The following is a 72,089-nucleotide window of genomic DNA, read 5'->3' as shown; positions in this document are numbered from 1 at the left end:
ACTATTTGGGTAATAGTTGATCGTCTCACCAAATCAGCACACTTCCTGCCAATAAGAGAAGATGACAAGATGGAGAAGTTAACACGACTGTATTTGAAGGAAGTCGTCTCCAGACATGGAATACCAATCTCTATTATCTCTGATAGGGATGGCAGATTTATTTCAAGATTCTGGCAGACATTACAGCAAGCATTAGGAACTCGTCTAGACATGAGTACTGCCTATCATCCACAAACTGATGGGCAGAGCGAAAGGACGATACAAACGCTTGAAGACATGCTACGAGCATGTGTTATTGATTTCGGAAACAGTTGGGATCGACATCTACCGTTAGCAGAATTTTCCTACAACAACAGCTACCATTCAAGCATTGAGATGGCGCCGTTTGAAGCACTTTATGGTAGAAAGTGCAGGTCTCCGATTTGTTGAAGTGAAGTGGGGGATAGACAGATTACGGGTCCGGAGATTATACAAGAAACTACCGAGAAGATCATCCAAATTCAACAACGATTGAAAACCGCCCAAAGTCGACAAAAGAGCTACGCTGACATTAAAAGAAAAGATATAGAATTTGAAATTGGAGAGATGGTCATGCTTAAAGTTGCACCTTGGAAAGGCGTTGTTCGATTTGGTAAACGAGGAAAATTAAATCCAAGGTATATTGGACCATTCAAGATTATTGATCGTGTCGGACCAGTAGCTTACCGACTTGAGTTACCTCAACAACTCGCGGCTGTACATAACACTTTCCACGTCTCGAATTTGAAGAAATTTTTTGCTAAAGAAGATCTCACTATTCCGTTAGATGAAATCCAAATCAACGAAAAACTTCAATTCATCGAAGAACCCGTCGAAATAATGGATCGTGAGGTTAAAAGACTTAAGCAAAACAAGATACCAATTGTTAAGGTTCGATGGAATGCTCGTAGAGGACCCGAGTTCACCTGGGAGCGTGAAGATCAGATGAAGAAGAAATACCCGCATCTATTTCCAGAAGATTCGTCAACACCTTCAACAGCTATAAATTTCGGGACGAAATTTATTTAACGGGTAGGTACTGTAGTGACCCGAACTTTTCCATGTTTATATATATTAATTGAGATTGATATTTACATGATTAAATGTTTCCAACATGTTAAGCAATCAAACTTGTTAAGACTTGATTAATTGAAATATGTTTCATATAGACAATTGACCACCCAAGTTGACCGGTGATTCACGAACGTTAAAACTTGTAAAAACTATATGATGACATATATATGGATATATATATATTTAACATGATTCTATGATAAGTAAACATATCATTAAGTATATTAACAATGAACTACATATGTAAAAACAAGACTACTAACTTAATGATTTTTAAACGAGACATATATGTAACGATTATCGTTGTAAAGACATTTAATGGATATATATCATATTAAGAGATATTCATACATGATAATATCATGATAATATAATAATTTAAAATCTCATTTGATATTATAAACATTGGGTTAACAACATTTAACAAGATCGTTAACCTAAAGGTTTCAAAACAACACTTACATGTAACGACTAACGATGACTTAACGACTCAGTTAAAATGTATATACATGTAGTGTTTTAATATGTATTTATACACTTTTGAAAGACTTCAATACACTTATCAAAATACTTCTACTTAACAAAAATGCTTACAATTACATCCTCGTTCAGTTTCATCAACAATTCTACTCGTATGCACCCGTATTCGTACTCGTACAATACACAGCTTTTAGATGTATGTACTATTGGTATATACACTCCAATGATCAGCTCTTAGCAGCCCATGTGAGTCACCTAACACATGTGGGAACCATCATTTGGCAACTAGCATGAAATATCTCATAAAATTACAAAAATATGAGTAATCATTCATGACTTATTTACATGAAAACAAAATTACATATCCTTTATATCTAATCCATACACCAACGACCAAAAACACCTACAAACACTTTCATTCTTCAATTTTATTCATCTAATTGATCTCTCTCAAGTTCTATCTTCAAGTTCTAAGTGTTCTTCATATATTCTACAAGTTCTAGTTACATAAAATCAAGAATACTTTCAAGTTTGCTAGCTCACTTCCAATCTTGTAAGGTGATCATCCAACCTCAAGAAATCTTTGTTTCTTACAGTAGGTTATCATTATAATACAAGGTAATAATCATATTCAAACTTTGGTTCAATTTCTATAACTATAACAATCTTATTTCAAGTGATGATCTTACTTGAACTTGTTTTCGTGTCATGATTCTGCTTCAAGAACTTCGAGCCATCCAAGGATCCGTTGAAGCTAGATCCATTTTTCTCTTTTCCAGTAGGTTTATCCAAGGAACTTAAGGTAGTAATGATGTTCATAACATCATTCGATTCATACATATAAAGCTATCTTATTCGAAGGTTTAAACTTGTAATCACTAGAACAAAGTTTAGTTAATTCTAAACTTGTTCGCAAACAAAAGTTAATCCTTCTAACTTGACTTTTAAAATCAACTAAACACATGTTCTATATCTATATGATATGCTAACTTAATGATTTAAAACCTGGAAACACGAAAAACACCGTAAAACCGGATTTACGCCGTCGTAGTAACACCGCGGGCTGTTTTGGGTTAGTTAATTAAAAACTATGATAAACTTTGATTTAAAAGTTGTTATTCTGAGAAAATTATTTTTATTATGAACATGAAACTATATCCAAAAATTATGGTTAAACTCAAAGTGGAAGTATGTTTTCTAAAATAGTCATCTAGACGTCGTTCTTTCGACTGAAATGACTACCTTTACAAAAACGACTTGTAACTTATTTTTCCGACTATAAACCTATACTTTTTCTGTTTAGATTCATAAAATAGAGTTCAATATGAAACCATAGCAATTTGTTTCACTCAAAACGGATTTAAAATGAAGAAGTTATGGGTAAAACAAGATTGGATAATTTTTCTCATTTTAGCTACGTGAAAATTGGTAACAAATCTATTCCATCCATAACTTAATCAACTTGTATTGTATATTATGTAATCTTGAGATACCATAGACACGTATACAATGTTTCGACCTATCATGTCGACACATCTATATATATTTCGGAACAACCATAGACACTCTATATGTGAATGTTGGAGTTAGCTATACAGGGTTGAGGTTGATTCCAAAATATATATAGTTTGAGTTGTGATCAATACTGAGATACGTATACACTGGGTCGTGGATTGATTCAATATAATATTTATCGATTTATTTCTGTACATCTAACTGTGGACAACTAGTTGTAGGTTACTAACGAGGACAGCTGACTTAATAAACTTAAAACATCAAAATATATTAAAAGTGTTGTAAATATATTTTGAACATACTTTGATATATATGTATATATTGTTATAGGTTCGTGAATCAACCAGTGGCCAAGTCTTACTTCCCGACGAAGTAAAAATCTGTGAAAGTGAGTTATAGTCCCACTTTTAAAATCTAATATTTTTGGGATGAGAATACATGCAGGTTTTATAAATGATTTACAAAATAGACACAAGTACGTGAAACTACATTCTATGGTTGAATTATCGAAATCGAATATGCCCCTTTTTATTAAGTCTGGTAATCTAAGAATTAGGGAACAGACACCCTAATTGACGCGAATCCTAAAGATAGATCTATTGGGCTTAACAAACCCCATTCAGAGTACCGGATGCTTTAGTACTTCGAAATTTATATCATATCCGAAGGGTGTCCCGGAATGATGGGGATATTCTTATATATGCATCTTGTTAATGTCGGTTACCAGGTGTTCACCATATGAATGATTTTTATCTCTATGTATGGGATGTGTATTGAAATATGAAATCTTGTGGTCTATTATTATGATTTGATATATATAGGTTAAACCTATAACTCACCAACATTTTTGTTGACGTTTTAAGCATGTTTATTCTCAGGTGATTATTAAGAGCTTCCGCTGTCGCATACTTAAATAAGGACGAGATTTGGAGTCCATGCTTGTATGATATTGTGTAAAAACTGCATTCAAGAAACTTATTTTGTTGTAACATATTTGTATTGTAAACCATTATGTAATGGTTGTGTGTGAACAGGATATTTTAGATTATCATTATTTGATAATCTACGTAAAGCTTTTTAAACCTTTATTGATGAAATAAAGGTTATGGTTTGTTTTAAAATGAATGCAGTCTTTGAAAAACGTCTCATATAGAGGTCAAAACCTCGCAACGAAATCAATTAATATGGAACGTTTTTAATCAATAAGAACGGGACATTTCAATATGGATGTGTAATGTTATATTATGTAATAGCTATGTAACGCTATGTCCACATGCCCGTGACCAGATGCATGCTCCCTAAAAGCTAGGCTTGGTACTTTGTATTAGTATCTATTGGGATATCTCATTCACTTGGCGTTATGCTAATCCCCACATTTTCTCCCCTGCAGGTTATATTGTTTTACATGCTAGGGACGGGAGAAGATAATCGTATTCTGGTTATGTTTGACACAATGAAGAACTCTAATGTTTGAGATAACTATGCTCAATTGTTTTGAAAAGTAACACCGATTGAACTGTAATGTATATTAATGAGATGCTTTTAACATATGAGTATTATATGCTATAAATACTTTCGCTGTGATTTAAAAAAAAAAAAAAACGAGTACGGTATCACAAAGTAATAGTTATATGGTATCGCGTCAAAAATTATTATTATGTCATAGAATTGAGAAAAATTATAAAACTGATTCCTGGTGGTATGCTTAAAATTTCACATATACACCTAAACTATAATTAGATATATTTGATCGTTTAGACCGTCTCTAACGGCCTCATGTTGGGCTTGTTTTGGAACCAACACGCCACCCAACATGGGTTAGTGCGATGTGCTGGGATGGTGGGAGGCTCGCGTGCTTCAACCCAACGCCTGAACATTTTGATCCATGTTGCATGATTTGGTGACGTGGGAGGTTATATACCTTCCATTTTCAACGGATATATACATATATTTATATTTTAATAAATTAAAAAAGTTAATTTTTATCTATAAATACAATATCAAACAAAATTTCAAACACACTTTTATTTCTCTCATTACTAAACAATTTCAATTTCTCAACAAATCATTACTCAAAATGGATGCCTATTTAAAGCTCGTCGACGATGATTCTTCGGACGATGAAATGTTATTAAGTGTTATGCGTTCGTGCGCCGAAGAGCTAGACCGAGAAGCTGGTGAGGGCTCAAGTCAGGGACCTCGACGACCTCCACGAGCCCGAAGCTATATTCCTGGGGATCGCGAAGGTGCAGCTGAGCGTCTACACAGAGACTATTTTGCTGAATCTCCTACTTTTCCCAAAAACAAATTTAATAGACGTTATCGAATGCAAACGCAATTGTTCGAGAGTATCATATCAGGTATACACGATTGCACTATTAATCATTTACTCGCACACTTTGCATATTTTAGGCACTCATACGACGCTATTGGTCGTCAAAGTTTTAATATATATCAAAAGTGCACATCTGCATTAAGACAGTTGGCCTACGGTACGACGGGTGATATGTGGGACGAATATTTGCATATGAGTGAGCAAACCTCATAAACTGTTTAGATAACTTTTGTTTGTGTGTTACTGATTTGTACCAAGACGAATATCTACGTAAACCAACTGCACATGATATTCAACGAATATATGAAACGCACGAAACAAGGCATGGTTTTAGGGGGGTGCTTGGCAGCATTGATTGCATGCATTGGGAATGGAAGAATTGTCCCGTTTCATGGCAAGGTCAATACACAAGTGGGCATAAAAAAAACCCATCTCCTATTCTCGAAGTTGTAGCTTCGTATGATATGTGGATATGGCACGCATATTTTGGTGTTGCATGTTCTAACAATGACATCAATGTGTTAAACCGTTCCCCATTGTTTGATTCTATTAAGAACGGTTTCGCTCCACCTTCACCATTTACAGTAAATGGTCATGACTACACACATGGTTATTATCTCGCAGACGGTATTTATCCGGATTGGGCTACACTTATCAAAGCATATTCATCCTCAACCGACGAGCCATCTGCAAGGCTTACACGTTATCAAGAAAGTGCACGAAAAGATGTCGAACGAACATTTGGTGTCCTTCAAGGTAGATTCAATATATTACGTGTGCCAGGACGAGCTTGGAGTGCTAAAAACTTGTCCCGCATATTATATTGTTGTGTTCTATTACACAATATGATCACAGAGGATAATGGTTTTGCTATAACGTCACTCGACGAAGAGTATCTAAGAGCGCCAGAAAACCGACATGTTTTTGTTAGGAATTGAAATACTACTCGAGCTGCACGAGAAAAGGAAATACGCGACAAAGATGTGCATAATGCACTTCGTGCGGACTTAACCGAGCAGATTTGGAATCTTTCACCAAACTACCGTCGTACCATTTCAAGTAATGTTTAGTTATTGTAATATTTTTTTAATTATCGTATTGTAATCTTTTAATTATCGTATTGTAATTTTATATTTTTAGGACTTTTTAAATATAATCATATTTTTATTATTAATTTTAGTGTGTTTTATTAAATTAATTTGTTACAATAATAATATAACTAATTAAACAAAATAAAATAAATACATGAAAAATGAAAAAGGAATAAAAACTACCCCAACGCGCCACTCAACACGCCACCCATTATACAGCAGTCTGGCAACACACTCATCAAGCACTCCACCCCCACCCAGCAACACGTCAACACGCCCGTTTGGGTTAAAAATGGTCTTATGGTTTTCGTTGATAATGTGGTCAGTCCCTATGACCGTATGTGTGTCATGGACCAATTGGGTTGTGGGACTAAACACATCAAAAAATAGTTTTAAACCATAAGTAAAATTTTGAAAAGCTACAGGGACCAACTGTGAAATTTTGCATAGAATAAAACTTTGAACACATTAACAATAATGAAAGTCACGATTGTTTATCTTTTAACTCTTTAACTAATAGCATTCATGAGTAATCTCCGAAAGAAGTAAATAAACCAGGTTGTTTTTCATGTTACTGTGGATAATGAGTTAAAATTTAACTTTGGTTAACCTATAAAATGAACACTTTTGAAATAATATTGGGGAAATTGGTCAAGATACACATTTTTTAAGGCCTTCAAACAACATAAAATTTTTTCAAAAAAATTTGCAATGTACACTATTCAGTCTACCAACTATTTGGTAGAATACCTCATAATGTGGTTGATCACCTATTTTGCAAGGTACTCCCACCAAAAAAAACACACTTCCAAAAATTTGTATCATGTAAAACATGTAGACAAATTGTATACGAGAATCTCATATGATAACTAGATTATCGTCCAACACCATCCGTCCCACAAATCAATTTCAATGTATGAAGAATAAAAAAAAAAACAAATTAAACGCCTCAATAAAAAGTTTTAATATCTCAAATTCTCTCTTGTTGAAATTAAGACTTAATAAAGACGTTGACATTAACCCATTTATGTTTCAGCAGATAAGTTATGAGTTTGGGTCCATCACCCTTCATAATTGTTTGACAAAAATATTTCCGTGCCAACACAAAGACATTTTCTAAAGTGAAATTCATTACCATGCTTATATCCAACCTACTCAATCGATTTAATACAAGAGTTAACTAAAAAAGTTTCTTATTAATTTTTTAGGTACAGTGATTTACAAGAGGTAAGTTTGACATTGAAAAAATAATCACATGGAAAAATGCAGTATTTAAATTCAAACAAAATGCAGTATTTAAATTCAAACTCTACAAATTGACTAATACTAACGTACTAACCAACTCTCGTAACAGTTTCCACTTCCCGTCGAGTAAACTAGAAGATAATAAGTATAAGATGGACATAAATGTAGCTTAACTAGATATAAAACTCATACAAAATAATTGTCTGGCCAATGGGGCTTTGCCTCATTGGTCACCATGTTAACATGGTGTTCGAGGAGACCAGGGTTCGAGTCTCGGGGGGGGGGGGGATTTTCGTGAATTAACTCTAACCACTAACATTGCCTTTCAAAAAAAAAAAAAAAAAAAAAAAAAAAAAAAATAATTGTCTGGCTTCTTAAAGAAACCACCGAGAATATTTTATTATCTCGCTCATGACATCAATAATCTCATGACCGGCACTAGATCTGACCAGATACATCCCGATCTTGTAACCTGATTTTCTATTAATAGGCGAAATCACTCTTTGACTAATGGTGGTGTGTGCTACCAATCACTTGGATTGTAGTGTAATTTTTGGACTTTTTTAAAAAGGTTAAATTTCATTTAATTATGTAATATTTTGGGAAATTGGCAAAAATATATTATTTATTAAAGCTTTTTAACAATATAGATTTTTTTTTAAATGGCAATTTACACCATTTAGTCTACCAACATTTTGGTAGAATACCTCATAGTATAGTCGACCACCTATTTTGCAAGGTAGTCGACCAAAAAATAATACGGGCTACCAAAAATTTGGTTGGCTACCATATTTACTTCTAATGTGTACCATCTTTGAATAAATATGGTAATCGACCAAATTTTTGATCGCCCGTGTTATTTTTTGGTCGACTACCTTGCAAAATATGTGGTCGACCACTATATGAGGTAGTCTACCAAGTGGTTGGTCACTACCATAGTTAATTCTAATGTGTACCATGAACCATCTTTAAAAAAATATGGTAGTCGACCAAATTTTTGGTCGCCCATGTTATTTTTTGGTCGACTACCTTGCAAAATGGATGGTCGACCACTTTATGAGGTAGTCTACCAAATGGTTGGTCGACTACCATATTTAATTCTAATGTGTACCATCTTTACAAAAATATGATAGTCGACCAAATTTTTGATCGTCTGTGTTGTTTTTTGGTCGACTACCTAAACAAATAGGTGGTCGACCACACTATGAGGTAATCTACCAAATGGTTGGTACTTGGTAGACTAAATGGTGTATATTGTTAAAAAAATTTTAAAAACATATATATTGTCTGAAGACTGAAAAAAATTATCTTGGCCAATTTCTCATTTAAATAGTATGAACTTGTAAATATGAGTTATAGGGGGTATATGTTAGTATGAACTAAATCACACACACCAATATAATTTAATAATTAACATTTGTAATTCAATTAAATTAACTTTTATTCAAATATTTAACTCTTTCATATGTTTTCAATATTAATTTACTAAAATACATGAATTTAAAGTCCAGATAGATACATACATATAGGTATATAGGTGTAATTTTTTTAAAAAAATAAATAAAAAATAAGTGTAGTTGAGAGAAAAAATACATAATATATTGTATATTTGGTATTATTATATAAATATAGACGTATAAGGTTTTTTTCTATTCAAGCTATCTAAGAAAGAAATGTAATTTTTACTCGGATATATAGGTATTTGGTAACCATTTTTTTTTCCGGATCACTTCAAGATATGTTTTCAAAACCTATAAACCCTTGTTTTTCAACTTCCCGGAAATCTGGGAACGAGTCGATTGTTGGAGATTATTCGATCAATACGGTCCCGTTAAAGATGTTTATCTACCGAAGAAACTATTATCGAGCGGACAACGGTTTGGATTCGTGAGATTTGAAGGGCTCAGTGATGTCGATAATTTTGCTGAAGTCCTAAACACTATTCGAATTGAAGGTCGGAGACTTCGAGCTTACAAAGCGCTGGAGGGAAAAAAAAAGGTTTTCGTTAATCGTTCAAGTTTCAATGTGGCTGCTGATCCGACGAAGACGGGAAGGGGTGTAGATGTAGAGACCCGTCCTAATCCATCTGGACGAAGTCCATATCGATTACAAACGATTCACAATAGTTGATTACATCGCGAGGTACTTGACCTCTATATGATACATTTTACAAACATTGCATTCGTTTTTTAAAAGACAAACTTTCTTTACATCGAAAATTGACGGCATGCATACCATTTCATAATATATCCAACTATAATTGACTTAGTAATAATCTTGATGAATTCGACGACTCGAATGCAATGTCTTTTGAAATATGTCATGAATGACTCCAAGTAATATCTCTAATACGAGCAAATGCACAGCGGAAGATTTCTTTCATACCTGAGAATAAACATGCTTTAAAGTGTCAACCAAAATGTTGGTGAGTTCATTAGTTTATCATAATCATTCATTTTCATCATTTTAATAGACCACAACATTTCATTTTTTCCATTTCTCATAAATATACGTCCCATGCATAGAGACAAAAATAATCATTCATATGGTGAACACCTGGTAACCGACATTAACAAGATGCATATAAGAATATCCCCTATCATTCTGGGAAATCCTTCAGACATGATAAAAACAACATCGAAGTACTAAAGCATCCGGTACTTTGGATGGGGTTCGTTAAGCCCAATAGATCTATCTTTAGGATTCGCGTCAATTAGTAGATCGGTTTACTAATTCTTAGGTTACCAAGCAAAAGGGGCATATTCGGCTTCGATCATTCACCCATATAATGTAGTTTCGATTACTTGTGTCTATTTCGTAAAACATTTATATAAAAAATTCACATGTATTCTCAGCCCAAAAATATAAAAGGGTAAAAAGGCAAATGAAACTCACCTAATGTATTTTATAGTAAAAATACATATGGCAATATTGAACAAGTGTAGGGTTGGCCTCGGATTCACGAACCTATATCATTTATATATTTATTAACACATATAATCGTAATTGAACAAATTGATATATTCTATCTTAATTTATATATTTTATATATTTAATTTGTGTATATATTTAAATGATTAATATTTATATAGTTATATTAATATCTATATGTGATTAATATTATATCAAAAATACCTAATTTGTTATATATGAATATTTATATAAAAGTGTTAATGTGATTAATACCTACTTATATGTAATATTACTAAAAGTATATTTTATATACGAAATGTTTATTTGGTAACATAATATCAATAGTAGTAATAAAAGTTGTGTTTGATTATAATAACAATACTACTAATAATAATAACTATAAAAATAATGATTTTACAAATAATAATAATACTAATATTTATTTTAATATCTATAATGATAATAATACTACTAATAATAATACAAGTACTTTTGATAATAATAAAAATAATAATGATAATAATGATAATAATAATAATAATAATAATAATAATAATAATAATAATAATAATAATAATAATAATAATAGTAACTACCTCCAAAAGGAAAGGCTTAATAAAAAAAGTCATCGCCAAGACTCGAACCCGCGACCTCTTTTTCCCCAAACCCTCCCCTAAACCACAGCTCTGCCTGCTGCTTATCTGATCCCTTCTACACCTTGAATGTATTTAACCCTTATCAGCCCATTCGTAAACTTAGTTGGGTCTCGGCCCAACAGTTTAAATACACGGCCCAACTCCTCATTTCTGGCCCAACAGCTATTTTTATTTCTAAAAAAAAATTAGTGTAGTAGCCTAGGTTCGAACTTAGGACCTCTCGTTCACCTGCTAACACTCTAAACCCTTCCTCCATTTCTATTTTTCTGTATATATACGAATTCAATATATATTTAACTCGTAAATCTTGCTGTTTTATTTCTTCATTATTGAAACAAAACCCAGAATTAATTCATCATCATCAATTTTATTACCTTCTCTATTTTCATGATCGTTTATATATCGTATCAATGATCATCATCATAACAATATAATCATTTAGCTCGACATCATCATCTAACCCAATACTATTCATCATCCTCTTGTATTATTTTTGAATCGTTATATCACCATGATCATTCGTAATCATCACAACATCATTCTTCATCATCCGTAATGATTCTCAATCTCGTACGTTCCCATCACCAGTTGTTTATATTCCTCATTCTACATAGTCAAGTACCCATCGTACCTCTTCACAGAATCATACCATCGTCACCATTATCGTTGTATTTATAGTAACAGAAACATAACCTAACGGCTGCAGAGGTATTCGCTCAAAGTAGGCAGCAGCAGTTTTTAATTGTTACGATCTTGGGTATTCGCGTTAAAAAAATATAATAAACGTGCAGGTGGGTTTCCAACGAAGGTGATGAAGTGATAGTGGTCCGGTGGTGGTTATAGGTTTTTTAGGTGATGAGTGATTGTTTGTTGTTGGTCCAACATAAATGAAAACAGTGGGTTAGGAGGTGGTGATGTAGTGGCGGTTTGAGAGTGGTGTTTGAAGGTGGCTCGATGGTGGTTGTAGTAGAGGGTTGTGGTAGCCGGTGAAGATGGTGAAAGAGGTTGGAGCTTGGTCATGTTAGCAGGGGGAAAAAAAATGTTGGATCATTTTCTATATCTCTATGTGGTGTAGTATGTACATATATGTATAATATATATAAGTGGGTTAGTGAAGAGAGTCAAAGAGAGAATAGTGAAATAACACAGTAATAAAGCATGTGAATTTAAATTGTCCTGGCTCTACCGACGCTTTTCACCGGATTGCTAAATCGTACTCCGTTGATAAATCAATGGCGAGATAAAAGTCCTCGGAAAAATCCCATATTTTTAAATTAACTATATTTATTTATTTTGGTCATTATGATATAAAATTCAATCGTTAATTTAATAAATAAAAATTACATCAACTGTCCCTCTCATTTATGGGTGAAATATAAAAAGTGTTAGAATTTAATAACTAGATCCTAAATACATTTTTAGTAAGCCTAAAATTTATAGAACTCATTTTCGGATCACCGTTTATTTTAAGATCATATAAGTTTGAATTTAACTTAATATCAGTCGGAACATCAAACGAGTATTACAATCATTTATTATTTTTTATATATATTTTCTTTATATATAAAGATATATTTTAAATAATAATTATTATAATATCCTATTTTTATTTTATTAAATTTTAATAACAACAACATATAATACATCAAATTATATTTCGAATTATTATTTATATATACATACACACATATCTATTTACAATTAATTGTTCGTGAATCGTCGGGAGTAGTCAAAGGTTGAATGTTTCTATATAAACAGTTCACAAATTTTGAGACTCAGTTTAACAGACTTTGCTTATCGTGTCGAAATCATTTAAAGATTAAGTTTAAATTTTGGTCGGAAATTTCCGGGTCGTCACAGTACCTACCCGTTAAAGAAATTTAGTCCCGAAATTTGATTGGGATGGTCATGGTTGACAATAAGTATGTTTTCATAACTCATATGAGCTGATAAATAGAGTTTTATTACTGTTGAGTAATATGGATAAGATAATTCGACTACACGAAGAGTACGAGTGAAGCTATCACAAAAGAATGAAATGAGTAAATAAAGATTTGTCTTAACCTCTGACGTGGTAAGGGTTGATTTCCAGAATACAAGGGATTTAAGAAAATCTTCGAAATCTATAAGATTTGATTCTTCGGTAATTAAGGAAATTAGGATCCTCTTTGACTAAATGCGATAATCTGTCTCGATTGCTCTGTCGGATATTTCACTATAAATCTATTCCCTTTGTTTCCTTTATATTTTGGAGTCCCATCCTTTTGTTTTCCTCTTCCCGACTTTAAGTCAAGCGAATAATGGTTCAGAATTTTGTAAGTATGAAGTTCGAATGAACATGACTAATGTTCTAAGAGGAAAATTGTAGTAGCACGATCTTGATTGGTTAAATTACCAGAATTCAAGTGAAAAGATAGAACTATCTAGAAACTATGTTCTTGATATGTTTATAAATTAGATAGAATGTAAGAGTCGTGTAACATAGCACATGATGACGTTAAGGTCTGTAAATCATCACGTTTCATTAGAAACTCAACATGACTTACTGTAATATAATCACGTTGATCAAGTGTCATTATATTATACTAACTCATGCATCAGTTCCCAACACTACTTCAAAAACATTCATAGTTTTAAACTCGAAAGTTTACAGAATATAGAAACTAACAGCTTCTTATATGATGTAACACTTATAGCACGAAGAGATAATTAATATCGGACGAGAATATTTATAAAGATATCTTCAGAAATATTGAGGATATTTACAAAGAAAGATACGATAATATCTTAGGATTTCAGAATCAAATTGTGATGAAGAAATTCATTCACGATGATTTAGAGTGGTTAAGGAGTAAGGTATTCGCTAAAGATTTCGTCAGAAACAGAATTATCTGGATTCTTTATGTGCAAGTTTAGTTCTTGTAATTTGTTCAGAGTTTTCTTCATGGTTTTCTCAATCCGGTTTCCGGTTCCAACTTTTCTGAGCTTTGTCAACATACTATTCTTTATCTTTATACCTTCGACGGTTAAGGTCGTGTACAGTTGTCTACGGTTTCTGCTGCTTCATTCAGCTTTTTCAATATTCAGAGTATTGATTTGTAGACTGAGTGCTTTTCAGAATTTCAGAATGAAAGATCATAATTCTAAGAGATAAATGTTATACATATTACTGTTGATGTAGATATGCTGTGAGTTTTCAAAGTACTGATTGCTGATTCCCAATAATTGGTATGGCAGTTCTCGTTACAAGATGCGGATGAGTATATGATAGGGTTTCAATGAATAAATATAATGATTTATCAGGGAGATTTAAGCCAAGAAGCAACGAGGTTGCTGGTACATCTGCTGGTAATATGGTGGAATATAAAAGGTTTTCCGGTAACAATAAAAGAGCACGCATATATATCAAGGTTATAATAAGGTTATTTCGAACGAAAAGTCGAAGTTGACTTGTTGGAGCTGTGACAAAATTAGCTAATTTGGAAAGGGATTGCAAAGTTATTTTCGGTAATAACAACGTTAAAGGAATTAACACAGCTACATGTTAAACGTTTACTCAGTTTTCGAGAGTTTTTCAGGTGCATAACTATATGCATCAATCTTTTCTTCCGTAGGTAAAGTGCGGTTAGTTCATCCTTTCGATTGTGGTATTTTCGAGAATCATGAAAGGTTTGAACGCAGATTGTAATTGTCAAGATACAAATGAGGTTTAAAATGAAATCAAGTGACAAACTTGAAGAATTGTTTAGTTTCATATTTTATAATCAATATTTTAATTCATTTTAATTGTCCAATGTTGGTAGTCCTCAGTTGATAGTCCACAGTTAGCAATATATAATATTCGAATTAATTAATACGTGTCGTGACCCGTGTACATGTCTCAGACTCGATCACAACTCAAACTACATATATTATTGTAGAATCAACCTCAACCCTGTATAGCTAACTCCAGCATTACTGCATATAGAGTGTCTATGGTTATTCCAAATAATATATATAAATGCGTCAATATGATATGTCAAAACCTTGTATACGTGTCCCGATATTTAAAGTGCGTAAAATAAATAACAGAAATTAAATGACGATAAATAAAATTGCGAGAAATAAAATACGATAAATAAAAGGTAATACGGAATTAACAGTTAGCTAGGAACAGTTAGCGTGGATTCTTAACAAATTTTCTCATAGTTAAATTGTTTGTTTCTAACAAATTTTATTTTGTCCAATGTTTTCTTCATTATGCCACTTGTTGGATTCTGATAGGTCAAAATCCAAATATGAAATTGAATGAAAATGGGTATTCTGTGGTGAATGGATTCGTATCTCTGTGTATGTAAGTAGGATAGTAAATGATTGTTGAATCAGATTCGAATAATGTACAGTGTAACTTATTAATGTGAAATCTAAATATTCCTCGAGTATTACCTACCCGTTAAAATATTTTCACCATTAACAGTTTGTACGAAAGAATTTTTTTTAATTACAATCTTTATGAAAATATGCTTGCATATATATTTTCTTCAGATGCAATCATGGATTTAATGAGTTAATATGATATTAAACTCATATGATTTTCGATTTGAGCTAGAATAAGTAATCTCTAAAACTATTAGGAACCACATATTCTTTGCAGAATATTTCTTCAATGATGTTATGGATCAATACTTCATCGTTCATTGTTGTTGGTACTCCTTGGTATCTATGGTGCGTATGACGTTGATGTTCGAGATACAGATTGTGATGTTGAGGTATGAAATGCGGATGTTGCTGTTGGTGGTGGTGATGGTACTGTTGATGTTGCTGAAGCTGGTATGTTTTGCACCATATTCTCCAAATTGATTACTCGAGCGCAAAGTTCGTTGACTTCTTCCATTATTCCGGGATAATTGTCTGTCAGAACTAGTGGATGAATAAGGTTTAGAATTGTGGATAGAATATAATCATGACAAGATACTCTGGACATGAGAGAGAAAATAGTATTACGAACAGGTTCGCCGGTAAACGCTTCAGGTTCATTGTCAAAAGGTGAATTCGATTGGTGGAAGGGATCGCCTTCTTCTTGTCTCCAATGACTAAGTAGACTACGAACTCATCCCCAATTCATCCTGAATTGAAGATGACTAGTTGGTTGATTCATTTCATTGACACTGCTTTCGGAGCTTAGGTGAATATCCATGTCGGAGTAGCTGTCGGAATAACTATCGGAATATATATTGAAATCTGAGGGACTCGAACTGGTTGAGGTGTTCATCTCGTACGATCAGATGAAGTATTTTCGATAAGAAATAGATTATAAGATGTAGATTAGTACCCTGCAATACATAATTTACATATGCATATATAATACTAAAATCCCATAAGTTAAGGAGGAATCTACGGAAGCTGTCAGACAAAGGTAACAATAACAGATACGCTAAGATATAAGTTTTATCTGTACACTATTCATGCAATCCAGAGAGTAAGATATGTCTAGATTAAGAATGATAAGCAAGTGATTCCCTAAGAATGATAAGCAGGTAATTTTCGACACGAAATGATAAGCAAAACTTTTGACATGTAGACACGGTCGAAGTCCAGACTCACTAATGCATCTAAACAACTATCAGTTAGACACACTAATGCAAGACCTGGCTCGCTAAGACCACCGCTCTGATACCAACTGTAGAGACCCATCCTAATCCATCTGGATGAAGTCCATATCGATTACAAACGATTCACAATAGTTTATTACATCGCGAGGTACTTGACCTCTATATGATACATTTTACAAACATTGCATTCGTTTTTTAAAAGACAAACTTGCTTTACATCGAAAATTGACGGCATGCATACCATTTCATAATATATCCAACTATAATTGACTTAGTAATAATCTTGATGAACTCGACGACTCGAATGCAACGTCTTTTGAAATATGTCATGAATGACTCCAAGTAATATCTCTAATACGAGCAAATGCACAGCGGAAGATTTCTTTCATACCTGAGAATAAACATGCTTTAAAATGTCAACCAAAAGGTTGGTGAGTTCATTAGTTTATCATAATCATTCATTTTCATCATTTTAATAGACCACAAGATATCATTTTTTCTATTTCTCATAAATATACGTCCTATGCATAGAGACAAAAATAATCATTCATATGGTGAACACCTGGTAACCGACATTAACAAGATGCATATAAGAATATCCCCTATCATTCTGGGAAATCCTTCAGACATGATAAAAACAACATCGAAGTACTAAAGCATCCGGTACTTTGGATGGGGTTCGTTAATCACAATAGATCTATCTTTAGGATTCGCGTCAATTAGTATGTCGGTTTACTAATTCTTTGGTTACCAAGCAAAAGGGGCATATTCGGCTTCGATCATTCACCTATATAATGTAGTTTCGATTACTTGTGTCTATTTCGTAAAACATTTATATAAAAAATTCGCATGTATTCTCAGCCCAAAAATATAAAGGGTAAAAAGGCAAATGAAACTCACCTAATGTATTTTGTAGTAAAAATACATATGATAATATTGAACAAGTGTAGGGTTGGCCTCGGATTCACGAACCTATATCATTTATATATTTATTAACACATATAATCGCAATAGAACAAATTGATATATTCTATCTTAATTTATATATTTTATTTATTTAATTTGCGTATATATTTAAATGATTAATATTTATATAGTTATATTAATATCTATATGTGATTAATATTATGTCAAAAATACCTAATTTGTTATATATGAATATTTATATAAAAATGTTAATGTGATTAATACCCACATATATGTAATATTACTAAAAGTATATTTTATATACGAAATGTTTATTTGGTAACATAATATCAATAGTAGTAATAAAAGTTGTGTTTGATTATAATAACAATACTACTAATAATAATAACTATAAAAATAATGATTTTACAAATAATAATACTAATATTTATTTTAATATCTATAATGATAATAATACTACTAATAATAATACTAGTACTTTTGATAATAATAAAAATAATAATAATAATAATAATAATAATAATAATAATAATAATAATAATAATAATAATAATAATAATAATAATAAAATTTATAATAGTAACTACCTCCAAAAGGAAAGGCTTAATAAAAAAAGTCATCGCCAAGACTCGAACCCGCGACCTCTTTTTCCCCAAACCCTCGCCTAAACCACAGTTCTACATGCTGCTTATCTGATCCCTTCTACACCTTGAATGTATTTAACCCTTATCAGCCCATCCGTAAACTTAGTTGGGTCTCGGCCCAACAGTTTAAATACACGGCCCAACTCCTCATTTCTGGCCCAACAGCGATTTTTATTTCTAAAAAAAAATTAGTGTCGTAGCCTAGGTTCAAACTTAGGACCTCTCGCTCACCTGCTAACACTCTAAACCCTTCCTCCATTTCTATTTTTCTGTATATATACGAATTCAATATATATTTAACTCGTAAATCTTGCTGTTTTATTTCTTCATTATTGAAACAAAACCCAGAATTAATTCATCATCATCAATTTTATTACCTTCTCTATTTTCATGATCGTATATATATTGTATCAATGATCATCATCATAACAATATAATCATTTAGCTCGACATCATCATCTAACCCAATACTATTCATCATCCTCTTCATCTTGTAATATTTTCGAATTATATCACCATGATCATTCGTAATCATCACAACATCATTCTTCATCATCCGTAATGATTCTCAATCTCGTACGTTCCCATCATCAGTTGTTTATATTCTTCATTCTACATAGTCACGTACCCATCGTACCTCTTCACAGAATCATACCATCGTCACCATTATCTTTGTATTTATAGTAACAGAAACATAACCTAACGGCTACAGAGGTATTCGCTCAAAGTAGGCAGCAGCAGTTTTTAATTTTTACGGTCTTGGGTATTCGAGATAAAAAAAAATATAATAAACGTGCAGGTGGGTTTCCAACGAAGGTGATGAAGTGATAGTGGTCCAGTGGTGGTTATAGGTTTTTAAGGTGATGAGTGATTGTTTGTTGTTGGTCCAACATAAATGAAAACAGTGGGTTAGTGAAGGGAGTCAAAGAGAGAATAGTGAAATAACACAGTAATCAAGCATGTGAATTTAAATTGTCCTGGCTCTACCGACACTTTTCACCGGATTGCTAAATCGTACTCCGTTGATAAATCAGTGGCGAAATAAAAGTCCTCGGAAAAATCCCATATTTTTAAATTAACTATATTTATTTATTTTGGTCATTATGATATAAAATTCAATCGTTAATTTAATAAATAAAAATTACATCAACTGTCCCTCTCATTTATGGGTGAAATATAAAAAGTGTTAGAATTTAATAACTAGATCCTAAATACATTTTTAGTAAGCATAAAATTTATAGAACTCATTTTTGGATCACCGTTTATTTTAAGATCATATAAGTTTAAATTTTACTTAATATCAGTCGGAACATCAAATGAGTATTACAATCATGTATTATTATTTTATATATATTTTATTTATATATAAAGATATATTTTAAATAATAATTATTATAACATCCTATTTTTATTTTATTAATTTTTAATAACAACAATATATAATACATCAAATTATATTTTGAATTATTATTTATATATACATACACACATATCTATTTATAATTAATTGTTCGTGAATCGTCGGGAGTAGTCAAATGTTGAATGTTTCTATACAAACAGTTCACAAATTTTGAGACTCAGTTTAACAGACTTTGCTTATCGTGTCGAAATCATTTAAAGATTAAGTTTAAATTTTGGTCGGAAATTTCCGGGTCGTCACAGTAGATGCCTCAAAACCATTAAGAAATACAGTTTCATCGGGAGGCACGAAATGGGATGGAAGGAGTTTTGTAGATGCTCTTGCAGGTAATAATATAAATCCTTCATCTTCTTCGTTTAATAGTGTTAAGCATGTTCCGGTATCTCATCACAAGTGTGGCAACTCCTGTGAGGTCCATAGTCTTGCTAATCATATTATCGAAGTAAAAGTTGATGGTAAAATATTCGTGTTTAATTTCCCTGATTCGGTTAACAATCATAATCTCGTTTTTAGCTTTAACAACGAATGTTATTCCTGGACTTTGATCGCAAAGAGTAATTCTACTACTAGTTACAATTGTTTGGACAGTTTTGGGGTTGAGGATTCAATTCCGAATCCTATCGGTTCTGTTGAAAAGAAAGAGAATAACACTTTTGGTGTCCCTAATATGTTTGTCAACAAGCGGTCCTCAGAATATGTGGAGCCTGTTTCTCAAATCCCAACTTCGTCGGTTAATTTTCTGGTTAATTCTCCGGTCAGTGAAGGTTCTAAGGGGCTGAAGGAAGCGGTATCCCAAAGGTCTAATTGTGGTGATTCGTTTGAACGATCAATCCCGGTTGATCATATACATAGAATTGTATATAAATATATTTTATTTGCTAAAGGCTAAAAGCAGAAGTTACGCGAACTATAATCAATAGGCTTGGAATATTCGCTGAAGATTAAGATCGCGGATCAGTTTTCGCGCTAATAAAAGTCTGCGGGTCATTCCGCTAAGTTTCCGCGGATAGTTAAACAGTACGCAGACCGCGGATATTTCGAATACTATAAATAGGGAGCTCGGCCTCTCATTTATAGGTTGTTGATTCTCTGCCATTTGCCGGAACCTTTGTAATTTTCTCTTCTGATCTCACCCAAGGAATTTTTACATTGTGTCAAGGTGAATCATGCTAATTAACAATCATGATCGGGTCGGGGTGGTTGATCACTTGATAGTTAAAGTGAAAGACGATCATCAGGGCCCAAAATAATCATCAAACATCCCATCCTCCATCTTAATCTCATTGCACTCAATCCTTAATTAAGTAACTTATTAATTAGGGATTGATCAATTGGCGCCATCCGTGGGACTCGTTTTACGAATTAAACTTGAAATTTTTTGTTTTGTGCTATCAAACGATCAATTTCCTTGTTTAATTCTAATCGTGTGCTATTTTGATGATTCACAGGCGAATACATTTATAATTGGAGGTAAATTGCTTGTTTAATTGAAATAATGAGCAATATCGGAATTGGTAGTGGTATTGCTGTCGCTGTGCAAGCAAGTACCCAAAAAAGAGGAAGAAAGCGAAAGTCAGCAAAAATGTATCAAAATTGGCAGTCCGCGCCAATTAGTTTTCCAAAAATGCAAAGTGATGATTTCTCCGAAATGCCGATAGTAGTATCGTGCAAAGTCGCGGAAACTGGAATAACAATCATGAAAGTTCATGTTGATAATGGCAGCAGTGTCGACATTATCTATGAACAATGTTTTGTTCAACTGCCTGAGAGTTTTAGAGCAACTTTACAACTAACCACGGCCTCGCTAACTGGTTTTGCGGGGGAATCTTCATTGCCGATGGGCGTGTTGCCCTTAGATGTTGAGTTATCTGATGAAAATGATGATAGTTTAGTGCGGCGAACATGGCTAGATTTCTATGTTATGCGGACTTCTTCTCACTATAATATGTTATTAGGCAGAATTGCCTTGGGTAAATTCGGAATTGTTCCATCCACCATTCATGGCATGATTAAGTTCGCAATGCCTAAAGGTGTTGCAACGATAAATTCCGCAAGCATCGTACCTATTTATGCGGCTGTTAATGTGAAAAGTACAGTTCAAAAAATCGCTGATGTCACAGACAACATGGTAGTGGTTAATCCTACGTATCCCGATCAAAAAATTAAAGTAGGATGTAATGTTAGTGCGGATACCAAGAAACAAATTGCGCAGTTACTTGTGCAGTACATGGATGTTTTTGCTTGGTGTGAAAATGATATGACTGGTGTTCCGCGCCATATTGTGAAACACAGACTTAATGTGAATCCGGATTTAAAACCTGTAGTGCAGAAGCGTAGAGGCATGGCCCCAGACCGCGCTAAGTGGCTATGCGAGGAAGTAACGAAATTGGTGCGAGCTGGAATTTTGCGCGAAGTGCAATGCCAATCATGGATTGCGAATCCAGTTTTGGTGAAAAAGCCTGCTGGCTCATGGAGAATGTGTATTGACTTCAAAGATTTAAATAAAGCATGCCCAAAGGATAACTATCCACTTCCAGAAATCGATTTGAAAGTGGAATCTTTGCATGCTTTTCCATATAAATATTTTTTGGATGCAGAAACGGGATATCATCAGATCCCAATGGCTAGAGAAGATGCAGATAAAACCACTTTTCATACAAAAAAATGCATATTCTCCTATATAATGATGCCTTTTGGTTTAATCAATGCGGGTGCGACATATCAATGCTTAATTGACACTGCGTTCGAAAAACAAATTGGGCGTAATTTTGAGGCCTATGTGGATGATGTAGTAATTAAAAGCACAATGCAAGAGCACATTATTGATGATATGCGGGAAACATTTGATACATTGCGCAGGATAAACATGAAGCTTAATCCGCTAAAGTGTAGTTTTGGCGAAACTGAATGGAAATTTTTGTGATATCTTGTTACTGAGCAGGGTATTCAAGCTAATCCAAAGAAAATTACGGCTATTGAAAATATGACAGCAACAAAAACGGTCAAGGAAGTGCAAAGTTTGACGGGAAAATTAGCCGCATTAACGCGTTTCTTGTCTAAAGCCCCTGAAAGACAGTTACCGTTTTTAAAAACTTTAAAAGGCTGCTTGAAGCAAAAAAGTTTTGTTTAGACAAATGAAGCTGAGACTGTGTTTCAGGAAATGAAGAAGTTATTAAAAACTTTGCCTACGCTAACAGCGCCAATAGATGGCAAAATTCTTTACCTTTACATATCGGTAGCAAATGAAGCTTTTGGCTCAGTTCTAGTTACGGAAAGAGATAAAATACAAAAACCTGTGTATTTTGTCAGTAAAGCTCTTACAGGGATTGAAATAAACTATGCGCCGATTGAGAAATTTGTGTATGCTCTCATATTAACATCGCGAAGGTTAAGAATATATTTTCAAGGGCATCCAGTGCACGTGCTAACTAATATGCCGATTAAGCAAGTCTTAACAAAACCAGAGATATCTGGTAGACTCGCATTATGGGTAGTAGAGTTAGGTGCTTATCAAATTTCTTACCTTCCGCGCAGTGCTATAAAGGGCCAGATTTTGGCGGATTATCTCGCTGAAATGACTGGAGAGTTGGAGGTGATTAATGAGTCAACAGAGTTAAAACCAGCAGTTAGAGAAACTTGGGATTTATTTACCGATAGAGCTTCATGTGCAGAAGGCGCTGGTGCGGGTTTAGTGTTAGCAAGCTCAAGTGGTGAACAGCATACATACGCGTTACGTTTTAATTTTGATGTGACAAATAATGAAGCGGAATATGAAGCATTGCTTGCTGGTTTAAATATTGCGCGAAAAATGGATATCACCAAGTTACGAGCATTTACAGATTCGCAATTAGTGGCGAATCAGTTTAATGGCTCTTTTGAGGCACATGATTCCTCAATGCAGAAATATTTGCAGTTGTTGAAAGAATTGGCAGTGCGATTTGAGCATTTCGAACTTGCGCAAGTGCCAAGGAGTCAAAATAAGAAGGCGGATGCTTTGAGTAAGCTGGCCGCTTTAACGTTTTCGCACTTTCAAAAACAAGTTTGGGTTGAGGAATTACCAAGCAAGTCAATAGATAACGACTTGATGGTAGCGTCTGTTATAGAAGAACAGCCAAATTTGATGGAACCAATATTGCAATATATTCGCAATGATGTTTTGCCAGATGATAAGCGCGAAGCTCGGTTAGTTAGAGAGGGCGCACCAATGTACATCATTCAAAATGATATTTTATATCGCAAATCATACTGCGGTCCAATGATGCGATGTGTTGGCCCAATTGAAGCAGAAATGATAATTGATGAAGTGCATAACGGTTCCTATGCATTACATTCAGGTTATAAGACTATTGCGGTGAAAATTATGCGGATGGGTTACTTTTAGCCATCCCTATATCGCGATGTTGCAAAGATTGTTAAGCGTTGTAAAAGCTGCCAAAGGCATGCTCCGCAGAATCGGATGCTAAGGCATGATATGATTCCTGTTAATTCGCCAGGGCTATTTCACAAGTGGGCTATTGACATTGTAGGGCCATTACCCGCAGGACCTGGCAATGTCAAATTCTTGATTGTGGCAATTGACTATTTTACAAAATGGGCCGAGGCTAAGGCGGTTCGCACTATCACTGGAGTACAGGTGCGAAATTTTGTATAAGAATATATTGTTTGCAGATTTAGTATCCCGCATGAGTTGGTTAGTGATAATGGTTCTCAAATAGTGAAAGATCATTTTAAAACATGGTGCACTGATTTAAACATAATCTAAAAGTTTACATCAGTGGCGCACCCACAGGCTAATGGCTTATGCGAAGTAACCAATCGAGATATTGTGAGCGGTATTAAAAAGAGGTTATGTGAAAAGTGAATTGGTTGGGTGGATGAATTGCCCAATGTTTTGTGGGCACATCGCACTACTTTCAAGAAAAGCACTGGGGAAACATCCTTTAGTTTGGTGTATGGCTCTGAGGCAGTAATACTCGCAGAAATTCTTGTGCCAACGCATAGGGTTGCTAACTTTGAGGAAGAAGCAAATGATGATGCATTGGGTGAGAATTTGAATTTCATTGAAGAGCGAAGGTTAATGGCTGCTATAAGAGAGGCAAATAATAAACAGCAAATTGCCAAGTACTACAACAAAAGAGTGCATGCTTTGTCTTTTGATGCTGGCGAATGGGTGATGTGCGTAGGGGTGTATACGAAATAGCTTATATTTTACTAGGAAATACTATTAAATATGATACTATTTTACACAAGTTATTTATTTATTTATAGAGTGAATATACCTAAACCTTGCTACAACACTTATAGGCAGTGTACCTAATCGTACAGTAGTGTTGTTTTTAGTAAGCCCGGTTCGTTCCACAGGGATCTAGCCAAGTTTAACGCTATATTTTTAAAACTATATTTGTAAATATATAAATATATATAAGTAGTATTATTATTATAAAAGGGGATTTTTACCGTTTAATGACCGGTTTGTCGATTTTAAAACTTTAGTCGCAGTTAAAACCTAATGTAAAATATTAAAAATAAATATAACTTAATTTAAAGCGTAAAGTAAATAACGATAATTAAAAGTGCAATAAATTAAAATGACAATAAATAAAATGACAATAAATAAAATTGCGATAATTAAAAAGTACGATAATTAAATGTGCAATTAAATAAAATGACAGTAACTAAAAGTGCGATGAAATATGAAATAAAGGAATTATGCTTATTTAAACTTCCGTAATCATGATGTTCGATGTATTGATTTTAGTTTATTACCATGGGTTAATTGTCCTTTGTCCTGGATTATTCAATATGTACATCTTGTTTTTGTCCATAACAGTCCGTCAGTCATAAATATAAAGTGCGAGTGTCCTCGTCAAATTATCCTTATATCCGAAGTCAAATATTCCAACTAATTGGGGACTTAAACTATAATTACACCAATTTTCCTTGTATATAATTCACCCCTGTTTTAATAAGTCCATTGACTATTAATCCATTCCCGTGTACGGTTAAATGAACGATTATTAGTACTTATAAATATCCCGCGCATCGTGTCCGATCGAGTGTATATGGTTATTTATAGGTACGTCCAATTGTAAATCTTTATATTAAATTAACGAACTATCATTCAATTAAACAAATATAAATCCCATTAATAGCCCATAGTCTAATTTCCACAAGTCTCGTTCTTTTGTCCAAACCCCAATTATGGTACAAAGCCCAATTACCCCGTCTTTAATATTTTAGCCCAACATCACGATTACTTCAATTTAAATAAGCATAATAATAACTTAGCTACGAGACATTAATTTAAAAAGGTTGAACATAACTTACAATGATTAATAATAGCGTAGCGTTACACGGACAAAATTTTGATTTACACACTTACAACATTCGCTAACATACCTTTATTATTAAATTAAAATTAAAATTATAAATTATATATATATATATATATATATATATATATATATATATATATATATATATATATATATATATATATATATATATATATCGTGAGAGAGAGTGGAAAGAAAAAGGTGTATATTACTCATTCAATTCGCTGCCTTTTATAGATGTGAGCTGAATTTGGGAGCCATGTGATCGCATGGGTTCCCTTTGTTATTTCCATGCGATCGCATGGACAGGCTGGCCATCATACATCACTTTATTTTCTAGTTTTGCCGACGTTTTAATAAATAAATATAATATATATATATAATTTTAAGAATTATTTATGTATTATATTATATTTATGTGCATAGTTGACTTGTAATTTTAGCTCCGTTGCGTCGCGCGTTGAGAGTTGACTCTGGTCCCGGTTCCGAATTTTCAAACGTCCTTTCGTACGCGGAGATATCTTGTACTTTGCATTTCGCGGCTTGTACTCTTGTAATTTTTAGACATTTCTCATCAATATTTCGAACCACTTGGATTGTACTTTGTACTTTTTGGCTTTTTGGTCATTTGCGTCTTCAAATCGTCATTTTCTTCTTTTGTCTTCGTACTTATTTATTTAAACGATTATTACATAAAAATAGAACAATAGTAACTAAAAGCTTTACATATTGGAAGGATATTGTGCCTAAATATATGTTCATTTGGAGCACTATCAAATATCCCCACACTTGAGCGTTGTTTGTCCTCAAGCAATACATAACTTAAAATAAAATCACACTTCACTCGAATCACTTTTTTTTTATTCTCACACTTTATACATCAGTGATTTTAATACGGCGATATAAACAATGATAGTAACAATGTGGTTTACAGTCCCACCTGACTATAAAAATTTAGATCCTTTAAGGAAACTGGATCTTTATGAAAACATTTTATCTTTTGAAAATTCATTCTAGCTTTTACCCTAGATAAGTTTTTCGGAATAACCCTTCACCGGTGTTTGCAAAATGTTTTTGTGGGTTTGGTGGGTTTCAGATTTGAAAATTTTAGCTCAAAACTTATGGTTTTGTGTTACCCACTTGCTAACCTTGTATTAGGAAAGCAACACGTCCAGTATACTTGCTCTGTATATTACCTTTCGGTAAACTACCGTCCGGTTGTAAAGGAAAGCGTTGAACAAACAACTGTTAAGGCAATGTCCCGTGACATGCTTTTAATTATGGTCTATAACGTGTTGGATGCAATTACTATCCTTTGTAGGAGCAATAGTAAAGATCACCCTATAGTTTTTTGGTCTGACACAAGGTCCTGTCTTTGACCATGCTGTGCAATCACCATTCTTACGGTTGACACCCGATTTGGTTCAGGTGACCTAATGAATTCCAGGTGAATTCCTAGGATTTTACGTTCAATGGTAATGAACGCATTGAAAATGGGTTTTCAGAAAAAAAATCGGTTTTAATTTGATCAAAATATTTTCTCGTTCAAGCTTGAGTTCAGATATCATTTATTCCATGAGTTTGTAATTCTCAATCTTTAAAGTCAATCTCAAGGATTGAGTAATATCAGGCTTAAAAGCTGATTTTTAATCTTTAAGGAGATTATCCTTTCTGGGGATCTGATTCATTAGTCTTATCAAGCTAATTTGCACGGTGCCCTCCCCATTTTACGAGACAGATCCTCTCATGGTTAGGATAAGTCTGACCACTTGGCGACCCTGTTTGATGCTGAGGTTCGTGGATTTCCTGCTGATTTTAGAGATGACTTTTCTAGATTTTTCGTCAACCTACAGCTGTTTGATGCTGAGGTCCGTGGATTTTCTGCTGATTTTAGAGATGACTTTTCTAGATTTTTCGTCAACCTACAGCTGGTCTGGACGACAACTTCCTGACCTAAATCAAGAAGCGCGTGTCTTTTTCGAAAGACTTTACTTCATTTTAATGATGGAATTGATTCATCATGTAGATCCATCTTTTCTTTCAAATATATTATAAGAAATTGGGTAAAACTGATAAAATTGTCCAAAACAAAAGTATCTTCAATTATTTGTACAAAAATATGTGACATATGTTCTAAATAACTTGGTAAAATTTTCCCACACTTGGCTTTTATTTTCCTTTCTTTGCCTTTTTATTTTCCTCTATTTCATTTTAAATGAATTCTAACATTTTGGGTTGTTTCTCAATTTATGTCCTTTCCGAGGTAACAATAATTTCGGTGTTAACACCTAGTTTTATCGTTCATAAATATGTATAAACATGATTTTGAATTCATTTATTTGAAAATTTTGAAAAATTTTACAAAATTTGGCAATTAAACTAAGTGTAAACCTGAGAGAATTTATAACCCTTCCCCACACTTGAGATCTTGCAATGCCCTCATTTGCATGAAATTAGACTATAATTATAAATTCATGAGGGTGATTAGTGTAGAAAAGTGATTAAAAATACCCAGTTTGAAATTTCTAAGCTCGTCGAATGATAGATGGCGCGCCTCATCGTTCATTTCTTTTGTTGTAATTTCACATATGTTTTGCGTCTTATCGTCAAAATTAGTAGCTTTTGCTGAACTTAATCTGTGAAAGTGCGTTGTTTTACCCTGTTTTGTACATAAGATAAACTACAAACATACATAATATTTTTATTATATATATATTTTTTATAAAATCTTTATTTATTAAAACAATTCAAATGAATAATTTTTTAAAATTTTGTTTCCTTTTACTTTAGGTAGTTTCGGTATGTTTACCTAGTCCGTCCCTCAACAAAATTTAAAATTTGTCATTTTTAAAGCGATTGTTTTAAAAGCAAAGATTTTTTTTTTTTTGGTATACTTTAGATCAATAAAATTAAAAATAATGATAACAAAATTTTTTGCCCCGCCCTCGGGTAAAGCAATTTCGGTTCTATGACCTAGTCTTCAACTTACGATGAATTTTAGAAATCATTTTTTAAATTTAATGAAATAAAGTAAATTTTTTTAAAAATCACACAAAAATTAAATTTAAAAATGCATATAAATTTCATACAAAACCTACAAAACAAAAAAAAAATCAGAATGGGGGAGAAAACTAGTTCTTTAGTGTCTGCTAGTGGAAAAGACCAATCGGATTCCATTCACGGAACTACACGAGAACAGAACAACTAACTCTAGACAGAATTTTCTTTTTAGAACATTTGAGTCTCCCCACACTTAAGTAGCTGTGGTGTTGAAATTGTGATTAATTTCATCATCAATTTCTCTTGGACCATAATCAACTTGCATATCTGTGACTTTTGCTTTAAGCCAGTGGCCGGCTTCTTCTGTATTATCCACAAATTCAACTAGTTTCGCCTTTTCTTTAGGCGATAGATTGGATACTAACCGGTTACATAACTTAAAGTTCCCCTTAATTCTAGCATCGTAAACCCGTTTATAAAGTTTCTTCATTGAACTGTTAATAACGGGGTCATTTAATTTCGTATCAACAACGGGGTTCTTTGTTATCAGGTCATCATTAGGTGTTACTTCATTTTCCCCACACTTAGGCGTTTTATTATTGTTAAGCACTACCGCTGGAGTTGGTAAAATAACATGGTTCTTACCAATCATTTTTATTGGTTCAACGATTTTGGTTGGTGGAGATTTAGTCTTTTGAATCACAAAGGTGACCGATTTGTCACCATCACTAAGTGTCATTCTACCCTCTCTTACATCAAATAACTCCTTGCTGGATGCTAAGAATGGTCGACCTAAAATTAGAGGAATATTTGGGTCCTCTTCAATGTCAATGACAATAAATTCGACTAAAAAGGTTAAATTACCCACTTGAACGGGTAGGTTGTCAGCAATTCCAACTGGGTGCCTAATGGTTTGATCAAAGAGTCGAACACTCATCTCTGTTGGACTTAACTCACCTACTCCTAATCTCTTATATAATGAAAGAGGCATAACACTCACACTCACACCTAAATCTGCTAGTGCATCATACATGACACAATCACTAAGTAGACAAGGAACAATAAATTCACCCAGATCACCTAACCTGGGTGGAGGTTTTGGTGGAACTGTCTTCACCGAGTTTATCTTTACGGTTTTTATTTCTTGTACTTTCTTATTCTTCTTCTTCTTTCCAGAGGTATCACAAACTTTATTACCTATTACTTGCTCATACTCAACTCCTTTTCTTGGAAACGGGATGGGTGGTCTGTATGGTGCCACCACTGGCTTTACATACTCGGGTGGTGGTGGTGGTGTTGTAACTTCTTCATTGTTACTCACATCAAAAACCTTCCCATCTTCTGGAGCTGGTTTTTCAGAATTTGTTGACACCATATTAACATTCTCATTTCGAGGATTTACTTCAATATTACTCGGTAGCTTTCCTTGTTCCCTCTCACTCATCATGCTAGCAAGAGTACCTACGTGTTTTTCTAGATTCAAAATGGAAGCTTGTTGAGTTCTTAATGACTGATCAAACCTCTCATTTGTTTGGGTTTGTGATGTAATAAATTGTGTTTGAGATTCCATTAGCTTTGCCATCATTTCTTCAAGATTTGGCTTTTCTCTTCAGTTTGTTGCGATGGTTAATACAAGCTAGGTCTTTGTTGATTGAAAGTGTTGTTTTGAGTTGGTTGGTTATTCAGACCTTGTTGGTTGTACGAGTTATTGTTAGGTCCATTTGGATTGTAAAGATTGTTTTGATTTCGATTGAAGTTTGGCCTTGGAGGTTGATAATTATTTGGATAATTATTTCCCGGCCTTTGGTTCATGTAGGAAACATTCTCACGTTGTTCCATCGTTTGCTCGATGTGACAATCTTTCGTTAAGTTTGGTCCACCGCATTGCTCACAACTGATTCATATTGCGTGAATATCTTTATTCATCTTTTCCATTCGTCTCTCGAAAGCATCTATTTTTGCGGAAACGGAATCAAAGTCATGACTAGAATCGGCTCTAGCCGCTTTAGATGAACGAAAGATATCTTTTTCCTGGTGCCACTCATGCGAATGGGAGGCTTTATTATCAATTATATTGTGAGCTTCAGTTGCGGTTTTCTTCATAATGGAACCACCAGCTGCTATATCGATGTCTTTTCGTGTAGTAATGTCGCATCCTTGGAAGAATATTTATACTATTTGATAAGTGTCTAAACCATGTTGCGGACATCCTCTTAATAACTTTCCAAATCTTGTCCATGCCTCATATAAAGTTTCATTTAGCTTTTGTGTGAACGTAACAATTTCTCCTTGAAGTCTCACGGCTTTAGATGCCGGAAAGAATTGTTTAAGAAAATTTTCAACTAAAACATCCCATGTATCAATCGCCCCTTCAGGTAACGATTCTAACCAATCTTTGGCTTCTTCCTTTAAAGTCCAGGGAAATAACATGAGATAGATCTCTTCATCCTCAACTTCTCTGATTTTGAATAGAGTACAGATCCTATTAAAGGTTCGAAGATGTTCGTTTGGATCTTCTTTTGGCGTACCACTATATTGGCATTGATTAGTTACCATGTGTAGGATTTGTCCTTTGATTTCGTAATCTGGTGCATTAATGTCTGGCTTAATAATGGCGTGACCTTGGCCAATGCGTGTAGCTCTCATTCGATCTTCAATACTTAGAGGTTCCATATTTTCCATGATTGAAATTGTTGAATCTGAATCACTAGACGATTCTGATTTACTGGTTTCTTCCTCGACAATCTCTGGATGAGTGATTTGTGGTTCAGGAGGAATGATTAGTGGTTCAGGATCTCTGAATTGTCCCTGAATATCCTCCGGATTCTCAATTGTGAGGTCGGGTTCAAAAAATGGATTATCGGAAATTTGAATTGGAGTACTTGGTCGACTAGATGACGATTCTAAAGAAAAATCAACGGCGACAATGTTGACTAGATGTCTTGATCGAGTTACAGGTGGTGAACGTATGAAAGGTGGTGAACGTTTTGCTCGGTGCATTCACTGAATATCTTATTAGTTATAAAAATTATATAAGTTATCAAATTAATAGACTTTTCTGATTTTGCCCATGTTTTGTATAGCCAATAGATGCAGCAGGTAGCCAGGACTCTTTAAATCGGAAGCCCACAACTCGCCACTAACAAATCCTACTATTACTACGAACCCGAAAATTTTGGATGTCTATCAATTTAACCGCTTAAAATAATTTTTTGTTTTGAAATTTTAGAGAAGAAATAGAAAATTCTATGTCCTAAAAACTAGAGCGTCGAGAAATAAGAAAGAAAAAGAGTGCGTCGAAAAATAAAAGGTTAAAAAATAAGCGTCGAAAAATAATAAAATGCAGCGTCGAAACTTAAAAGTCTAAAAACTAAAATTTAAAACTTACGTCTAAAGGTATTAAACCTTAAAAGAAATTCTATATCCAAAACGATAATAACTTAAAAAGTACTAAAATTTTAAATACTAAAGCAATAAGCAACGTCGTATAATTCTAAAGCGCCTAAATCTTAATCTAAAGAAAAAGCACTTAAGGGATTTTACGGCAAAGCCTAAAGATCTAGAAAAAATAAACTACGGCAAAATACTAGATTAAAACTAATTACGAATGAAAAATTATAAAATTACGCTTTAACTAATAAAAAGATACAAAATATAAAATAAGCTTAAAGTTATAAAAATACAATTTTATAAAAATATTATTTTTAAATTATTTATTTATAAAAGTATTAATTTTATAATTTAATAAAACTAGTTTAAAACTAAAAATACAAAATAAATAAAACTAAACTAAATATTAAAATAAACTAAACCTAATTAGGTTTTAATTAATAATAATAATCAATTAAATCTAACCCTAAACTGGTCGGACTAGGATACCAGACCAGTCAAATCATCTCATGCGATCGCATGAGGTGTTTGTTATTTCTTCATGCGGTCGCATGAACTCGGATACCAGGCCTAATTAGTTGGGCTGCTACAGTGTCGGCCCGATTACTTATTTATTTTTTATATTTTTTTTATATTTTTGTAAAATATTTATATAAAACTAAATAAAACTTATATTTAAAAAATAAAATAGAAATAAAAATACTTTATAATTTTAAATATTTTGAACAAACTCTTAAAAATATATATATTTTGTTTTTATTTTTATATTTTTGTATTTTTAATATTTAAAACGTATTTTTACAGAAAGAAATTAAAACTTATTAAAAATCTTTTTTTTATATATAGCATTTCGCTTCCGGCGTTTAAGCAGTCCCCGGCAGCGGCGCCAAAAATATTTGATGTGCGTAGGGGTGTATACAAAATAGCTTATATTTTACTAGGAAATACTATTAAATACGATACAATTTTACACAAGTTATTTATTTATTTATAGAGTGGATATACCTAAACCTTACTACAACACTTATAGGCAGTGTACCTAATCGTACAGTAGTGTTGTTTTTAGTAAGTCCGGTTCGTTCCACAGGGATCTAGCCAAGTTTAACGCTATATTTTTAAAACTATATTTGTAAATATATAAATATATATATATATATATATATATATATAAGTAGTATTATTATTATAAAAGGGTGTTTTTACCTTTTAATGACCGGTTTGTCGATTTTAAAACTTTAGTCGTAGTTAAAACCTAATGTAAAATATTAAAAATAAATATAACTTAATTTAAAGCGTAAAGTAAATAACGATAATTAAAAGTGTAATAAATTAAAATGACAATAAATAAAATGAAAATAAATAAAATTGCGATAATTAAAAAGTACGATAATTAAAAGTGCAATTAAATAAAATGACAGTAACTAAAAGTGCGATGAAATATGAAATAAAGGAATTATGCTTATTTAAACTTTCGTAATCATGATATTCGACGTATTGATTTTAGTTTATTACCATGGGTTAATTGTTCTTTGTCCTGGATTATTCAATATGTCCATCTGGTTTTTGTCCATAACAGTCCATCAGTCATAAATATAAAGTGCGAGTGTCCTCGTCAAATTATCCTTATATCCAAAGTCAAATATTCCAACTAATTGGGGACTTAAACTATAATTACACCAATTTTCCTTGTATATAATTCACCCCTGTTTTAATAAGTCCATTGACTATTAATCCATTCCCGTGTCCGGTTAAATGAACGATTATTAGTACTTATAAATATCCCGCTCATCGTGTCCGATCGAGTGTATATGGTTATTTATAGGTACGTCCAATTGTAAATCTTTATATTAAATTAACGAACTATCATTCAATTAGAAAAATATAAAGCCCATTAATAGCCCATAGTCTAATTTTCACAAGTGTTGTTCTTTTGTCCAAACCCCAATTATGGTACAAAGCCCAATTACCACGTCTTTAATATTTTAGCCCAACATCACGATTACTTCAATTTAAATAAGCATAATAATAACTTAGCTACGAGACATTAATTTAAAAAGATTGAACATAACTTACAATGATTAATAATAGCGTAGCGTTACACGGACAGAATTTCGACTTACACATTTACAACATTCGCTAACATACCCTTATTATTATTAAATTAAAATTAAAATTATAAATTATATATATATATATATATATATATATATATATATATATATATATGTATGTATATATATCGTGAGAGAGAGTGGAAAGAAAAAGGTGTATATTACTCGTTCAATTCGTTGCCTTTTATAGATGTGAGCTGAATTTGGGAGCCATGCGATCGCATGGGTTCCCTTTGTTATTTCCATGCGATCGCATGGACAGGATGGCCAGCATACATCACTTTATTTTCTAGTTTCGCCGACGTTTTAATAAATAAATATAATATATATATAATTTTAAAATTATTTATATATTATATTATATTTTTGTGCATAGTTGACTTGTAATTTTAGCTTCGTTGGGTCGCGCGTTGAGAGTTGACTCTGGTCCCGGTTCTGGATTTTCAAACGTCCTTTCGTACGCGGAGATATCTTGTACTTTGTGTTTCGCGGCTTGTACTCTTGTAATTTTTAGACGTTTCTCATCAATATTTCGAACCACTTGGATTGTACTTTGTACTTTTTGGCTTTTTGGTCATTTGCGTCTTCAAATCGTCATTTTCTTCTTTTGTCTTCGTACTTATTTATTTAAACGATTATTACATAAAAATAGAACAATAGTAACTAAAAGCTTTACATATTGGAAGGATATTGTGCCTAAATATATGTTCATTTGAAGCACTATCAATGGGTTCTGCGAAATAATGATGCAAGTAGAGCAGAAAAACTTGGCAAATTAGGACCTAATTGGGAGGGTCCTTATCAAGTTGTAGCAATCAATGCAGCAGGTTCATACAAGCTTGCAGATGTAGAAGGGCGAGGTTTACCTAATGCGTGGCATGCCGCTTTGTTAAAGCGATATTATGCGTAGCTCTGCGAAAATAACGTGAAGGCCAAAATGCATATGTATAAATTACGAAATTAGTTGCAAGGCCTATATTTGATATTCTTACTTTTTGTTTTTATTTTTAATTTTCGCAAGTCTTGATCACGCTTGTAAGAGTATAAAAATTAGACACTTGTAAGAATATGCGAAATTTTAAATACTTAAAGCTTACGAAATATATCGATAGTTTTTTGCTTCATATTCTTGGTATGTTTCGCGACAGCTAAGTAGCGAAGTGATGAAATTGCCCACTTACGCAGAAAATAATTATTGCGAAAGGAATTCAAAATCCTAAGTATTTGATTCTACCATACTTAGATGCTTCGCGACGCTAATTAATTGCCTAAGGATCGCTTTGGTGGACTTAGAAGATTCATAACGTACAAATGTGCACACATACAGATTGTTTCGCAAAAGTACATACTTATTATGTGCACGATAATGAAAGTTGGAAATTGCAAAGGACAAGTCCGTGTTATGAATATGTTTGATAAAAGCGCTATATAAATAAAAGTACTTGCGAATATATATGGAAATGCGAAAATTTTATTAATAAAGGCGCAGAGATAGCTGCGTGCTAAATTTTACAATATAATCATGGCTTAGACAAATCGAGCTCGATGATATCATCGGCAGTTGCATCGTCCTGCTCGCTTATTGTTGTAATTTTTGGGATTGGAATGTCCGCTATGTTTTCTTTCGCGGTAGCAAATGCATCTCGAGCATCTGTGAGCGAACATATGCGGTCTTCCATTGCGGATAGTAGTGGATTTGGTATGGTGCAGTAAGGGGTAATTTCATCCAAGAGTTCCACTCTTTTGCGCAATTTCAGCCCAGCAGCATATGTCAAAAACTGAGCAGAAACAGGATGAGAATTAAGAACTTTCCTGGCAAACTCTGGCAAATGTTGCGAAGCTTGGTGAATTCAAGCTTCGCAGAAGTTGTGGCAGCTAGAGCGTTGTCTCGCTCTGCAGTGACCTTCGTAACCTCCTCCGTTAATGCATTAATGGTAGCTTGGAGGCTATTTTCTTTTTCAGCTGCAGTTGAAACTTGCAGTTTTAAGTCATCAACTCTGTTTTTTCTGCGGTGAGTTCATAAGAGAGGTCGACACAGCGCTTCTTGCTGTCTGTAGCCTTGGCCTTCTCGGTGTTGTATTAGGCCTTTTCAGTCTCAAGAACGTTGAAGAACTGTTCTTGACGGCAAATCATATCATACGCATAATTGAAACACATGTAGAAATTATGCACAAAACTATTATGCGCATCAAGCGCAGAAAGCTTTGAAAATTCGCGGCAAAGCTCGCCTGGGATTGCTAACTTCATTTGTTGGCGCTGATCTAGTGCTGCTGCAGTAGACGCTTAAGTATATCCTGATAAACCATCAATCCGTACCCCATAAGAGTCGGGTGGAGTGCGGAACAACTCTGTGATTTGGTCAAGAGTGTTTGGGCTCGAAAAAATGGGGTCACCAGTGGAATCGCCTGCAAAATAAAGAAATTAGTTAGCTGGCGAAATTAAAGTATAATGCATGTTATAAACATGAAGTAATAATCGCGATGTACCAATTTGCTGGTCCCCTTCATAATCCGATGTAATTGGATTATTTAAAGAGCGGTGTCTTGTTGTTTGAGCTTTTTGCTTTGTGATCGTGGCGGCGTCTGGAATGGTCATTTGGTGGAGCTTGGCTTTGTATGGGGAGATTTGGAGGTCAAATCGACGATTGGAATTGTTTGCTTCTCTTTTAATGACGTCGACTTAGCCTCCGGGCTTGTTAACAGCTTTGTGATCAAGGTTTTTGGGTTAACCTTGGAATCCACTTCGTCGATCTTCATGATCAAGTGAAAGAGAATCGTGAAAAGAAAGAAGATGGGAAGATGAAATGAATGTTTTAATTAAATTGCGCGGTACTTCATAGTGGTGAGTGGAAATTGGTGGTTATGGACGCCGATATATATATAGGGGAAATAAGGGTGCTAATTAATTGTGTTAAGTATCCGTTGTGATAATTTTAACGGTAATATTTTTGACAACGGATAAAACGGTAACTTTGTTTTCTGTAACGGTAACAAAGGCAAAACGAAAATGTCTTACTGCGAATTTTTAGAGTTTATCATGACACATTTACTTTGCAAGATGTATCATAATAAACTGGGGGGGACTTGATCATAAACATAGCATTGTATATGTATATTTTATTTGCTAAAGGCTAAAAGTAGAAGTTACGCGAACTATAGTCAATAGGCTTGGAATATTCGCTGAAGATAAAGATCGCGGATCAGTTTTCGCGCTAATAAAAGACTGCGGGTCATTCCAATAAATTTTCGCGGATAGTTAAACAGTCCGCAGACCGCGGATATTTCAAATACTATAAATAGGGAGCTCGGCCTCTCATTTATAGGTTGTTGATTCTCTGCCATTTGCCGGAACCTTTGTAATTTTCTCTTGTGATATCGCCCAAGGAATTTTTACATCGTGTCAAGGTGAATCATGCTAATTAAAAATCAAGACCGGGTCGGGGTGGTTGATCACTTGATAGTTAAATTGAAAGACGATCATCAGGGTCCAAAATAATCATCAAACATCCCATCCTCCATCTTAATCTTATTGCACTCAATCCTTAATTAAGTAACTTATTAATTAGGGATTGATCACCGGTTTCTATTCCTTCTAATCCAATTTCTGACGTTTATTCGGTTGATGGTATTCCGGCAAGTAAAAGTGCAATAGATCCGTTGGTAGAGGGTGATCAAGAGCCGTCTCGTGATTCCTTCTCATTACCCGATTATGATTGTGATGGTTCCAATAAATAAAGCAGCTCTGGTGTTTCCTTGCCGTGTGAAAATGAAAAAGAAAAAGCTACCGTTTCAGTTCCCAAGATTCCATGTGAAGTGAATTTTGTTCAAAGAAGTGATGCGTTAGCGGGCAATACTGAATATATTTCAGTTGGGCCAAAGGGCCCATGTAATTTGGGTGCTAATCTTGATATCCAGAATGAAGGACCTGTTGTGACGACCCAAAAATTTCTGACCAAATTTAAACTTAATCTTTAAACGTTTCCGACACGATAAGCAAAATCTGTAATGCTACGTCTCAAAATTTTTGAAATGTTTTCATGAATTCATTTGGCCTTTGACTATTACCGACGATTCACGAACTATTATTTGTAAATAGATAAGTATATATAAATAAGAAAGCATAAATAATTATATATATAAAAATATTAATAAACTGATATATACAATAATATATTAAGTAATGAAATTAATATTTTATATATATATATATATATATATATATATATATATATATATATATATATATATATATATATATATATATATATACACACATATGGATATGACTTATAAATATATAATGATATTAAGTTTAATGGTTTAAAAATATAAATAGTGTATTCAACTATGTAATAAAACTTGATATAATTATAGATATTATAATTTGAAAATATATTATAAAACCATTAAATATTACATAATTATAAATTGTAATATGAATAAATGTAATTACAAGTAAAAATATAGTTATTACATAACTATATATAGAAATATTAAAATAGAAGTAAATTATAAATATTATATATAGAAATTCATAATATTTTATTTTATGTAAATAATTATGTGTAACAGTAATTTGTTATATTACCAATATAACTAATAGACAAAACTAATGGACAAAATCTGTCTTATTCATTATGAATGGTACTATTCAATTTTCCACTTTTTACAAATCTAACCCCTAACTTTCATTAAAATACAAATTGAACCCCCACTTTATACCTATATTCTAAATTATTATTTATCCCACCACTAACACCAAAAATACTGAATAATAACACTCACACGTTTTACCGACTTGTACACTAGGCTCAAACAGTAGGACTCACATAAGCTACTACTGTTTTTGTCTCCAACGATAAAAGAAGCAACTTTCTTAAAAGGAACAACCCTTCAATGCTACCAAAAGATGTCGAAAAACATTTTTTTTTACAAATAGATCAACTAACTTTAACGCTAAAAGAGATAACTTTCACAAAAGGAACAACCCTTTAACGCTAGATGTCGAAAAAAATTCTTTTTTATAAAATAGATCCACAAAAGGAAAGAATTTTTTTCCTTTAACTCGCATTCAAAACGGAGCCTCCGGCGCAAAGCGAGGGCTCTGCAACTAGTTAATATTATTATTATTATTATTATTATTATTATTATTATTATTATTATTATCATTATTATCATTATCCTTAATAATAATATTAATATTATTATTATTATATTACTGTTATTTTTATTATTATTACTATTATTTTCTATCATTAATTATAATATTAAAAGTATTAATATTATTAATATATTTATTAATTATTATTATTAGGATTAATTATAATTTATCAGATACAGTTATATAAATATAATAAATACAGATATATAAAATACAATTATATAAATGCTGATGTATAATATAAATACAGATATATTACGTGAGATATTTATTTTTTTATATAACAACTAGACTTGTTAACTGTATTTATCTATCGACTCTGTTATATCCGTGATACCAGACACATCAACCCTACATAAATTCATTCCGTCACCTCATGCCCTCTGCACCAAATCATTCGATTCTTCAATCATTATTAACAATTATCAATCATAAACGATGCAATACAGCGAATTAAACCGATGAAGACAGAAACTGTTTTAGTCACAGTAAGTTTCAATCCATATTTCAATTTCGAAGCTTTCATTAAAATCTAAAAATGCAGAGTTATTAGAATCATATAGTGAAACTCTCTGTAAATTTTCAAACCTTAATTTATTGAATTGATTATCAATTTTAGAGTCAAAGTTTAAAATCCAAAAGTCAACTGATTTTTTATCCTAAAATTCGAAGTCAGATTGATGATTCTGGTTCAATTGATGGATCCAGAGTGTTAGTATTGTTATTCCTAACATTTTTCAAGAAGTAATTAAGACATAAAAACACTTGGAAATCGTTTTCGAATTTAGAGTTCATCATGTTCTTCGTGAAGTTCTCTGCAATTTATTTATTTATTTATTTTTTCTTTTCTTCTTCTGTTGATCATTAAATCTAGTCGTTTATGTTTCAATTTCACATCCTAAGTCAAACATTGAATTCGCGGTTATGAATGTTGTCACTGTGGTCGATTAGTTTTAGGAAGAAGAAGACTGAAACATAAAACGGGTTAAAGTAATTATCTTGGGAATTGAATCAAGAAATGAATGCACGGATGGTTGGTTTGGTTGAGTTTTGGGTTTACAAGAGGTCTCGGGTTCGAGCCCTGTTGGTGACAATTTTTTTTAATCCGATTAATTGAGGTAGTTTTTTTTTTAATATTATTATTATTATTATTATTATTATTATTATTATTATTATTATTATTATTATTATTATTATTATTATTATTATTATTGCTATTAGTATTGTTATTAATATTGTTATTAAAATTATCAGAAATCGTAACCTTAATAATAGTATAATGATATTTGTATAAAAATGAAATTTATTATGTTATGATTATGATCATAATTATACTAAGATGAGCATATGGATATAAAAGGTTATAAAAATATTAACACGATATATGTATATAAAAGATTAGGAATACCGATAGTATTATGAGAACGATTAAAATTATCATTTGTATTATGTTATTATTATTTTCATTAAATATTAGTATTAGTATCATTTATAAGCATTAGTATTATTATTAACATAGTTATAATTATTATTACCATTATTATCATTATTAATAGTATTATAAGTATTATTATTATTATTAATATCACTATTATTACTAGTAAAAGTAATATTACTATAGATATTTTGGTTATTATTATTATTACTATTATTATTATTACTATTATTATTATTATTATTATTATTACTAGTATTATAATTATTATTGGTATTATAATTATCATTATAAGTACTATAGTCATTATTATGATTATTATCGTTATAAGTATTATTATATATCTTATCATGAGTATTATTATGTAAATACTAAAACCATTACCATAACTATCATTAACAGTAAAATTAATAATTTTACATTTATTTATCATTATTAGAATTATTAACATTATTATTAATAATATTAAGTATTATAATTATTATCATTTTTACCACTATTAATATTATTTTAGTATTATTATAATTATTATCATTGATATACAAATAATATGTTTAATATATATAACATAACAAAAATTAACATTTTTATATATAAAATGAATATATGAAACATATATATTATTAATATAAAAAATATATAACTAATAAATTTATATATATTAGTGCGATTACAACTATGTATATTAATAAATATACAAATGATATAGGTTCGTGAATCCGAGGCCAACCCTACACTTGTTCAATGTCGTCATATGTATTTTTACTACAAAATACAGTATGGTGAGTTCATTTGATTCCCTTTTACTCTTTATATTTTTGGGACTGAGAATACATGCGCTATTTTTATAACTGCTTTATTAAATGCTTTTGAAATATATTTTGAACTGAGAATACATGAAATGCTTTTATAAATGTTTGACGAGATAGACACAAGCAAAACATTCCTCGAATGAATTATTATGCAGACAGAAGTTCTGTGGATTATTATTGAATTAGTTGGACGTTATAATTGCCACTAATTGTTGTTAATATATTTTTCCCTGATTATTATTGCTTGGTAACCTAAGAATTAGAATCGGGTATGGCCCTAATTCACGCGAATCCTAAAGGTAGCTACCGGGTTTAACACCCCCACCCAGAATGTTCACTAGACAGAAGAGCTAGTGGGCGTGGTGTTTAGTACTTCGAAGTTTATATATTATACAGACGAGATGTTCTGTTTTGGGGATATTATTTATGCGCATTATATGTTAAGGTCGGTTACCATGTTGAGAAATGAAATCGAAATGAATGTTATGTATCGAGAGAATGATTTTTATACACAGGTTATGTGTGTAGCGACCCGACAAAATCGTCATTGACGGCGCCGTCTACTTAGGTCCCGTTACGTGGTCATAAGTCTTTAAAACAACGTTTGACCTAAAAATATGTCGCATTCATTTCAATTATAAATATGTTTCAAAGTTTATAAAGTAGTTCAACGTCTAAACATGTTACAATGTTTTAAGTACAATTGAAACCTATGCGACACAAATTAAGTTAAGTCAAAAGACGCTCCACGTATGCATGCATACTCGACATCCAAGCAAGTATCAAAAATAATGTGCGGAAGCATGTATCACCTAGCGTTCAAGGACCTGAGAAAACATATAGAAAACTGTCAACGAAAAACGTTGGTGAAATCATAGGTGTAATAGTAACGTTGTTTTTAAACCATAAGATTTAATATAGTTGATTATCCTAATCGTTTGTATTCCAAAAGTATGTTCGCGAGCACCCAATTATCAAGACTTAACTGTTTTGTACCCTGTTACGTAGTGTTAGAACATACACTATACTCGAAAATATATTTCATCCGCTAACGGTAGCGAACCATCCGAATGAGGGCTCGTCAAGCCTAATGTGATCACATAACATAAGTTCACGTTTACACCCTGCAAGTGTAACTAATGATAATTGAATTGAGGCTTTTTGTTCTAACTCGTTGTGGAATGTTTTTTTTCATACTTGTGTTCAAAGCATAAAAGTATGATACGTATATGTTTCTCATCCCATAGTTTAAAAGTAAAAGTTGTTGAAAAGGTGGGACTATGATCTCACCTTGGGTGCATGAGTAAATAAGGTACTTCACAAAGTAACGTGTGCAAGAACGAATGCTAGTCTTGACCTAAACAAGTAGGTTGTATCAATATCGGTAAACACGGTCGGTCAAAGTGTTCAATTAGTCCTATGGCTCGTTACGACTCGATTGTATATAGCATGTGAATCACGTTGTCAAGTTTCATGCAAGGTACAAGTATAAAAACATATTAGAACGATTGCATAAGTATTCGGTTAAGTTTGAGTAAAAGTCAACATAAAAGTCAACACATTCGGGTCGGGTCCCGAACTATTTTATGAGGTTTTTAATCATGTATAAGCATGTTAGAATAAGTTACATGTGAATCGGAGGTGCGTAGCATAGTTAGAATTAAATGGTAAATGGCCAACCAAATCAGAACCTGGTAGTTCATCTGGACGGCGTCCAGGCGTCCAGATGTGAAGGCCTGGATGGCGTCCAGATAGTTGGACGGCGTCCAAATCAGTATACAAATCCTGCTTGCAGAATTTACACAAGTGCACGAACCAAACTCAAACAAATACAATTTATGATCCGCAAACAATCAAAACATGTATCTTATATCGTCGGAAAGGTATTTTGACGAGGAACGCAACTAAGCACATTTCATCAATCAATTCAACATTTATAACAACCAAAATCGCATTAAATGCCCATCATTTATTACACCCAAGTTCATTAAATGCGTTTCATGATTCGGGCAACCAATTTACATGTATGATATGCCGTTTCGATGGTAATTGAACACACATCACAACTAAACACTTATCAACGACATTTCATAGCATTTAATGCATCAAAGTTCATAATCAAGCCTATCAAACCCTAACCCAAATCACCAAAACAATAATCATGTTAATGAAGTTTCCTTAATCAACCTACACATCAAAATGAAGCTAGTGATGCTAGTAACACATTTAATACATGAACTTTTAACATTTAACAACATTTAAGCAACCAATTCACATAATCAAACACACCAACTTTCAAGTTCATGCTAGTTACTTAAAATAATAAGATCGAGCATATAAATCACATATTCATGTTAGACTTGAGCCATAGACACTAATTAACACTTTTATAAGTCAAAATTATCAAGAACACAAAATCTAGTGTTTTTAGAAAGTTACCCAAATGTAATGAAGTTGGTATGGATTCGAAAAGGAAGTTGCAAGGATTCCAAATATGCAATTTGTTTTGAAGAACGCTTGCTAGATTTAAAATGGATGATGATTCTTTGATTGAGGGTTTGAGAGTAAAAAGTGAAAGTGTTAGAAAGTGAGGAGGTGATGAATGAGTGGAGGAGGAAGAGTTGACCACTTGACCTAGTCAAGACTTTGGTCACTTGGCAAGTTTAGTCCCTCAAGTTTCAGAGCGGGTGCGTGAATTACCTAAACGAAATATTTTAAAAGACGTATTAGCAGAAGATGTTATAATTATATAACGGACTTTAAAATAGTATAATGGAAGGTAAACAGAAAAAGGCGGGATGTTACATTACCTACTCCTTAAAAGAAATTTCATCCCGAAATTTAAGTAGGCGTAGTAGTCGTTGTTTTTCATAAATGAGGGTATTTCCTTTGTATTTGATCTTGCCTTTCCCAAGTAAACTCGGGTCCCCTTTTGGCATTCCAACGGACCTTAACGATAAGGGATTCTACTTTGTTTTAGCGTCTTGGCGGAGGTGTCCACAATTTTAACCGGTTCCTCCACAAAATGAAGTTTGTCATCAATAGTAAGTTCTTCGAGAGGGATGACGGGTTTGGGTTTGGCAAAACACTTCTTCAAGTTTGATACATGGAAAGTAGGATGAACGGAGCTCAGTTGAGGCAGAAGATCTAAACGATAAGCAATGGTTCCAACACGCTCCAAGATTTCGAAAGGACCAATATACCGCGAATTTAGTTTCCCGGGTTTCCCGAAACGGATTACACCTTTCCAAGGCGCGACTTTTAACATTACGCGGTCACCGACTTGGAATTCGAGGTCGTTGCATCTTTTGTCAGTATAGCTCTTTTGACGACTACGGGCCATCCGGAGCCTATCTCGGATTTGAACGATCTTCTCGGTTGTTTCATGAATGATTTCGGGTCCAGTGATTTGTGTGTCACCTACTTTGGCCCAACAAAGAGGAGAACGACATTTTTGGCCACACAACGCTTCAAAAGGTGCGGCTTTAATACTTGCGTGATAATTATTGTTGTAAGAGAACTCGGCTAGTGGCAAATGCTTGTCCCAAGCTTTTCCAAAATCGACAACGCAAGCTCGTAACATGTCTTCCAAGGTTTGAATTGTGCGTTCGCTTTGTCCGTCGGTTTGTGGATGATATGTGGTGCTCATGTCTAAACGCGTTCCCAACGCTTCTTGTAAAGTATTCCAAAATCTAGAAACAAAACGGCCATCTCGGTCAGAAATAATCGATAAAGGCACACCGTGAAGGGCTACGATCTCTTTAACGTAAAGTTGTGTAAGTTTTTCCATGTTGCCGGTTTCCTTCATGGCTAGGGAGTGCGCAGATTTGGTGAGACGGTTAACAATAACCCAAATAGTATCATAACCGTCCACCGTCTTTGGTAGTTTGGTGATAAAATCCATCATTATCCTTTCCCACTTCCATTGCGGAATTTCGGGTTGTTGAAGTAGTCTGGACGGTCTTTGATGTTCGGCTTTGACTTTGGAGCAAGTTAGGCACTTTTCAACATAAGTAGCAACGTCCCTTTTAATGTTCGGCGACCAATATTGTTCTTTGAGGTCGTGGTACATCTTATTGGCACCGGGGTGAATTGAATATCTTGACTTATGGGCTTCGTCTAAAATAAGGCTTCGTAAGTCCCCATAACTAGGCACCCAAATTCTTCCGGTGAAATATCGAAGTCCGGTCTCCTTAACTTCGAATCGAGAGGTGAGGACGTTCAAGTGTTCGAGAGAGATGTTTTCATCCTTGAGAGCCTCATCTTAGGCTACACGAATTTGACTATTGAGATTGGTGTGGATGGTGATGTTTAAAGCTAGGACATGAAGAGGCACTGCTCTTTCTTTTCAACTTAAGGCATCGGCTACTACATTTGCCTTCCCGGGATGGTAACGAAGCTCACAATCATAATCGTTTAAAGTTTCAATCCACCGGTGTTGTCTCATGTTTAGTTACTTTTGGTCGAAGATGTGTTGGAGGCTTTTGTGATCGGTGAAGATAGTACTCTTGGTTCCATAAAGATAGTGTCTCCACATTTTAAGTGCAAAAACAACGGCTCCGAGTTCGAGATCATGTGTCGTGTAGTTCCGTTCATGAATTTTTAGTTATCGAGAGGCATAATCAATGACTTTCTTTCGTTGCATCAATACACACCCAAAATCATGTTTCGAGGCATTGCAATATACAACAAAATCATCATTGCCTTTAGGAAGTGACAAGATAGGAGCGGTGGTTAGCTTTGTCTTCAAGATTTGGAATGCGGATTCTTGCTCGGTCGCCCAAATGAATTTCTTTCCCTTGTGAGTTAACGCGGTTAGAGGACGTGCAACCAAAGAGAAGTTTTCGATGAATCTATGATAGTACCCGGCGAGACCCAAGAATTGACGAATGTGGGTAGGAGTAGTAGGAGTCTCCCATTTACTAATGGCTTCGATTTTTGAAGGATCGACTTTAATACCTTGATCACTTACAATATGACCAAGAAATTGAACTTCCTTCAATCAAAATTCACACTTGGAGAATTTGGCATAGAGTCGTTCTTATCTCAAGAGTTCAAGCACAAGTAGGAGATGTTGTTCGTGCTCTTCTTCGCTTTTAGAATAGACCAAAATATCATCGATGAATACGATAATGAATTTGTCGAGGTATGGTTTGCACACGCGGTTCATAAGATCCATGAACACTGCCGGTGCATTAGTGAGACCAAACGACATTACAAGAAATTCATAACTACCATAACGAGTCTGAAAAGAGGTTTTGGAGACATCTTCCCCCTTAACCCTTAATTGATGATAACCCGAGCGGAGATCAATTTTCGAATATACACGAGATCCTTGTAGTTAATAAAAAGGTCATCGATGCGTGGAAGAGGATATCGGTTCTTAACCGTCAATTTGTTTAGTTCACGATATTCGATACACATTCGTAGGGATCCATCTTTCTTCTTAACGAATAAAATCGGAGCGCCCCAAGGTGAATGGCTAGGTTGGATAAAACCACGGTCAAGTACTTCTTGGATTTGACTTTGCAATTCTTGCATTTCGGATGGAGCAAGTCTATACGGTGCACGTGCTACGGGTGCGGCTCCCGGAATAAGATCGATTTTGGAATTCTACCGGTCAATGAGGTAGAAGACCCGACAATTCGTCGGGAAATACATCGGAAAAGTCACTAACAATTGGCACATCATCGATATGCTTCTCGTCGATCTGGACTTTCTTAACATGAGCTAGAATCGCGAAACAACCTTTACGAAGGTATTTTTCAACTTTAAGGCACGAGACGAGGTTGAGTCCGGTGCAACTCTTATCGCCATAGACAATTAAGGGTTCACCATTCTCGATAGGAATTTGAATCGCTTTAAGATCGCAAAGAATGTGAGATTTCGTTTTGGCTAACCAATCCATACCAACGATTACATCAAAGCTCCATAGTTCTATAGATATCAAGTCAGTTTCAAACTCTTTACCCATTAAGTTTAACGCACACCCCCGATAAAATTTGTCGGCACTTAATAGTTTCCCGTTGGCCACTTATATGGTATAAGTAGTATCTAGTAGGAGTGGTGGAGTGCTAAAAGAATGAGTCAAAGTCTTGGATACAAAACTCTTATCGGCACCCGAATCGAATAAGCAAGAGACATAAGAATTGTTGAGAAGAAACGTACCCATGACTAGTTCATTGTCATCTCGGGCTTCCACAGTGTTGATGTTGAAAGCTCGGCCACATGCATTGGAATTAGCTTTCTTCTTTGGCCATGCATTCCTAAAATGACCCGGTTGGCCACATTCAAAGCAAACACCCGATTTTGGCGTATTGGGCCCCTTTTGAGCGACGGGGGCGGTATTTCTACAATCGTTGGCCAAATGACCACTCCTTTAGCACCGGTGGCAAAACAGCTTGTCACATTCACCATAGTGATGTTTGTGGCATTTGTTGCAAAAAGGTTTATTTCCGACATAACTTTTCTTGCCATTAGAGGTGAAAGGCATTTTGGTGAAGTTGTTGTTGTAGTTGTTTGATGGAGTGGCTTCCCATTTTCTTTTGTTGCTACCCGACTTATCCTCAGCTTTAGGTGCCGGTACTACGATTTCGTTCACCGTTTCTATCAATTTTCGGGCCATATTCAAAGCTTCTTGATGATTAGTGGGTTTGGATGACATTACCCCATGTTTGATGCTCTTTGGAAGACCATCCATGTAAAGTTCAACCCTTAAGGACTCGGGGTTCACAAGGTTTGGGCACATCAAGGCTAGTTCAGAAAATCGTTGATTATAGGCCTTGAGATCATTTCTGACCGCTTTTAAAGTTCTTAGCTCTTGTTTGAGCCTTCGGGTTTCTTCGCGAGGGAAATATTCGATGATCATCTTTTCCCTTAACTCTGCCCAAGAGAGGGCGTGGGCTTCATCGGTACCCACCGATTGTACATAGGTGTTCCACCAAGTGAGAGCGATGCCGGCGAATGTGTGAGTGGATTACTTGACCTTGTCTTGGTCCCGACAACCGCTTATGCTAAAGACGGCTTCCGTTTGCTCAAACCATCAGGTGAGCACAACCGGTCCCCCGGTTCTATCGAAGGTGTGAGGTTTGTACCCCATGAAAGCTTTATAGGAGCATCCCTTGTTTTAGTTACCGGATCCATTGTTGTTGTTGTTGTGGTTGTTGTTATTGTTATTGTTAGATGAGTGACCGGCCATGGCCGCATCTACGACGTTGGCTATCATTCGTTGTAGAGCTTGTTCGGGTGTTTCGTTGCGTGGTACACGGCGAGGAGGCATTGTTCCTTCAAAACACAAGAATATCGTTGATTAGTATTCTCAATAATACTAACCGTGATATGGAATGGGGATAAAGAGAAAACTTTTCCTTGGCTCGCCTTAAATTCTTTATATCCTAATGTCGAAACGTTCATATGAGTCACCGTAATATAATCCTGGAAATTATATTACCCTAATTTATATGTGCATTCGACATTATTTCACTAAGTCAAGGTGGCGTGTCAATCAAATTTAACAATGTGAGATTAAGACGGAACAAAAGTTAGATATGAATAGAAAAGTTCGAGTATAAATGCACAAGTAGTCAAGTAATTCCTACTTCAAGTCTATATGCCGGTTGTAGTCTAGACTCACTAATGTACCCTATGACTCGGGGTTCACACCAATGAACTTTAAATCCCTACAACCATCGCTCTGATACCATCTGTAGCGACCCGACAAAATCGTCATTGACGGCGCCGTCTACTTAGGTCCCGTTACGTGGTCATAAGTCTTTAAAACAATGTTTGACCAAAAAATATGTCGCATTCATTTCAATTATAAAGATGTTTCAAAGTTTATAAAGTAGTTAAACGTCTAAACATGTTACAACGTTTTAAGTACAATTGAAACCTATGCGACACAAATTAAGTTAAGTCAAAAGACGCTCCACGTATGCATGTATACTCGACATCCAAGCAAGTATCAAAAATAATGTGCGGAAGCATGTACGTTCAAGGACCTGAGAAAACATATAGAAAACTGTTAACGAAAAACTTTGGTGAAATCATAGGTGTAATAGTAACATTGTTTTTGAACCACAAGATTTAATATAGTTGATTATCCAAATCGTTTGTATTCCAAAAGTATGTTCGCGAGCACCCAATTATCAAGACTTAACTGTTTTATACCCTATTACGTAGTGTTAGAACATACACTATACGCAAAAATATATTTCATCCACTAACGGTAGCGAACCGTCCGAATGAGGGCTCGTCAAGCCCAATGTGATCACATAATATAAGTTCACATTTACACCCTGCAAGTGTAACTAATGATAATTGAATTGAGGCTTTTTGTTCTAACTCGCTGTGGAATGTTTGTTTTCGTACTTGTGTTCAAAGCGTAAAAGTATGATACGTATATGTTTCTCATCCCATAGTTTAAAAGTAAAAGTTGTTGAAAAGGTGGGACTATGATCTCACCTTGGGTGCACGAGTAAATAAGGTACTTCACAAAATAACGTGTGCAAGAACGAATGCTAGTCTTGACCTAAACAAGTAGGTTGTATTAATATCGGTAAACACGGTCGGTCAAAGTATTCAATTAGTCCTATGGCTCGTTACGACTCAATTGTATATAGCATGTGAATCACGTTGTCAAGTTTCATGCAAGGTACAAGTATAAAAGCATATTAGAACGATTGCATAAGTATTCGGTTAAGTTTGAGTAAAAGTCAACGAAAAAGTCAACACATTCGGGTCGGGTCCCGAACTATTTTTCTGAGGTTTTTAATCATGTATAAGCATGTTAGAATAAGTTACATGTGAGTCGGAGGTGCGTGGCATAGTTATAATTAAATGGTAAACGGCCAACTAAATCAGAACCTGGTAGTTCATCTGGACGGCGTCTAGATTGTCTGGACGGCGTCCAGATGTGAAGGCCTGGACGGCGTCCAGATGGTTGGACGGTGTCCAAATCAGTATACAGATCCTGCTTGCAGAATTTACACAATTGCACGAACCAAAACTCAAACAAACACAATTTATGATCCGCAAACAATCAAAACATGTATCTTATATCGTCGGAAAGGTATTTTAACGAGGAACGCAACTAAGCACATTTCATCAATCAATTCAACATTTATAACAACCAAAATCGCATTAAATGCCCATTATTTATTACACCCAAGTTCATTAAATGCATTTCATGATTCGGGCAACCAATTTACATGTATGATATGCCGTTTCGAAGGTAATTGAACACACATCGCAACTAATCACTTATCAACAATATTTCATAGCATTTAATGCATCAAAGTTTATAATCAAGCCTATCAAACCCGAACCCAAATCACCAAAACAATAATCATGTTAATGAAGTTTCCTTAATCAACCTATACATCAAAATGAAGCTAGTGATGCTAGTAACACATTTAATACATGAACTTTTAACATTTAACAACATTTATGCAACCAATTCACACAATCAAACACACCAACTTTCAAGTTCATGCTAGTTACTTAACATAACAAGATCGAGCATATAAATCACATACTCATGTTAGACTTTAGCAATAGACACTAATTAACACTTTTATAAGTCAAAATTATCAAGAACACAAAATCTAGTGTTTGTAGAAAGTTACCCAAATGTAATGAAGTTGGTATGGATTCGAAGAGGAAGTTGCAAGGATTTCAAATATGCAATTTGTTTTGAAGAACGCTTGTTAGATTTAAAATGGATGATGATTCTTTGATTGAGGGTTTGAGAGTAAAAAGTGGAAGTGTTAGAAAGTGAGGAGGTGATGAATGAGTTGAGGAGGAAGAGTTGACCACTTGACCTAGTCAAGACTTTGGTCACTTGGCAAGTTTAGTCCCTCAAGTTTCAGAGCGGGTGCGTGAATTACCTAAACGAAATATTTTAAAACGCGTATTAACGGAAGATGTTATAATTATATAACGTACTTTAAAATAGTATAAAGGAAGGTAAATGGAAAAAGGCGGGATGTTACAATGTGTATTAGTTTTGTGCATGAGATATGTGCACGATTATTTAAAAATCGCGAGGCAACCTACGGGGGAGAAAAGGATACGAACCTACTCTGCTAAGCATTATGAAAAATAGTTTTGTACACGAGATAGGTGTACTGTATTTGAATCTTGTGGTCTATCAAAATGATGAATTTTATTATTTACGATAAACTTATGAACTCACCAACCTTTTGGTTGACACTTTAAAGCATGTTTATTCTTAGGTATTAAAGAAATCTTCCGCTGTGCATTAGCTCATTTTAAGGATATTACTTGGAGTCATTCATGGCATATTTCGAAAGACGTTGCATTTGAGTTGTTGAGTTCATCAAGATTATTATTAAGTCAATTATAGTTGGATATAGTATGAAATGGTATGCATGCCGTCAACTTTCGATGTAAAAAAAGTTTGTCTTTTAAAAATGAATGCAATGTTTGTAAAACGTAACATATAGAGGTCAAATACCTTACGATGTAATCAACTATTGTGAATCGTTTATAATCGGTATGAACGGGTCCTTTCAGTTGGTATCAGAGCTGGTTTAAGCTGTGTCGTCGGCTTAATCGTAGAGGGGGTTCTCACAGTGTTACTTGTGATGAAGCATTGGCTCTTACTCCTCACGGTCTGAATATGGTTGGCTTTGCCGAGAGGCATGGCCGTAAAATCAGTGTCTGACGTACGCTCAGTGGTCACCAGGCGGTTAGCTGGGAAGGCACGGAGTGGGATGCGTCCCCAACTTTCAGTTGGTATCAGAGCGGTGGTCTTAGCGAACCAGGTCTGCATTAGTGTGTCTAACTGATAAATCGTTAGGATGCATTAGTGAGCCTGGACTTCGACCGTGTCCACATGTCAAAAGTTTTGCTTATCATTTAGCGTCGAAAATTATTTGCTTATCATCCTTAAAGTCTAGACATGTCTTACTGCCTCTATTCCATAGACAGTGTATAGATAAATTCATATCTTAGCGTATCTATTATTGTTACCTTTGCCTGACAGCTTCCGTAGATTCCTCTATAACTTATGGAATTTTAGTATTATATATGCATATGTAAATTATGTATTGTAGGGTACTAATCTACATCCTATAATCTATTTCATATCGAAAATCCTTCATCTGATCGTACGAGATGAATCCCTCAACCAGTTCGAGTCCCTCAGATTCCGATAGTTATTCCGACAGCTATTCCGACATAAATTTTCACTCGAGCTCCGAAAGCAGTATAACCGGAATGGATCAACCAATTAGCCATCATCTATTTTGGATGAATTAAGGATGAGTTCGTAGTCGACTTAATCAATGGAGACGCGAAGAAGGTGATCCTTTCCATCAACCAAATTCACCTCTTGGTGAAGAACCTGAAGCACTTACCGACTTACCGGCGAACCCATTTGAAACACCATTTTCACACTCATTTCCAGAGTATCTCACCACGATTATATTCTATCTAAAACTCTAAACCTTATTCATCCGCTCGTTCTGACCGACAATCATCCCGGAGTAATAGCAGAAGTCAACGAGCTTCGCGCCCGAGTTGTAGCCTTGGAAAATATGGTGTAAAACGTAGCAGCTTCAACAACATCACCGACACCAACAGTACTACCAACAACCCAAGTTTCAATGTCACACGCCTCAACATCTCATTATGTACCTCGAGCATAATCATCGTTCTACGAATCATTCTACATCATTTATCTTCGTTCGACATGGCGATTATGTAATCTCTAATGCAGAGTTATTAAGAATCATATAGTGAAACTCTCTGTAAATTTTCAAACCTTAATTTATAGAATTGATTATCAAGTTGAGAGTCAAAGTTTAAAATCCAAAAGTCAACTGATTTTTTCATCCTGAAATTCGAAGTCAGATTGATGATTCTGTTTCAATTGATGGATCCGAAGTGTTAGTAATGTTATTCCTAACATTTTTCAAGAAGTAATTAAGACCTAAAAACACTTGGAAATCGTTTTCGAATTTAGAGTTCTTCATGTTCTTCGTGAAGTTCTCTGAAATTTAATTTTTTTTTCTTTTCTTCTTCTGTTGATCATTAAATTTAGCCGTTTATGTTTCAATTTCACATCCTAAGTCAAATATTGAATTCGCGGTTATGAATGTTGTCACTGTGGTCGATTATTTTTAGGAAGAAGAAGACTGAAACATAAAACGGGTTAAAGTAATTATCTTGGGAATTGAATCAAGAAATGAACGCACGGATGGTTGGTTTGGTTGAGTTTTGGGTTTACAAGAGGTCTCGGGTTTGAGCCCTGTTGGTGACAATTTTTTTTAATCCGATTAATTGAGGTAGTTTTCTTTTTTTTTTTTTAATTTTTTATTTTTATTATTATTATTATTATTATTATTATTATTATTATTATTATTATTATTATTATTATTATTATTATTATTATTATCATTATTATTATTATTATTATTATTATTATTATTATTATTATTATTATTATTATTGTTATTATTGTTATTATTATTGTTATTATTATTATTATTATTATTATTATTATTATTATTATTATTATTATTATTATTATTATTATTATTATTATTATTTTTATTATTGCTATTAGTATTTTTATTAATATTGTTATTAAAATTATCAGAAATCGTAACCTTAATAATAGTATAATGATATTTGTATAAAAATGAAATTTATTATGTTATGATTATGATCATAATTATACTAAGATGAGCATATGGATATAAAAGGTTATAAAAATATTAACACGATATATGTATATAAAAGATTAGGAATACCGATAGTATTATGAGAACGATTAAAATTATCATTTTTATTATGTTATTATTATTTTCATTAAATATTAGTATTAGTATCATTTATAAGCATTAGTATTATTATTAACATAGTTATAATTATTTTTATCATTATTATCATTATTAATAGTATTATAAGTATTATTATTATTATTATTAATACCATTATTATTATTAGTAAAAGTAATATTACTATAGATATTATGGTTATTATTATTATTACTATTATTATTATTATTATTATTATTATTATTACTAGTATTATAATTATTATTGGTATTATAATTATCATTATAAGTACTATAGTCATTATTATGATTATTATCGTTATAAGTATTATTATATATCTTATCATGAGTATTATTATGTAAATAGTAAAACCATTACCATAACTATCATTAACAGTAAAATTAATATTTTTACATTTATTTATCATTATTAGAATTATTAACATTATTATTAATAATATTAAGTATTATAATTATTATCATTTTTACCACTATTAATATTATTTTAGTATTATTATAATTACTATAATTGATATACAAATAATATGTTTAATACATATAACATAACAAAAATTAACATTTTTATATATAAAATGAATATATGAAACATATATATTATTAATATAAAAAAATATAACTAATAAATTTATATATATTAGTGCGATTACAACTATGTATATTAATAAATATACAAATGATATAGGTTCATGAATCCGATGCCAACCCTACACTTGTTCAATGTCGTCATATGTATTTTTACTACAAAATACAGTATGTGAGTTCATTTGATTCCCTTTTACTCTTTATATTTTTGAGACTGAGAATACATGCGCTATTTTTATAACTGCTTTATTAAATGCTTTTGAAATATATTTTGAACTGAGAATACATGAAATGCTTTTATAAATGTTTGACGAGATAGACACAAGCAAAACATTCCTCGAATAAATTATTAAGCAGACAGAAGTTCTGTGGATTATTATTGAATTAGTTGGACATTATAATTGCCACTAATTGTTGTGAATATATTTTCCCCTGATTATTATTTCTTGGTAACCTAAGAATTAGAATCGGGTATGGCTCTAATTCAGGCGAATTCTAAAGGTAGCTACCGGGTTTAACACCCCCACCCAGAATGTTCACTAGACAGAAGAGCTAGTGGGTTTGGTCTTTAGTACTTCGAAGTTTATATATTATACAGACGAGATGTTCCGTTTTGGGGATATTATTGATGTGCATTATATGTTAAGGTCGGTTACCATGTTGAGCAATGAAATCGAAATGAATGTTATGTATCGAGAGAATGATTTTTATACACAGGTTATGTGTATTAGTTTTGTGCACGAGATATGTGCACGATTATTTAAAAATCGCGAGGCAACCTACGGGGGAAAAAAGGATACGAACCTACTCTGCTAAGCATTATGAAAAATGGTTTTGTACACGAGATAGGTGTACTGTATTTGAATCTTATGGTCTATCAAAATGATGAATTTTATTGTTTACGATAAACTTATGAACTCACCAACCTTTTGGTTGACACTTTAAAGCATGTTTATTCTCAGGTATTAAAGAAATCTTTCGCTGTGCATTAGCTCATTTTAAAGATATTACTTGGATTCATTCATGGCATATTTCGAAAGACGTTGCATTCGAGTCGTTGAGTTCATCAAGATTATTATTAAGTCAATTATAGTTGGATATAGTATGAAATGGTATGCATGCCGTCAACTTTCGATGTAAAGAAAGTTTGTCTTTTAAAAACGAATGCAATGTTTGTAAAACGTAACATATAGAAGTCAAATACCTCGCGATGTAATCAACTATTGTGAATCGTTTATAATCGGTATGAATGAGTCCTTTCACCTGTCAACTTAAATAATATAGATATGGGTTCATTTTCCTCTCCGGACTGCAATGATGTGCCCGTATTTTCATCCTCAAGTGATGTTGGTCCATTTAAAGAAAATGAGGATTCTGAATATGGGTCAGAGGGATCTGGGCCTGATCGAGTTATTGGATCTGATGTTAGTAAGACCATAATCCTCGATGATTTTTCGTCAAAAAGTTTGGTCGTTCGTTTTCAAAATAAAAAAAAGAAGAGTAAAAGGTTCTTTAACAAGCATCATTTTCTCAACCACATTCGGGAAAAAAACTTTTGAAAACTTCGGGATATCGCAATAGGTTTAATTGGGCTCGTCGGGCGTTCGAAGTGATGAATTTGAAGGACGAAGTAGAAGATGATGATGATGAAGATGAAGATTTTTCATCGTCTGATTCTGAATCCTAAAAGGCTTGATACGTTTTCTTCATCCAAGACATATAGTCTTTTGTGTTTCTCGTTGCATTTTTCGTCGTTTCATGTTGGGTCTTAGCGTTGTAATTTTGGGTTCTTAGTCTCGCGGGTTGTGTGTTCGTGTGGTAAGTGTTGTTTAATTTCGTTGTCGTGTTAAAGTTGTTATTCGTGGTTGCTTGGTGTCGTTGTAACTTCTAGTTTCTGGCTAGTTTTATATTTAATATAAAAATTCTTGCCTTCAAAAAAAAAAAAAAAAAACTAACTTATATTGTGATGGTGTTTATATTATATTATATTATATATATATATATATATATATATATATATATATATATATATATATATATATATATATATATTAGAATAAAAGCATTATAATTGATTCAGATCACGTCTGATTGACAATACTCTACGTTCTATTTGATTAAATTATGATCTGTACCGAAAGCAAACAAATACATTGCAAAAATATATCTTATTATTATATTATGTTATCTATAAATCTATATCTATATATATAAGTGAGATGTATGGTAAATGATTAGTTTTCACACCTTCCAAATATCTATAAATGGAATCAGTTGGAGGGAATTACTTTTATTAAAGGTAGTTTAAGCGTCATGGGCTTACCTGTTTGAATTTGATTGTGTTCTATTCGTAGGGTTTGAGATAAACTCATCTAGCAGGCGTTAAATGTTGACAACTTCGAGTCAACTGTACAGGTCTTTATTGTATCAACCAATTTTGAACAAAGCATACATACAAATGTGTAATGTTTTGGTAGGTACTAGTTGTGTCATGTGTGACGATAGTTCAAGATGAAGGTATAACTTGCAAGTTGAAATTGGAGCTTAATTATTTTCGTTATAAAAGTGAAACTTAACCCTGTTTTTTTAAAGAATTTGTTTTTATTTTATTATTTTTTTAAAAGCTTTTATGAGCTTTAGTTTAATAAATTTCACAATTTTTTTAATATTAAATATAAAATTTGTATGATAAAAGTTTTTGTGACTTTTTAAAACTCTTTATCAAACATACCCTAACATGTATTAATCATTTTTTTCCTAAATAAACTCAAGATAAAACACAAATAAGAAAGTTGAAGTTCAAATATTTAAAATACTTAATAAGAACTTGTCAGGTTATAGATGCAAATTGTAATTTGTAGGTTTTGAGAAAGAAAAAAAAAAAAAAGGGTTAAATTCTACCAAATATATCCGTTACATTCAAAACCATGGTCAAAAAACAAGAAAAAGTAAGTAGGCCCCACAATTGTTCCGTTACCTTCTCGTTGCAGGACCCACCGGCGATGCCAGTGGCAACCTGATGCCTATCCCGGTGAGCCGCTAACGGATGGTTAGCAATGATGGTGACTGTAGATAGGGTATTATCTTAGCTTTAAAGCAATAACGAGTTCGATCAGTTATAATGATTTCTGTCCACTGTTTTATACAGAACCATTTGCAGAGACTTTGTTGAGTGAATTGCAAAACTCACTCCTATTGTAACTGATGGGAAAATAGTCACCACGGGCAATCTACAAAGCGGAAACAAACATCTGTTTGACAACCATTTCCTGACCCGTATGAAACCGTGAGGATGCTAACAAATAAGCTATACCAAATCCAACCCAAATCAGTCCCCAAATCAGTAGCAAATCAGCAAATAAATATAATCAAGCACACACAATACACACGAGACTTTTTACGTGGAAAACCTCTCAAAATCGAGAGTAAAAACCACAGGACTCGTAAGCCACTTAAACTTCACTATCATCAACAAGGAGAGCAATACAGTAATCCTTCTCTAGATCAACTAGAGGCATACAACATCATCATACTCTTGAACAACAATAATCAACAAGTATATGAAGAAATTAAAGACAAAAGATGAATGAATCACCCAATAATCTGCTCTCTGTTCTAGCAGCAAAATCACGACCTACAGACCTTATTAGACTAATTCAACGGTTGAAAATGTTGGCACTGATGTCAGGAAGACACAACCCAAAAATTGAGAAGATTCAACGGTCGGATCTCCGGGGATCGAAGGTTTTCTGGCCTGCTGTCACTGTAGACGGGAATTGGGGTTTTGACTCTTTTTCTTGATCTCTCTTGCACTCTTACGTATAAAGACAGATGCACAAGTTTGAAATAAAGATGCCCTCCAATGCTTGACCAAGTCAAACAATATTTGGGCCTATTTTTGTTGGGCTTGGAACATTGGGCTAAAACTTCCACATAAATGGAAACCAAATAAAAAACCCAACAAATCTCCCCCTTCCCAATTATGAGGAAGGGATCGCCATCCCGGAAATCGAGCAACATAATTTAAGCTTCTCACTTGCTAAAGCCTTTGTGAACATGTCGGAACCATTATCATCGGTATGAACTTTATCAAGTTCAAACGAACCATCTTCAATACGTTCTCTAATCTAATGATACCGCACATCTATATGTTTTGTCCGCTTATGATTCATAGAATTTCTAGCCAAATGAATCACACTCTCATTATCACAAAGAACCACATATCGTGATTGCTTAAATCCAAGGTCTTGTAGAAATCTTTTCATCCACAATAGTTCTTTGCACGCTTCTGTTGCTGCCATATACTCAGCCTCGGTTGTAGACAATGCAACACACTTTTGTAACCTTGATTGCCATGAAACTGCTCCCCCTGCGAAAGTCATCAAATATCCACAAGTGGATTTCATGTTATCTTTGTTTTCTGCCATATCTGAGTCTGTATAACCAACAAGGATTGGCTCTCCATTTCCAAATGTGATACCCAACTTTGAAGTACCTCGTAAGTATCTCATAATCCATTTAACGGCTTCCCAATGCTTCTTACCCGGATTTGACATAAACCGACTAATAACACCTACAGCATGAGCTATATCAGGCCTAGTACACACCATAACATACATCAAGCTACCAACCGCTGAAGCATATGGAACTTTGTCCATCTCCTCAACATCCTCCTTTGAAGTAGGGAAATCTCTATCGGTTAGCTTAAAGTTTGTAGTAAGAGGGGAACTAACCACTTTAGCATTCTTCATATTGAACCTACTAAGCACCTTTTCACTGTATTGCTCTTGTGATATATGTAACGTCTTAGCACCTCTATCTCTAGAAATCCGAATGCCAAGAATCTGTTTTGCTGGCCCCAAGTCTTTCATAGCAAAAGACTTGCTCAATTATTGCTTCAACTGCGCAATTCTTTTAATATTTTTACCAACAATCAACATATCATCAACGTATAACAACAATATGATGAAATCATCATCACCAAACCTCTGAAAGAAAACACAATGATCTGAAGTTGTCTTTCAGTAGCCTTGATTTCCTATAACCGACTCAAACTTCTTATACTACTGTCTCGGTGCTTGCTTCAACCCATATAGACTTTTCTGAAGTCTACAAACATAATTTTCTTTACCCTTAACCCGAAAACCTTCAGGTTGCATCATGTAGATTTCCTTATCCAAATCACCGTGAAGAAAAGCAGTCTTGACATCCATCTGTTTAACCTCAAGATGAAGACTAGCAGCTAACCCAAGAACCACTCGAATAGATCCCATCTTCACGACCGGAGAGAAAATCTCATCAAAATCAATACCCTTTTTCTGGCTGAATCCTTTAACGACTAACCTAGCTTTGTACCTTGGTTGTGAAGTAAGCTCATCTGTCTTCACTTTAAATACCCATTTGTTTCTCAAAGCTCTCTTGCCTTTAGGTAACTTCACCAGCTCATAAGTATTGTTCTCATGTAAGGAATTTATCTCATCTTGCATGGCTTCACCCCACTCTTTCTTATGCTCATCTTTCATAGCTTCTTCATAACACTCTAGTTCTCCCCCATCAGTGAGTAATACATACTCATCAGTAGAATATCTGACAGAAGGATGACGGTCTCGGGCAGACCGCCTAAGTGGGACAAATGAAGGAATATCTGGTACTAGAATCTCTACCTGCTCCGGAGCATAATCATCATCAGTACCATGTTCATCATTATGAACATCATCTCCAACATGTTGTGGAGTAACTGGATCCAAATCAACAAGATCAGCACTAGGTTGAGAAACTGAATCTGTCTTATCAACATCTTTTAACATCTGATCTTCTGTAAACACAACATCTCGGCTTCGTACGAGTTTCTTCTGAACTGGATCATATAACCTGTACCCAAAATCATCTTCACCATAACCTAGGAATACACATGGCTTAGTCTTCATATCAAGCTTTGACCTTTCATCTTTGGGAACATGAACAAATGCTTTACATCTAAAGACTCGTAAATGACAGTAAGAAACATCTTTGCCGCTCCAAACCCTATTAGGAACATCAAAACATAAAGGTACACAAGGGGTTAGATTAATAATATGAACTGCAGTATTTAAAGCCTCACCCTAAAAGGAATCGGACAACCCTGCATGTGAAAGCAAACATCTAACTCTCTAAACCAAAGTTCTGTTCATCCTTTTTGCTAAGCCATTCAACTGAGGTGTCTTTGGTGGAGTCTTTTGATGCCGAATGAAATGTCCCGTTCTTATTGATTAAAAACGTTCCATATTAATTGATTTCGTTGCGAGGTTTTGACCTCTATATGAGCCGTTTTTCAAAGACTGCATTCATTTTTAAAACAAACCATAACCTTTATTTCATAAATAAAGGTTTAAAAGGCTTTACGTAGATTATCAAATAATGATAATCTAAAACATCCTGTTTACACACGACCATTACATAATGGTTTACAATACAAATATGTTACATCGAAATCAGTTCTTGAATGCAGTTTTTACACAATATCATACAAACATGGACTCCAAATCTTGTCCTTATTTTAGTATGCAACAGCGGAAGCTCTTAGTATTCACCTGAGAATAAACATGCTTTAAACGACAACAAAAATGTTGGTGAGTTATAGGTTTAACCTATATATATCAAATCGTAACAATAGACCACAAGATTTCATATTTCAATACACATCCCATACATAGAGATAAAAATCATTCATATGGTGAACACCTGGTAACCGACATTAACAAGATGCATATATAAGAATATCCCCATCATTCCGGGACACCCTTCGGATATGATATAAAATTCGAAGTACTAAAGCATCCGGTACTTTGGATGGGGTTTGTTAGGCCCAATAGATCTATCTTTAGGATTCGCGTCAATTAGGGTGTCTGTTCTGAAATGTCCCGTTCTTATTGATTAAAAACGTTCCATATTAATTGATTTCGTTGCGAGGTTTTGACCTCTATATGAGACATTTTTCAAAGACTGCATTCATTTTTAAAACAAACCATAACCTTTATTTCATAGATAAAGGTTTTAAAAAGCTTTACGTAGATTATCAAATAATGATAATCTAAAATATCCTGTTTACACACGACCATTACATAATGGTTTACAATACAAATATGTTACAACAAAATAAGTTTCTTGAATGCAGTTTTTACACAATATCATACAAGCATGGACTCCAAATCTCGTCCTTATTTAAGTATGCAACAGCGGAAGCTCTTAATAATCACCTGAGAATAAACATGCTTAAAACGTCAACAAAAATGTTGGTGAGTTATAGGTTTAACCTATATATATCAAATCATAATAATAGACCACAAGATTTCATATTTCAATACACATCCCATACATAGAGATAAAAATCATTCATATGGTGAACACCTGGTAACCGACATTAACAAGATGCATATATAAGAATATCCCCATCATTCCGGAACACCCTTCGGATATGATATAAATTTCGAAGTACTAAAGCATCCGGTACTTTGGATGGGGTTTGTTAGGCCCAATAGATCTATCTTTAGGATTCACGTCAATTAGTGTGTCTGTTCCCTAATTCTTAGATTACCAGACTTTAATAAAAAGGGGCATATTCGATTTTGATAATTCAACCATAGAATGTAGTTTCACGTACTTGTGTCTATTTTGTAAATCATTTATAAAACCTGCATGTATTCTCATCCCAAAAATATTAGATTTTAAAAGTGGGACTATAACTCACTTTCACAGATTTTTACTTCGTCGGGAAGTAAGACTTGGCCACTGGTTGATTCACGAACCTATAACAATATATACATATATATCAAAGTATGTTCAAAATATATTTACAACACTTTTAATATATTTTGATGTTTTAAGTTTATTAAGTCAGCTGTCCTCGTTAGTAACCTACAACTAGTTGTCCACAGTTAGATGTACAGAAATAAATCGATAAATATTATCTTGAATCAATCCACGACCCAGTGTATACGTATCTCAGTATTGATCACAACTCAAACTATATATATTTTGGAATCAACCTCAACCCTGTATAGCTAACTCCAACATTCACATATAGAGTGTCTATGGTTGTTCCGAAATATATATAGATGTGTCGACATGATAGGTCGAAACATTGTATACGTGTCTATGGTATCTCAAGATTACATAATATACAATACAAGTTGATTAAGTTTTGGTTGGAATAGATTTGTTACCAATTTTCACGTAGCTAAAATGAGAAAAATTATCCAATCTTGTTTTACCCATAACTCCTTCATTTTAAATCCGTTTTGAGTGAATCAAATTGCTATGGTTTCATATTGAACTCTATTTTATGAATCTAAAAAGAAAAAGTATAGGTTTATAGTCGGAAAAATAAGTTACAAGTCGTTTTTGTAAAGGTAGTCATTTCAGTCGAAAGAACGACGTCTAGATGACCATTTTAGAAAACATACTTCCACTTTGAGTTTAACCATAATTTTTGGATATAGTTTCATGTTCATAATAAAAATCATTTTCTCAGAATAGCAACTTTTAAATCAAAGTTTATCATAGTTTTTAATTAACTAACCCAAAACAGCCCGCGGTGTTACTACGACGGCGTAAATCCGGTTTTACGGTGTTTTTCGTGTTTCCAGGTTTTAAATCATTAAGTTAGCATATCATATAGATATAGAACATGTGTTTATTTGATTTTAAAAGTCAAGTTAGAAGGATTAACTTTTGTTTGCGAACAAGTTTAGAATTAACTAAACTATGTTCTAGTGATTACAAGTTTAAACCTTCGAATAAGATAGCTTTATATGTATGAATCGAATGATGTTATGAACATCATTACTACCTTAAGTTCCTTGGATAAACCTACTGGAAAAGAGAAAAATGGATCTAGCTTCAACGGATCCTTGGATGGCTCGAAGTTCTTGAAGCAGAATCATGACACGAAAACAAGTTCAAGTAAGATCATCACTTGAAATAAGATTGTTATAGTTATAGAAATTGAACCAAAGTTTGAATATGATTATTACCTTGTATTAGAATGATAACTTACTGTAAGAAACAAAGATTTCTTGAGGTTGGATGATCACCTTACAAGATTGGAAGTGAGCTAGTAAACTTGAAAGTATTCTTGATTTTATGAAACTAGAACTTTTGAAATTTATGAAGAACACTTAGAACTTGAAGATAGAACTTGAGAGAGATCAATTAGATGAAGAAAATTGAAGAATGAAAGTGTTTGTAGGTGTTTTTGGTCGTTGGTGTATGGATTAGATATAAAGGATATGTAATTTTGTTTTCATGTAAATAAGTCATGAATGATTACTCATATTTTTGTAATTTTATGAGATATTTCATGCTAGTTGCCAAATGATGGTTCCCACATGTGTTAGGTGACTCACATGGGCTGCTAAGAGCTGATCATTGGAGTGTATATACCAATAGTACATACATCTAAAAGCTGTGTATTGTACGAGTACGAATACGGGTGCATACGAGTAGAATTGTTGATGAAACTGAACGAGGATGTAATTGTAAGCATTTTTGTTAAGTAGAAGTATTTTGATAAGTGTCTTGAAGTCTTTAAAAAGTGTATGAATACATATTAAAACACTACATGTATATACATTTTAACTGAGTCGTTAAGTCATCGTTAGTCGTTACATGTAAATGTTGTTTTGAAACCTTTAGGTTAACGATCTTGTTGAATGTTGTTAACCCATTGTTTATTATAACAAATGAGATGTTAAATTATTATATTATCATGATATTATGATATATAATATATCTTAGTATGATGTATATACAGTTAAATGTCGTTACAACGATAATCGTTACATATATGTCTCGTTTCGAAATCATTAAGTTAGTAGCCTTATTTTTACATATGTATTTCATTGTTAATACACTTAATAATATATTTACTTATCATTTAACATAATTAACCAAGTGTATCAATATCTTAATATGATTCATATGTACCTAGTAAGACGTTGTTATAACGATAATCGTTATATATATCGTTTTCGAGTTTCTTAAATTAATAGTCTCATTTTTATGTATATAACTCATTGTTAAAATACCTAATGAGATACATACTTATAATAAAAACATGTTAACTATATATATAACCATATATATGTCATCGTATAGTTTTTATAAGTTTTAACGTTCGTGAATCACCGGTCAACTTGGGTGGTCAATTGTCTATATGAAACATATTTCAATTAATCAAGTCTTAACAAGTTTGATTGCTTAACATGTTGGAAACATTTAATCATGTAAATATCAATCTTAATTAATTTATATAAACATGGAAAAGTTCGGGTCACTACAGTACCTACCCGTTAAATAAATTTCGTCCCGAAATTTTAAGCTGTTGAAGGTGTTGACGAATCTTCTTGTGACGATCGCTCCAAATCCATATGGACGAACACGTCATTTATTGATTTCATTGCGAGGTATTTGACCTCTATGTGATACGTTTTGTAACATTGCATTCGTTTGAAAAGGTATTTCATAAATGAATATATAAATTCCAGTTTTTTTTTACATCTGATGATTCCTACGTATAGACAATCACCATTTAAATGGTTTACAATAATACATCTGTTGACAATACAGTCAAAATAAGATACATGGTAATGGTTTGATGAATGCAAGTTTCTTGTATATAGCATGTATGACTCCAAGCACATAACTTGTATCACGTACGAGCAAACAGCGGAAGACTTCTAGAATCCTGAGAATAAACATGCTTCAAGTGTCAACACAAAGGTTGGTGAGTTCATAGTTTTAATATTACACATAATCCGTATATCAATGTGGATTACAAAAGTTCAGTTGTTTTATTCAAAACGTTTATCAATAGGTTTTACATAAAAGGTGAATCACAAGATTTCAGTTGTTTCATCCGAAACGTTTATCAATCAGTTCTACAAAATTGAGCACCCTGGTAACTAAACTTTAACGTTTATATAATTTGTACCCTTTGTATAATCATCTTAATAATACACGCAAACCAACGTGTACGCTTCTCAAATAGCATACGTCCGTTAAAAGGCTAGCGCTCTAGCTCGGACGGGGATGTCAAGCCCTATGGATCCATATACTACTACTCGCGCCCACCAGTTCTTATAACTGGCAGTTACTAGTTACCAAAGCTAAGGGATTTTCAGTTCAAACTCAGTGTAGAATTTAGTATGTACTTGTATCCATTGTGTTTAAAATAAAGTGCATGTATTCTCAGCCCAAAAATATAGATTGCAAAAGCAATTAAAAAGGGAGCAAATGAAACTCATGCATATAAATATTGTATATCGGTTAATAAAGCATTTGCATGTATTCTCAGCCCAAAAATGTAGAGAGTAAAAGGGATCTCATGAAACTCACAGTTTAATATTGATATACAATATTGTAGGAAAGCACGTAGACGCATCGGAGATGATAAACACGAGGTTTGATTCACAAAAATACCCCCGAACATTACCCATAATTTCCTTGGCAATAACCCATATTTTCCTTAGCTCTAGCTCGCTCGGAAACTCGTTTTGAAAATTACTTGGACAGCACTCCGTCGTAATATTTTTTGTACATTATTATTTTTGTATCGCAAAAATAATAACACTAATAATAATAAAAAATAATAAGATTAATAATAATCTTATTATTAATAATAATAATAATAATAATAATAATAATAATAATAATAATAATAAATAATAAATAATATTACGGAGTATATATATATTTGTGTATGTGTGTGATTTAAATCGAGCGAAAACACTGAAATTTATAGATGTGGCCTGAAATCTGGAGTCATGCGACTCGCATGGAAATGGCCTTCTGGCCATGCGACTCGCATGAGGACCAGGGACAGCTCACATTGTTTTGGCTCCTAGCTTGTCGACATAATATAAAATAAATATAAATATATAAATAATTAATATAATTATTTATATATTATATTTTATTCTTGTGCATAGTAGACTAGATATTTTTGGTCCGTTGCGTCGGGCGTTTCTTCTTGACTCGGGTCCCGGTTCCGGATTTTCAGACGTCCTTGCGTACTATTTTATATCGTGTACTTTGCGTTCCGCAACTTGTACTCTTGTCATTTTTTAGACGTTCTTCATCAATAATTTGAACCTTTTTAATTGTATCTTGTACATTTGAGCATTTTGGACCTTTCCGTCTTCAATTCTTCGTTTTCGCCTTTTGTCTTCGCACTTATTAAATATAAACGAATATTACTTGAATATGGAACAATTACAACTAAAATCCTGTCTTTCTTGGGGGATAATGCTATGAAATATATGTTCCTTTTTAGCCTTATCAATAGCCTTAAATTATCCCTTAATTATATCACTCAAAGTGTATCTTAAACTTTCGAGTGTTTTGGTCATTTACTTCTATAAATCATCGTCTCGCTATTTGTTAAAATACATTTTTATAATAGCGTTTTACTGTAGCAAAGTTACTGTAGCAATTCACTGTAGCAAAGTCAATTTCACTGTAGCAATTCACTGTAGCAAAGTCAATTTCACTGTAGCAAATAGTGATTTTCGAAAACACTGTAGCATTTTGAGTAATGTGGCAATTTGAAAACACTGTAACAAATTAGTGTTTAACTGGTTCATCTTAAACGCTTTAGTTAACTTATCTAAATATCAATTGAATCAATAAACGAATGTTACTATCGTTTATTATATATATGTATATATCTTTTTAATATACATAAATCAGTTTTTAAATACACATTGGAAGTTATTTATAAATAAATTTTAATAATAAATATTTCAACTTATCATATACATTCAAATAGATATTTAAACCAATAAGTTTAATGTACGGTATCAAACAATTAATACATTGTTACCTTTTCATGTTATAGTATATATGTATCTATTTACATATAATTGTTCTCGAATCGTCGAAAATAACCGAAGGGTATTTAAATATATAAAAGTAGTTCAAAAATTTTGAGATTCAGTTTTACAGACTTTGCTTATCGTGTCGAAAATGTTAATCATACAAAGATTAAGTTTAAATTTGGTCAGAAATTTCCGGGTCATCACACTTCTGGAAATAGATGCGGGTATTTCTTCTTCATCTGATCTTCACGCTCCCAGGTGAACTCGGGTCCTCTACGAGCATTCCATCGAACCTTAACAATTGGTATCTTGTTTTGCTTAAGTCTTTTAACCTCACGATCCATTATTTCGACGGGTTCTTTGATGAATTGAAGTTTTTCGTTGATTTGGATTTCATCTAACGGAATAGTGAGATCTTCTTTAGCAAAACATTTCTTCAAATTCGAGACGTGGAAAGTGTTATGTACAGCCGCGAGTTGTTGAGGTAACTCAAGTCGGTAAGCTACTGGTCCGACACGATCAATAATCTTGAATGGTCCAATATACCTTGGATTTAATTTCCCTCGTTTACCAAAACGAACAACGCCTTTCCAAGGTGCAACTTTAAGCATGACCATCTCTCCAATTTCAAATTCTATATCTTTTCTTTTAATGTCAGCGTAGCTCTTTTGTCGACTTTGGGCGGTTTTCAACCGTTTTTGAATTTGGATGATCTTCTCGGTAGTTTCTTGTATAATCTCCGGACCCGTAATCTGTCTATCCCCCACTTTACTCCAACAAATCGGAGACCTGCACTTTCTACCATAAAGTGCTTCAAACGGCGCCATCTCAATGCTTGAATGGTAGCTGTTGTTGTAGGAAAATTCTGCTAACGGTAGATGTCGATCCCAACTGTTTCCAAAATCAATAACACATGCTCGTAGCATGTCTTCAAGCGTTTGTATCGTCCTTTCGCTCTGCCCATCAGTTTGTGGATGATAGGCAGTACTCATGTCTAGACGAGTTCCTAATGCTTGCTGTAATGTCTGCCAGAATCTTGAAATAAATCTGCCATCCCTATCAGAGATAATAGAGATTGGTATTCCATGTCTGGAGACGACTTCCTTCAAATACAGTCGTGCTAACTTCTCCATCTTGTCATCTTCTCTTATTGGTAGGAAGTGTGCTGATTTGGTGAGACGATCAACTATTACCCAAATAGTATCAAAACCACTTGCAGTCCTTGGTAATTTAGTGATGAAATCCATGGTAATGTTTTCCCATTTCCATTCCGGGATTTCGGGTTGTTGAAGTAGACCTGATGGTTTTTGATGCTCAGCTTTGACCTTAGAACACGTCAAACATTCTCCTACGTATTTAGCAACATCGGCTTTCATACCCGGCCACCAAAAATGTTTCTTGAGATCCTTGTACATCTTCCCCGTTCCAGGATGTATTGAGTATCTGGTTTTATGAGCTTCTCTAAGTACCATTTCTCTCATATCTCCAAATTTTGGTACCCAAATCCTTTCAGCCCTATACCGGGTTCCGTCTTCCTGAATATTAAGATGCTTCTCCGATCCTTTGGGTATTTCATCCTTTAAATTTCCCTCTTTTAAAACTCCTTGTTGCGCCTCCTTTATTTGAGTAGTAAGGTTATTATGAATCATTATATTCATAGATTTTACTCGAATGGGTTCTCTGTCCTTCCTGCTCAAGGCATCGGCTACCACATTTGCCTTCCCCGGGTGGTAACGAATCTCAAAGTCATAATCATTCAATAATTCAATCCACCTACGCTGCCTCATATTCAGTTGTTTCTGATTAAATATGTGTTGAAGACTTTTGTGGTCAGTATATATAATACTTTTGACCCCATATAAGTAGTGCCTCCAAGTCTTTAATGCAAAAACAACCGCGCCTAATTCCAAATCATGCGTCGTATAATTTTGCTCGTGAATCTTCAATTGTCTAGATGCATAAGTAATCACCTTCGTTCGTTGCATTAATACACAACCGAGACCTTGCTTTGATGCGTCACAATAAATCACAAAATCATCATTCCCTTCAGGCAATGACAATATAGGTGCCGTAGTTAGCTTTTTCTTCAATAACTGAAACGCTTTCTCTTGTTCATCCTTCCATTCAAATTTCTTCCCTTTATGCGTTAATGCAGTCAAGGGTTTTGCTATTCTGGAAAAGTCTTGGATGAACCTTCTGTAGTAACCAGCTAGTCCTAAAAACTGGCGTATGTGTTTCGGAGTTTTCGGGGTTTCCCACTTTTCAACAGTTTCTATCTTTGCCGGATCCACCTTAATACCTTCTTTGTTCACTATGTGACCGAGGAATTGAACTTCTTCCAACCAAAATGCACACTTTGAAAACTTAGCGTACAATTCTTCCTTCCTCAATACTTCTAACACCTTTCTCAAATGTTCACCGTGTTCTTGGTCATTCTTTGAGTAAATAAGTATGTCATCAATGAAAACAATGACAAACTTGTCAAGGTATGGTCCACACACTCGGTTCATAAGGTCCATGAACACAGTTGGTGCATTAGTTAAACCAAACGGCATGACCATAAACTCGTAATGACCGTAACGTGTTCTGAAAGCAGTCTTTGGAATATCATCTTCTTTCACCCGCATTTGATGATACCCGGAACGTAAGTCAATCTTTGAATAAACAGACGAGCCTTGTAGTTGATCAAATAAGTCATCGATTCTCGGTAGTGGGTAGCGGTTCTTGATGGTAAGTTTGTTCAACTCTCGGTAGTCGATACACAACCTGAATGTACCATCTTTCTTCTTGACAAACAAAACAGGAGCTCCCCACGGTGATGTGCTTGGTTGTAATGACCACTTTTTCAATCATTCTATACTTATAAGATTAATATTTACATAAATTAAACCTTACCAACATGACAAGCAATCCAAATTGTTGAGACTTATGTCTTCGAAAAGAGTTTTACACAACGTTTGACCGTCTAGTTTGACCGATGATATCACGAACTATACAATATATGATAATTATACGTTTGTGTATATATATGTATATATACATATTTAACATGATCTAAGAATGTTTTAATACCTCATTTTGTATTAATAACAATAAGTTACAAGTATATTTTGAAACTACTAACTTAAGTTTTTAAAACGATAACCATACGTAACGTTATTTGACATAAATACTTATGACCTATAATGTTTATACATATATCGTATAAGTAATGTATTTAATCACTTTTTAAGGACTTAAATACATAAAACAATATAAGTGTATTCACAAAAGATAGCTATATTTGAATTCTCATTCCATTTTTCACAAAATTTCTATACGTATATCTAGAGTACATGTACTCGTATCATACCTAACCTCTATACGTATTTACTATTGGTATATACACATCAAATCACCACCAACCAGCCCTTGTTCAATGCCTTATGTATTAGGTAACTACTTTTGTTATCTAGTATGACAATTTCACATGATTAAAAGATTTTTTCACAAAATTACAAACTTATACACCTTTTACACCACCATTTATACTTCATTCCATTTTCATTTTACTACACATTTCCTTTAACAAAAACACACTCTTAAGAAACTCCATAACCATTCAGCTAGTATCCATGAAGATCTAGCCATAAAAACATCACTTAAACACCATAAGAAAAACCTTACAAAAACACT

At 33.5% G+C, this 72,089-nt stretch overlaps 3 protein-coding genes across 3 annotated transcripts; all 3 read left to right on the top strand.

Moving 5' to 3' along the window:
- Positions 1–5,164: 5,164 nt before the first annotated feature.
- On the top strand, positions 5,165–6,360 carry LOC139871148 (uncharacterized). The gene is made up of 3 exons (XM_071858886.1): positions 5,165–5,447; positions 5,645–6,178; positions 6,278–6,360. Exons 1-3 carry the CDS (start codon positions 5,165–5,167, stop codon positions 6,358–6,360), a joined length of 900 nt encoding a protein of 299 aa, XP_071714987.1.
- Positions 6,361–21,404: 15,044 nt separating this feature from the next.
- On the top strand, positions 21,405–24,290 carry LOC139871147 (uncharacterized). The gene is made up of 5 exons (XM_071858884.1): positions 21,405–22,155; positions 22,234–22,532; positions 22,851–22,919; positions 23,067–23,657; positions 23,811–24,290. The coding sequence occupies exons 1-5, from the start codon at positions 21,405–21,407 to the stop codon at positions 24,288–24,290; spliced, it is 2,190 nt and encodes a 729-aa protein (XP_071714985.1).
- Positions 24,291–24,380: 90 nt separating this feature from the next.
- On the top strand, positions 24,381–35,655 carry LOC139871146 (uncharacterized). The gene is made up of 4 exons (XM_071858883.1): positions 24,381–24,518; positions 24,675–24,741; positions 24,889–25,079; positions 35,464–35,655. The coding sequence occupies exons 1-4, from the start codon at positions 24,381–24,383 to the stop codon at positions 35,653–35,655; spliced, it is 588 nt and encodes a 195-aa protein (XP_071714984.1).
- Positions 35,656–72,089: the final 36,434 nt, after the last annotated feature.

Source organism: Rutidosis leptorrhynchoides, chromosome 10, assembly GCF_046630445.1.
Source record: "Rutidosis leptorrhynchoides isolate AG116_Rl617_1_P2 chromosome 10, CSIRO_AGI_Rlap_v1, whole genome shotgun sequence".
Lineage (NCBI taxonomy): Eukaryota > Viridiplantae > Streptophyta > Magnoliopsida > Asterales > Asteraceae > Rutidosis > Rutidosis leptorrhynchoides.
The sequence above is the reverse complement of the archived record's forward strand: the minus strand, read 5'-3'. Positions and strand labels throughout refer to the sequence as shown.

Bases quoted from the DNA above. Each gene is read 5' to 3' on its own strand.
- LOC139871148 (XM_071858886.1), top strand. From the start codon at position 5,165: ATGGATGCCTATTTAAAGCTCGTCGACGATGATTCTTCGGACGATGAA. The intron at 5,448-5,644 runs GTATACACGATT...TAAACTGTTTAG, and splicing joins GTTCGAGAGTATCATATCAG to ATAACTTTTGTTTGTGTGTT. The intron at 6,179-6,277 runs GTAGATTCAATA...ATATGATCACAG, and splicing joins AACATTTGGTGTCCTTCAAG to AGGATAATGGTTTTGCTATA.
- LOC139871147 (XM_071858884.1), top strand. From the start codon at position 21,405: ATGAGCAATATCGGAATTGGTAGTGGTATTGCTGTCGCTGTGCAAGCA. The intron at 22,920-23,066 runs GTGCAAAGTTTG...ACTGTGTTTCAG, and splicing joins CAACAAAAACGGTCAAGGAA to GAAATGAAGAAGTTATTAAA. The intron at 23,658-23,810 runs GTGACAAATAAT...TCCTCAATGCAG, and splicing joins CGTTACGTTTTAATTTTGAT to AAATATTTGCAGTTGTTGAA.
- LOC139871146 (XM_071858883.1), top strand. From the start codon at position 24,381: ATGATTCCTGTTAATTCGCCAGGGCTATTTCACAAGTGGGCTATTGAC. The intron at 24,519-24,674 runs GTTCGCACTATC...ATAATCTAAAAG, and splicing joins AATGGGCCGAGGCTAAGGCG to TTTACATCAGTGGCGCACCC. The intron at 25,080-35,463 runs GTGATGTGCGTA...GTTCATTTGAAG, and splicing joins CTTTTGATGCTGGCGAATGG to CACTATCAATGGGTTCTGCG.